Source organism: Heterodontus francisci, chromosome 3, assembly GCF_036365525.1.
Source record: "Heterodontus francisci isolate sHetFra1 chromosome 3, sHetFra1.hap1, whole genome shotgun sequence".
In the NCBI taxonomy this organism is placed as follows: Eukaryota; Metazoa; Chordata; class Chondrichthyes; order Heterodontiformes; family Heterodontidae; genus Heterodontus; species Heterodontus francisci.
Window position 1 is genome coordinate 148753668 of NC_090373.1, and position 72089 is coordinate 148825756.

General features: G+C 43.7%; 1 protein-coding gene across 1 annotated transcript; it reads left to right on the forward strand.

Annotated features, from left to right (window-relative positions):
• The first annotated feature begins 9051 nt into the window (after positions 1–9051).
• LOC137362472 (hormonally up-regulated neu tumor-associated kinase homolog A) lies at positions 9052–57905 on the forward strand. Its single transcript, XM_068026851.1, has 10 exons — positions 9052–9362; positions 15646–15938; positions 21147–21202; positions 22331–22463; positions 41540–41667; positions 42849–42984; positions 44052–44229; positions 44382–44465; positions 51347–51581; positions 56666–57905. Exons 1-10 carry the CDS (start codon positions 9111–9113, stop codon positions 57418–57420), a joined length of 2250 nt encoding a protein of 749 aa, XP_067882952.1. The 5' UTR covers positions 9052–9110; the 3' UTR covers positions 57421–57905.
• Positions 57906–72089: the final 14184 nt, after the last annotated feature.

Genomic DNA, 72089 nt, shown 5'->3' on the forward strand with positions numbered 1-72089 from the left:
GCAACTGGGCACCGATCAGAAGAAACCCAAGTGCAGTCCCTCTCGCTTTCTCTCTCTTTCCCCAGTCCACCTGGCAAGTTTCAAACCCTGACTGCTGGCTGTGACCACCTAAGTATATCATTGTTGCAGACAGAGACCCGTGAAGGAAACCATCTGCATTACTGTTCTCGGGGAAGACCCCAAATCTACTGGTGACTTCTACAAGCCAGAAGCCTCAGGACCCCTGAGTTCAGCCAGAAGACAACTGAGTCACCAAACTCCAGAGACTCCCTTTTTATTGCTCCAGACTCTAATCCAACTAATCTCTCCTCTCCGACTCTGTAACCCATGTGTGTGTGTGTGTGTGAACCTCACATGCATGTGTGTGTATATGTGTGTGTTTGCGTGTGAAAGTTGGAGCGTCATTTATTATTTTACTTAGATCGGTTTAAGTACAATAAAGCTAACCTCTTTCTTTGTTAAACTCAAGAAAACCTGTCCGATTGATTCTTTTATGATCATAGCACATAAAATGGTTAAACACTCACTGAATTGGCAAGTACATTCACTTTAAAAAAAGAAATAAACCCTGTTGCAGTCAAACAAGGAAGGACAAGAGGGGAGACCCTCGACCCCTCATCACCTGATCATAACACTTATTTTTGGACTTGCAAATTCAAATAAAACAGGAAGTCCTTTTGGATTTTTTTTTTCGAAACATCAAATCTGAAGGCACAAGTTCAATGGCAAAATCGATCTGCAGCTAAAGTGAGTGCAATCTACTAACAGTCAGACTGATAGCTCTGCACAATAATGGCTTTAATTACCTCTCTCCACTATTTTAGTGCACCAGTTAATGTTCTTGTAAATCCCTGTTCGCACTATTTTAACACTGTTGTTAATCTGTTTATTTCCAATGGATTAATGACTGACTGTGTTAAGACAATGCAGACAGGGATTTAAACAAATCTGTTGCCAGTGCCCGAAAAATAATCCATTGAGGCAATTTAATCCATTCTGCTAGAGAGCTGTTTCTTGTTGAAATTAACATTTAATAATCTCTTAGATATTGAGTAAAGCCAGTTTTTGATACGAGTGCATTGTAGTAATTCTGTGGAATGCCACTTACTGTGTAATTTTGTCAACTGTTAAGTCTCCAATTTAATCAGACTAATGTTAGTTTATTCTGAGCAAAGTTTGCCCCTTTAAAACGTTAGCCTACATTTTTGTTCAGCAGTTGATCAATTTGCTACACACTTCAACATGTATCTTTTTTATTTTAAATTTCTGGCACTCACAATTTTTGCCACAGTGAAAAATGGAAAGGACACTAAATTAATGATAAAATAAAAGTATGTGCACTGATGGATATTATATTAACTATAATCTTAGACTCAACAATTGTTGCATCAAATAGAGCTAATGTGGAGAATCTGCAGGCTTAAGATAGGAGAACATCCCTGTCTGTATGTGTTATCTAACCACCACTCTTTAGCAGCACATTGAATGACACAATAATACTACACACAGAGATATGCAGTGTATCTATTTTGTTATCTGATGAGGTAATTTGTGAATATGTCAGTGTCCAGTTATGCTGCCACTTTCAATCCTAAGCAAAGTGATCTTGGGTGAGCATCCAAGTGAAAAGTAGCAGTGTCAACAAATCACATGAAAGCCAGGTCATGTAAAATCCTCACCAGAAAGTCATCTCACACCATTTCAACTTCGCACCATTTCCAGCATAACCAGTCCAGAGTGAAACCACATTTCAATAATGTCCAGGCAATCCATTGGGAACTGTTAAAATAAAAGCAAAATACTGCAGATGCTGGAAATCTGAAATAAAAACAAGAAATGCTGGAGATACTCAGCAGGTCTGGCAGCATTTGTGCAGAGAGAAGCAGAGTTAGCGTTTCAGGTCAGAGACCCTACTTCAGAACTAGTAAATATTAGAAATGTAAAAGGTTTTAAGCAAGTAAAGTGGGGGTGAGGCAAGAGATAACAAAGGTGAAGGTGTTGATAGGACAAGGTCACAGAGAATAACTGTTAAAAGTTTGAATGGTGTGGCCTTTGTATTAGGTGAAAGCAGACACACACTCAGCAGGCTTAAGAATGATCTCTGTGTGCTGGCTGAGGATCATGGTCAGAAGCTATTGGCTTCACATTGAAGGCTCCTGTATAACTGCAGCCCTTCTTAAACTCTGCTTCTCCACTTCTCTCTGCACATTTGAAAACCTTCTCAAAAACCCAACATTTTGGCCAAATATTTGGTCGCTCCTCCTAATCCATGGTTCAGCTCACTACCTATTTCCATTTGGGACGTGCCTTGGAACATTTTATTCCATTAAACATATTTGATTGTAAATTGTTATTTGTTGAGAACTATCGATGAATATATTTGAAAGTTAACAGCACTGCTTTTAGGTAGTATGTTTAACATATTGAAATATCTCGAGGCACATTAGATAGGAAAGCGCAGACAACGAGCAGGAGGAAATTAAAAGATTATTATTTACACAGATTGTCCCATAAAAGTTTGATTAATTTAGAATAAATTGATTTGAGCAATCTAACAATTGCAATGTAGAACTGAGCTTTTACTTGTTTTTATTTCTGACACTATAAGAATATATTTTGTTCTCATCAAAGGAACTGAAATGTCTGTCATTTTCATCATATTTTAGGAGTTATATATATATATATAAAGTATTCATTGCTCCACCATTGGTGGCCTAGCCTTCAGCTGTATAGGCTCTCTGCTCGAGAATTTCTCCCTAATCATCTCCATCTCTCTAACTCTCTCTCCTTCTTTAAGACACTCATTAAAGCCTATCTCTTCAACTGAGTTTTTGGCCACCAGTCCTAATATCCGGTTTGGTCATCTGCCCTAAAGAGTCAAGGAATATGGGGATTGGGCGGGAATGTGAGGATGAGGTAGAAGATCAGCCCTGATCTGACTGAATGGCGAAGCAGGCTTGAGGGGCTGTATCACCGACTCCTGCTCCTATTTCCTGTGTTCCTGTGTTCTTGTATCTCCTTTTGTGGCTCGATGTCAAATTATGTCTGATTGTACTCCTGTGAAGTGCCTTGGGATATTTTACTATTGTAAAGGCAGTATATAAATGAAAGTTGATGTTGTTGTGAGGATACATATTTTTTAACATTATGAATTCTGCCAAGACCATAGGTCATATGGCTCATTTACCTGGTTAAACTCTCGGTAACTGAAATAATTCAATACTGCACAGACACTTCACAACTCATTGGATATCTAGCCCCACCACCAGCCCCTGGCCCCACTGAAGTAAAGCCTGGCTCAGGTATAAAATTAAAACCCAACCCGGGCCCAGCCTGACCAGAGACAACACAAACCTGACCCAAGCCCGAGCCCTTTAATTTTTTTTTGCACCTGACCAGACGTGACACGAATCTCCTTCATCTGTTCCGGCAGCAGGCTATTCCTGCAGCTGGGGTTGTGGGGAATCATGGGTAAGCCTGATCCCGTGACTTCCCAGAAGCACTGTCCGGCCCGACCCGACCCGAGCTCGAATGCTGGACTCAGAATTTCGACCCGACCCGACCCGAACCCGACAATAGGTTCTAGTCGGGTTCGTTCAGGTAGCCAGACTTTACGCTGAAGTTCAGCAGGGTGTCATTTAGAATTTTCGACCTATTAAACTCCAGGCTCTTTGAAGAAATGCTTCAGCACCAGCCATTATACTAAAGATAGAGGCCTCATTATCCAAGAAAATCTATCAACCATGTTTTCGGAAACTGTAGCAATGACATTTTTTAAATATTGTATTTATCTTGCCATGATGACAGTGATCCAATATTTCTAGGCTCTTTCCTCTTCTAGGGTAATCCCACTTTAAAGCTTCTGTTTCTGTTATGCAGTTTTTGCAGGTGAATCAGGATCCCAAATTTGTATTTTCAAACACACTATATTTTATACAACAAAAACAGAAAATGCTGGAACTATTCAGCTGGTCAGGCAGCAGTTCTGGAGAGAAAAACAGAGTTAACACTTCAGTTCTGATGAAAGGTCACACAGAGCTGAGATGTTAACTTTGTTTTTCTCTCCTGTTACGACCAGGTAAGAAAGGGGTCTAGGGATCCCTCTCAGCCTTCACCTGGTCTTACAGTAATAGGGTTTAATTTTAAACACACTGTTTTTAGCGCCCCCTTGGTGAATCCTTGTTCACTGCTTTCCAATTGTACGACAAGGAAACCAGCACAAACAGGTTTTCTTAGGTTTAAAGAAGAAAAGTTGAAATTTATTAAACTTAAACTCTAATTCGGTTGACGCCTACGGATACATGACACGCCTACGCTTGCGTGCGTACGCGATACACACATGCAAATAGAGATAGAACAGAGCAGAAGAAAAATAAAGTGGAAAAGTTTGAGGCAATATCTGAAGAGTTTTTGTTACGGTTCTTCGAGCTCACTGTAGAGTCCTTGATTGTAGGTAGATCTTTCTTTTTGTTGGGGCCCAGTATTCTTCTTAAACCTTGTTGGCTGTAGGAGACTTTTCTCTCTTGGGGTTCATATGCCTTCAGTGGATTCAGAGGCTCGTGAGAAAGAGATGGGAGCAGATAGGAGAGATCTTCTCAGTCCAGGAGCAAACAGACTTTCTGCGTTCAAACTGTTTGTACAATTCAGAAAACCCTAGGTTGCCAAGCCGGTTAGTCATGTGACTGACTGGTCTGACCATGTCTTGGCTCTGTGGATTGTATCATCTTAGCAGGGCCTGGAATGCTCCTCTTAAACACAATACCAGGTGATGAAGGTCCATTGTGGGTTGAATGTGTCAGGGAATGGTCCTTTGTCCTTCCAATCACCGTCTGTTAATATGCAAATATCTTTTCCAGCCGTGGCTGATCTGTTTAACAAGTCCTTTCTTCACTCCAGTAACAGTTTAAAATCAATGTTCATGACAAAATTAATATGCCTCATTCTTGGCAGGTGGGGGCCTAGCACGAAACTCCCCAGATGCTGCCTGACCTGCTGATTATTTCCAGCATTTTCTATTTTTGTTTCGGATTTCCAGCATTTGCAGTATTTTGCTTTTGTGTTGGATTCTATATTTTATACTAGCTATACACATTATTAAATCTTCGAAAAGCAGTCATATTCACCTATAGTTAAAAATGATTAGTTATGAATAAATCAATGCTCGATGGTGGCCCTAGTTGTCATAGGGCAGCGGTTATATGTATCCTTTGCCTGTGTGTTGGGGTTCCATACAGGAGTCAGAAGCCATGACTTCAGTGGATACCCTTGTACCCCAGGATCCAGCCAGAAAGGAGTTTGTGTGGCCTGAAGACCTGAGGCAATTGGGACTGTGTAAGGATGTCGGAGTTGTGGCAGCTTCTTGGACGCCTCACACACACATGCATGATCCACTTACAGTGGTCACAGACAACTTGAAAATTGAGGGAGTGGAACCCTTTCCTCTTCACAAAGGCGCCTGGCTGCTCTGAGGGAGCCCTTGATGGCCACGTGAGTACAATCATTGACCCCCTGTACCTGGGGAAATCCAGCCATAACCCTGAAGCCAGCTGCCCTCAGCCTGACTGGCCTGAATGGTTGAGTGTTTCCAGCATTTTCTGTTCTTATTTCAGCTTTCCGGTATCTGTAATATTTTGCTTTCTGTCAAATTTAACCATGTTTAGAGTTAAGTTTGGGTAGGGTTATATTCCACAGCTTCTGTTATCCCTCCTTCTCATTGATCAATATATATTTACACATTTACAAAAGCAAAGTACTGCAGACTAAAAACAGAAAATGCTGGAAATACTCAGCAGGTCTGGAAGCATCGATGAAGAAACAGAGTTAACATTTTAGGCCAATGACCTTTCAACAGAACTGGAAAAATTTAGAGGTGTAACAGGTTTTAAGCAAGTACAGAGGCAGGGAAAGTGATGGCAGGGGTGGGGGGCTGGGGGATGGGAAGGGGAGAACAAACGGGATCGTCTGTGATAGGGTGAAAGGCAGGAGAGATCAAATGACAAAAGGGATGATGGTGCAAGGCAAAAAGAGATAGTAATGGGACAAATAAAGAAGCAAACGATGGCTCTAGAGGAGCTGTAAATGACAACAATAGAATCATTACCAGCAGCCGCTGAACTAAAAAATGGGAGCAGTGGTTATGATTTGAAATTGTTGAACTTAATGTTGAGTCTGGGGGTTGTAAAGTGCCTAATCAAAACATGAGGTACTGTTCCTAAAGCTTCCATTCAGCATCATTAGAACAATGAATATTCGGAGGCCAAGGACAGAAAGATCAGAGTGGGGTGTGGAATTTACAATTTTATTGCATTGTAGTCTATAATATTGAGTTACGACTGCCAGTTTATTTTGTTGATGTACTTGATTGCTGTGAAATTTAAAACTAGACGTACATGGATTCTGCACACGGACTCCACTGAATTTACAAAATTTATACTAGTTTTCTTATTTTGCTCTTTTTTATAAAGGGAATAACTGTAAAATCTAACACACTATGTTCATTTAGACCAACTGTATTGCACGTACAATTACACTGCTGAATAGAGCCTCAGGTTTCGATGAAAACAAATAATGTTGTAGTGCTAGTCAGGTCACAAAAGAAAAATTCAAGTGAGCTTTCCTCAACCCCGCTTTCATATGTGCCATACTCAACTAGATTGTGCCACACAGCTCCAGCCCTCATTACAGGCTTCAACCAAACATGGACTAAACAGCTGAATTCCAGAGGTGAAGTGAGAGTGACTGCCATTGACATCAAGGAGCCCCAGTTAAATTGGAGTCAATTGGAATCGGGGGAAATTCTCCACCAGCTAGAGTCAGACCTAGTGCAAAGGAAGATGGTTGTGGTTGTTGGAAGCCAATTATTTCAGCCCCAGGATATCGCTGCAGGAGTTCCTCAGGATGCTGCCCAAGGCCCAATTATCTTCAGCTGCTTTGTCAATGACCTTCCCACCATCGAGAATGCTCAAGAGACCCAGAATTAGAGGAGCACAGATATCTTAGAAGGTTGTGGAACTGGAGGAGATGACAGAGATGGGGAGGGGCGAGGCCATGGAGGGATTTGAAAACAAGGATGAGAATTTTTAAATCAACACATTGCTTGACCAGGTGCCAGTGTAGGTCAGGAAGCACACAGCCTTCAGCTGCTCCATCCATGGCCTTCCCACCATCATAAGGTAATTTGCTGATGATTGCAGAGTGTTCAGTCCCAATCATAACTTCTCAGATATTGAAGCAGTCCAGTAGACCTGGACAACATTCAAGCTTGGGGTGATAAGTGGCAAGTAACATTCAGGTAACACAAGTGCCAGGCAATGAGTATCTCCAACAAGAGGGAGCCTAACCATCTTCCTTGATGTTCAATGACATTTCCATCACTGAATCCCCACCATCAACATCCTGGGGGTTACCATTGAGCAGAAACTGAACTGGACCAGCCACATAAATACTGTGGCTACAAGAGCAGGTCAGAGGCTGGGAATTCTGCACTGAGTAGCTCACCTCCTGACTCCTCAAAGCCTGTTCATCATCTACAATGAACAAGTCAAGAGTGTGATGGAATACCCTCCACTTGCCTGGATGAATACAGCTTCAACAACAATGAAGAAGCTCGACCTCATCTTGGACAAAGCAGCCCACTTGATCGACACCCCATCCACCACCTTAAACATTCACTCCCTCCACTACCAGCACACATTGGCAGCAGTGTGTACCATCTACAAGATGCACTGCAACAACTTGTCAAGGCTCCTTAGACAGCACCTTCCAAACCCGTGACCTCTACCACCTAGAAGGACAAGGGCAGCAGACGCATGGGAACACCACCATCTGCAAGTTCCCCTCCAAGTCACACACCATCCTGGCTTGGATCTATATCACTGTTCCTTCAATGTCACTGGGTTAAAATTCAGGAACTCCCTTCCTAACAGCTCTGTGGATATACCTACCCCACATGGACTGCAGCGGTTCAAGAAGGCAGTTCACCACCACCTTCTCAACGGAAATTAGGGATACATGCTGGTCTAGCCTGTGACATTCACATCCCATGAATGAATAAAGAAAAATAACAACTTGTACTTATGCAGTACCTTTATCACAGTAAAACATCCCAAGGTGCTTCACAGCAGCATTCTAAAAGACAAAAGACACCAAGCCACATAAGGATATATTAGGGCAGATGACCAAAAGCTTGTTCAAGGAGGTAAGTTTTAAGGAGCATTTTAAAGGAGAAAAGCAAGGTAGAGAAGCAGAGATAATTAGGGAGGGAATTGCAGACTTTAGAGCCTTGACAGCTGAAGGCACGGCCACAATGGTGGAGAGATTAATATCGGGGTTTCTGAAGAAGCCAGAATTGGAGGAGTGCAGATATGTCGAAGGGTTGTAGAGCTGGATGAGATGACAGAGATAGAGAAGGCCTAGGCCATGGAGGGATTTGAAAAGAAGGATGAGAATTTTAAAAATAAGACGCTGCTTAACCAGGAGCCAATGTACATCAGCAAGCACAGGGGTGATGGGTGAATGGGAGTTAGGAGACAGACAGAAGGGTGTTAAATGGCCACAAGTTTACAGAGAATAGTATGTGGGAGGCCAGGCAAGGGTGCATTTGAATTCTTTATAGTAATAAATGCTATTGCAATCTCCCATTCTCTTCTCTTTCTTTCTAATGTCTGCTTTCTCTAGAAGATCTATTAGTATTTCTTGAAGTGAACTCATTATTATAATGAATGGCTGGTTCAGTCGCACTCTGCACAACTGCTCCACTATAAACTAGACCATCGGTTTGGACCACACCACACTCAGTTCCTAAATCTGTCTCTGGCAAAGTTTCTTGTGTAATCTCCACACTGGGATTGAATATCCTTTGTTGATGGCTGGAGGGCGGGGGGGGGGGGGGGATGACTGACAACAGTGGATATCAACTTGGTTAATTATCCATGCCATCGTTGTGCTTGAAGACACCAGTATGCCTGGAGGCTAATCATTAACTGGGAGGTAATCCTTCAGGGAGGACTCCAGTGATAATGGGCTCTGTGTTCATTCTCCCGGTGATGTACACAAAGCACTGTTAACTCCAGCCTTGTGGGAGCTGCTCTGCTCATCCTCCCCGTCCAGCAATGCCTGCAGAGGTCAGAACAGCTCCGGAAGATATCCTGATAGAAACGGGCCAGCTGGAGCGTGTGCTGCCGGTGTGGGATGAAGCGGACAAGGACTCTGAAGTGCCGGAGTGTTTTGCAGCCTTACCTGAGGATCTGGTGAAAAGTTTCTCTCACACAAAGCGGGTTGGGAATTACCTGGTGGGTAAAATGATCAACAAAGGCTCCTTTGCCAAGGTGATGGAAGGGCTGCACGTTCCTACAGGGGAAAAGGTAAAGGCAGAGCAATGAACTGCGCTTGGCTCCTGATTAATAGATGGCAAAAGAAAAGTACATTTCAAAGGAACCCCAGAGTCTTATATTGATTAATATTCACAAAGTATGATTGATTAGGGCAATTTGTTCCAATAGAAAGCTGGATGAAAGCAGACTGAGTCCAACATAGAAGAACAAAATTAATGAGCTTTATCAAAATGTATTACCACAAAACAGGATCTGAGTTCTGGAGTGAGGTAAAGTAGAATCTGCTGCAGTTTATCAATGTTTAATATTTTCACTCCTATGTACAAAAATTCATGTGTGCATACACTTGTCATGTCATTCCACCTTATTTTCCATTTATACTGAGATTTGTGAACTTTAATGATTGTGGCTCTGTGAAAGTCTAGTCTGCTTCACTGTGGCCCACCCTACAGAGTGCTCATTTCTGTCTGGCGTTGCCGAGGGGTTGCACTGTTTCCTGCTCAGGGTCACGATTATTCTACATTTTTCCTCCATTCCTTTCTTTCTGTATAACAAGTGACACCATCCCGACGTCCATATTCAAATAAACAGAAGGTTTGCATTTCCTTCCTAAATTGGTGGTGGTCAGTTTTGAAATGTGTATTGCTATGCCTGTTTAACTCTGTTACTGCGCTGCTCTTTACTCAATCCCCTCTTTATCCTATTTCTCACATTATTTCTTATTTAATAGAAATTAACACGGGGCTTTACCTGTTTTTTTTCAGTCATAAAAACACGAGCAACCTTTCCGGGCGTGAGGTACTGTGCCCAATATGGGGTGCCTGAAAGAGGGATAGGCACGTTTTAAATATGCAAAGACCGTTCTGCGATAATTAGCAAAAACCCGGCAGAGCATGAGCTGTGCAAACTCCAGTGGTTATTTTTGTCTCTGCAGCGACCTAAGCGGCACTCCTTAAAAGGAATGTGGAGGCCACGGAAGGAACTTAAAGGTAAGTTTTTAAACCCAACTGAATATGGAGCTGGAAGGAGTATGAGTGTTGCTCCTGGATCCACATTATAACTGCGGGCCGCTGATTGCCATCGTTCCGACACCCACTATCCCAATAACCAGCTTACCTCCCCCCCGTACAATTCACCTTAGTCTCAGCCAGGCATTTTTTTCTCCTTCTCAAGACTGGGAACTGCCTCTTGGGGTGCAACTAGTGCCAGCATATATTGGTTGCCCTCTGAAGAAGCAAGAGAACCAATATCACATGGTGTTCTCACCAACAGTTGTTCGCGCAAACCATTTTCCAGCTTTCCATTTTTTAGTACAGCATTTTGATAACAACCACTTGTACTTGGAATTCCATTACTAAAAATGTTGCTCTGTGTTAAATGTTGTACATCAGAAGAACTATGGGTCTAACTTGGTCTATTTGATATAATCATTGTGTCTGCCATGTATTTTAGATTCATCCACAATAGTAGGTCTGTCAGTGTCATCCTTGTAAAAGTAATAGTACTAAAGACTCCATCCTTGGCCTTTGCTCATTCCTTGTCTAAATCCTACCTCATATCAATATTATTCATGAGCACGAGGTCAGCATTTATATGGACACTGATAATACCCACTTTTACATCTCTCCCACCAACCTTGACTCCAGGATTATCACATTTCTGCATGTCACCTCTTGTTTGACATCGAAGGGTAGAATTTCCATCGGGGTTTCCTGATTTTCCATCATAATTCCGGCAGAAGATTGCCAGGAACTCCTGAGAAACAACTACATACACTGGTTTCTGCTGATTTTACTGCTGGACAATCGGGAGAATCTCTGTGGAAAATCTGTGCCTAAATTTCTGATGAACTAATTCTTTCTCCAACTGCTGATAATCCTGCTTGACAACCAGCAGAACTCCCCATCTCTTGATTCCACTCCTTTGCCCAACTGTTTGTGGAGGATGCATCCTTGGCATCTTGTGTGAATCAAGCTGAGCTTTAAATCCTGTATCATATCCATCACCAAGTATACACAAGTCTGCACAACAACTACCATCATTACCTCACTCCTTCTGTCACTAAAATCCTCATCCACACCTTTGTCACCTCCAGGCTCAACTTTTTCAAATCCTTCCTTGTAGTCCACCTTAACTCCACCATTGACAAACCTCAACTCATGCAGAACTCTGCTATCTGTATGCTAACCCATACAAAGCCCCACTTGTCCCTCATCCATGGCCTTGACGACCCACATGATCTCCCAACACATTGAATTCAAAGTCTTCATTCATAGCCCAGGACCGCAACAGTGTTCCCCGTGGACTCACAAAAAAACATCTGGATCTCTGCCAGCCAATCTAAGCCCCTCTCCTTCCACTGTCTTGGTTTAACCCATCTCCCTCCCAAGTGTCAGCTGGCTCACAGTAGGAGTCAGTTGTTTTCCCTCTCTTCCCAGAACCAATGAGCTGCTGTGTAGCACTTTCCTGGTAACCACAGCTTGCTGGAGGAATAAAAATGAGACCCAGGCTTCTAAATGGCTTGTGCCTCATATAGACAAGAATGGGCACATTTTGCCTGCTCCCCACCCGTTCGCTGCAAGTAGTTAAAATAAAGTCTATAATTGTACACCACTCCATTTTCAACAGCAGGATTTCTGCAGTCATATCCTTCTGCTACCATTCTGTCATGCTTTGGGGGACTGACCTCTCACCATCTGCCCATCTCTCTTCCTCTCCCACTTTTTTCCCAGATAGTCTCCCCTTTCAAATAGTCACATTTGTTCCTAGTTGGAGCTGACACTTGCACTGACAATGTTTTGGGCCACCCACAAATCTCCCCTGTTTAATCAATGGCCTTTGGGCTTCTCCAACTCTGTTCTTCCAAATCTTCATGCCAGTTCTCAGGAGGAACTAGCACACATGCTGGCACTTTGTTGGACTTCAAACACTTGACCCCAAGTCACCTAACCATCTGCCTAACCCTTCCCTTTTACACCTTCATATCAGCTCCAAGAGGACCACCACTAGTGCTGGCACAGTCTCAGGCCACTGTCATTGGGTCTTGGGCCACCCACCTGATTCCACTTCAGAAGACATCTTGCTCCTCTTCCGCTGAGCTATTTTCTGCTTTAAAGTGCTTAAAGTGCTGATACTTTACAATTTACAGTATAAGCATGCTAAGTGCTTCTTTTAAAAAAAGCTGGTCCTCAATACTATACAAGCTTTTAATTTGTTTAAGGTTTTATTCAGTAAAATGAAGGGAGAGAGAGGGCAGTTACACTGATCCCATAACTGGCTAAATTGGTGTGACAATTTATATGATGATCCACAAATAAAAGAACATGTCAAAGCACGTCACAAGCTGGAGTGATAAACACTCAGCAGGAAAGTGAAAAATATTGGAGAACTCTGACTTTTTATGAGATTTTTGAAAGCAATGAGGAAGGTGGCATGACAAGGTAAGTTTGAAAATAATACTATACAATGGGCTGGATCCTGCTGGAAAAATAATGGCATGTGAACAATGCTTCCATTGCAGCCAACAACTTATATTTGTATAGTGCCTTTAATGAAATAAAACATCCCAAGGTGCTTCTCAGCACTGTTATAAAGCGAACTTAGACACTGAGGTACATAAGGGGATATCAGGGCCAATGGCCAAACGCTTGGTCAAAGAGATAGGTTTTAAGGTGCATCTTAATGGAAGAAAGACAGCTGGAGTGGTGGAAAGATTTAGGGAGGGAATTCCAGACCTTCAGGTCTAGGCAGCTGAAGGCACGACCTCCAATGGTGGCGCGATTAAAATCCAGGATGCTCAAGAGGCCAGAATTAGATAAGCTCAAATAGTTCAGAGGGTTGTTGGTCTGAAGTAGGTTACAGAGGTAGGGCGCATTGAGTCCATGAAGGGATTTGAAAACAAGGATGTAAATTTTAAAATTGAGGCATTGCTTGACTAGGAGCCAATGTAGCACAGTGAGCACAGGGGAGATAGCGACTCTGTGTAAGTAAGGACATGGGCAGCAGAGTTTTGGATGACCACAAGTTTATGGAGGGTAGAATGTGGGAGGCCATCCAGGAGTGTGTTAGAATAGTCAAGTCGAGAGGTCACAAAAGCACGAATGAGGATTTCGGCAGCAGATGAGCTGAGGTGGGGCAAAGTTGAGTAATACAGAGGTGGAAATTATGGATGGTGGGATATATGATCGTAAGATCATTTCTGGATCAAATATGACACCCAAGTTGCGAACATTCTGGTTTAGTCTCAGAGAGCTGTCAGGGAAAGGGTCGGAGTCAGCAGCTAGGGAGCAGAGTTTGGAGCGGGAACCAAAGTCTTCCCAAAATTTTATAGGAGAAACTTTCTGCTCATCTACTATTGGATGTCAGATAAGCAGTCTGATAATTTAGCAACATTGAAGGAGTCAGGAGAGGTGATGGTGACGTCGAACTGAGTGTTATCAGAAGAAATGTGAAAACTAATGTTGTGCTTTCGGATGATGTTGCCGAGGGGCAGCATGTAGATGAGAAATAGGAGGGTGCCAAGGATACATCCTTGGGGGACACCAGAGGTAACAGTGTGGGAGCAGGAAGAGAAGCCATTGCAGATGATTCTTTGGCTTCAATTAGATTGATAAGAATGGAACCAGGTGAGAGCAGTCGCACCCAACCAGACGACAGTGGAGAGGCATGGAAGGAGGATGGTGTGGTCAACTATGGCGAAGGCTGTAGACAGGTTGAAAAGGATGAGAGGGGAAAGTTTACCTTTGTCACAGTCACATAGGATGTCATTTGTGAGTTTGATAAAAGCTGTTTTGGTACTGTAGCAGGGGTGGAAAGCTGGGGATTCAAACAGAGTTCCAGGAAAGATGGGCAAGGATTTTGGAGGTGGCAGCATGTTCAAGAACTTTGGAGAGGAAAGGGAGGTTGGAGGTGGGACTGTAGTTTGCAAGCACGGAGTGGGTGATTTGAAGAGAGGGGTGATAATGGCAGTTTTAAAGAGAGGGGCAATACCTGAAGAGAGAGAACCATTAACAATATCAGCTAACATGGGGACCAAGAGAGGAAGTTAGGTGGTCAGCTGTTTAGTGGGAATAGGGGAGAGGAAGCAGGAGGTGGTATCTCATGGAAAAGATGAGGTTGGAGAGGGCATGAGTGGAGATAGGAGAGAAACTAGAAAAAGATAGGCTATGTAAAACGGCTACTATTTTGGCACCAGGGGCCAGGCTTGACGGGGGCTTCCAGAGCATCACATAATTCCTGCACTCTCTTCTATTGACAAAGATGCTGGGCTGGTAATGGGGAATATGTAAAGCAATTTGTGTTTGTGGCACCTTGGACCTTGAAGAAGCCTGATATGTAGGTGAAGCCTCTTTTTCTACTTCATTTTATCCATTGGGAATGTGAAGTAGGTGTTCTTCCTTGCATATAGAGACTCAGTGACCTCCCTGTTACGGCATAGCAAACTGCAATATGTCGCTAATTTTAGCAGCAGCAACCTGGAATTAGCCTGTGGCATAATAGTGAATGGCCAAGGTGACCTTGACAGCTACCGCCAGTGTAGTCTATGCCTTGGTTGTGGGCTCTAGTTGGGGCTGCAGCAGGTAACATGAGGCATGACTGCCTCCTTGGCAAAGGTGAGGTATGAGAAGTGCTACCTGAAGACCCGCTGCAGGTATGGCCTCCTGCAAAGTGGCTACCCCTTCTCTCTTTTCCCAGCTGTTCCTGCTCTCTCCTGCCTTTTTCACTGTTCTCCCTCATTCTCAGCCCTGCAGGAAGATCTACTAGATCTCGCACAACTGGAATAAAACACTTTACAAAGCAGACAAACTGTGCCCCGCACCAACACAAAGCTGTTTCCAAAAATCAGAATTAATGTATGAAATGCAGAAAATAGCCCCCCAAAAAGGCCCTGCAGCCTAAGAGGACAAGCCTGTAACAAACATATGTGGAGGGAATCTTTTTAAATAGTACTCCCACAGGGCTCTTGCTGACTATTTGTGCCATGATTTGCTGAGCAAGGTTATGATGTGATGAATCAAAGCTCTGGGGTCAACCAATTTCACAAAAGCATCTTACAACAAGCTTGGGGCCATAATTTAAATGTTATAATGAGGCTTTTAAATGCCTCTGCAAAGGCCCTGGACATTTACTGAGCAGCTGGGTCCAACATGATGGGTGGCAGACCTTTGACATGAAATGAATGCACACATCTCGCCCACCACATTGGACTCTTGGGCATCTGTTTTATTTCTATAGAACAGGAGCTGTGTAATCCCTTTGCTTGGCCAACATCTGTAAGCGATCACTAATTTGATTTGGTTGATTTATTTACCAGGTAGCCATCAAAGTGATTGACAAGAAAAAAGCAAAGCAGGACACCTATGTACAGAAGAACATGAAGAGAGAGCCCCGCATCCATCAAATGATCAAACACCCAAACATTGTGCAACTGTTTGAAACGCTGGAGACAGAGAATTCTTACTACATGACGATGGAGCTGTGCCAGGGAGGAGATCTGATGGACAGAATCTGCGAGAAGAAGAAGCTAGAAGAAAGAGAAGTGAGAAAATACACCAGGCAGATCTTGTCAGCAGTCGAACATCTCCATCGCCACGCGATAGTACACAGGTAAAATTGTAATCTTTTCCTCTCCATCCTCAGGGTCAGCTATTACTCTTCATGTACCTGTCTGTTGTCACCGTTATCCATTCAGCCTCAGTTCTGGAGCTATTTATCATATCAAACTTTAAACAACAGGAAGCGTTTACTGATTCCATTCTGCCATAGGGAAATTTGGGTGTGCACTGTGCACAAGTAATTTAAATGGTCATAAGATTATCCACAAGACACTGCTGAATTTCTGATAGCACTTGAGCAGTGCAGAATTGAAAAATAATCCTTAATGTATTAATTTATTGACACTTGTAGTAAGTTTTTGATAGATTTTTTGCTTGCAAATCAATGAGACATATTAGAGGTGAGAATGAAACATATACTCATTTCAGGCACTGTGTTCATATAAATGACTCCAATCCAATTGCAAAGTCAAGCTACTTTCTGCTGTGATCCAACAAAAAGGGGACGAATTCCTCTCTATATTTTGCGCACCAAGGTTATAAACCTGTTCTTTATTGAAGGATTTGCACAAAAGTACAAACTAAAAAAGGAATAAAAGCTAAATAATAGCTTATGAACGCTAACGGAACCCCAAAATGCAGACAACACAGAACAACTCTGACTATAAGCCTTTGCCGTGTAGAAACAAGTATTTGCCTGAGATTTGTAATTTAAGTAACAAATCCATCTTTCAGATGAGACATTAAACCAAGGCTCCATGCCCTGGCTACTGGATGTAAAAGATCCAAAGGCACGAGTTTGAAGAATAGTCAGGGAATTCTCCCCGGTGTCCTGGCTAATATTTATTCCTCAACCAACAACCAACTAGAGAAACAGCTTATCTGATTATTACCACATTGTTGGTTGTGGGACCTTGCTGCACACAAATTATCTGCCACATACACCTTTTTTCTGCCCATGTCCCACCAAAATTACAAGAAATCAGATCAACCAGAGACTTTCAAAGCAGTTATTCGGTGCATTTTCCAGCAATTTCGTAATTTTGGAATGAACCATTGCATTTTTTCGCACCTAAGAAGAGGTATTTGCTGAATGTTACTGAAAACTGCTCTGCATTTGACATGTGGAGATGAATTATTTTGCTTTGTAAATTAAAATCTTTTCACAGTAGCAACACACAATCTAATAATGGAAAAATCTTTTAATCAATTTATTTAAAAAAAAGAAAATGCCTAATAGCAAATAAGGGATCTCAACTCTGTCTCATTCATCATGGCATCAATCTAGGCAGGGCTGTAGGCAACAGGGCAGAAATTAGTATGCATTATGTGCATTGTTGGGGTGTAAAATGGGTGTAAAGCATTCCGATATAGCAAGGGGATGGTCTGTGCCTAATATCCGCAGGTGTTGACCCCACTGCTAAATGTGCAGGGATCATTGTTAAAGCATCCCAAGCAGATGTCTAAGTCAGGCTTTAGGCCCCTTAGATATGTTAATGATGGAGCTAATGCCAGTTGTAGGACCCTTCTGCATAATTTGTTAGTTAGAATTTTTCAGTGGCCTCCACAACCACCAACTAAAAGTAAGATTTAAAAAAAATGTTTAAAACCTTCCCTTGGAGCTAAGAGGAGCACAGGTGTTGTGATCAAGCCCCCTCCTGTCGCCCAGACCCCTTCGGAACCTTTCAGGCCAATGGCCTGAAATTCATTTTTCTCATGGGACAAACTGACTGTTATTCCTCACCCTGAAGATGTTCTCAAAAATGGGCCAATCTTTATTTCGGCCCTGACAAATAAACCTCTTCCAAATGTGCTCCTCCATGCATGCACCAACATGTGTTGCATTTCTGGAAGGGCAGTTGGGAACTGTGGAAAGCTTGTACTTGTTTACAATAAAATGAAGCATTCTGGTTAATATTAAGCACTTTTATATTTCATTGATAAATTCCTAATATGAGAAAAAAGGAAAAACAAAGTGACTTTTGGATTTTTAACAGATGAACCAGAACACCACTTCCTCAAAAGTTACCTCAGAAGTCACTCTCTCATGTCCAGCTGCTGGTTCTTTGAACACTGATGTCTCTCCCCGCCCCCCAACACCCCCCTCCCCCCACCCCCCCCCACCCCCCCTTGTTTTAGCCTCTTTGATTGGAACAAGTGTGGAGATTAAGAATTATCCAGTTTGTTACGTTGCAAATGTTACTGTTTGAATCGCATTGATATTCTAACACATCATTCATTGTGTTGAGATGCAATGGAAGAGGGCGGTTTATTTGTTATTCAGTCATCAGAATCATGGAGCTTGTTGTCATTGAGGGCAGGTTCTGAAACAAGCTAATAAGCCAGTTCAAGTTATTCAACAGATGGTAGTTGGTTCTATTGGTGTAATGTTGGCCAATCGTAGAATCATCATAATTTTACATCTAGTGGAAATCAGTCATTACTTTTTCTTATTCCTTACACACAACAGATATCAGGAAATTCCAGATTACATCTGTTGGCAAATGACATCTAAACCCTGGAACCCACAAAGCTAAGCAACAAAGCTGCAGGTACTCAGGCTGGAACAGCAAGCTGACTGAAGACAAACTAGTCAACAAGTACACTAAAAGCTGACCTCTTATGAACAGGATCAGTTCAAGTACCACATAACACACTTATTCGGAAAGTAGAAGCACATGGTATTAAAGGGATGACGGAAACTTGGGTACATAATTGGCTAAAAAATAGGAGTCAGACGTTAATGGTGAATGGATGTTTTTCTGACTGGAAGGAAGTATGCAGGGATGTCCCCCAGGGGTCAGTATCAGGATAATTGCTTTTATTGTTATATATAAATAACCTGAACTTGGGTAGGGTGTACAATTTCAAACTTTGCAAGATGATACAAAACTTGGCAACATAATAGTAGTGAGCAGGATATAGCAGACTTCAGGAGGACATAGACAAATTGATGAAATGGGCAGATACATGGCAGATGTAATTTAGACCTGGGGATGCATGTTCACAAATCCTTGAAAGTGGCAGGACAAGTTGATAAGGCTGTTAAGAAAGCTTATTGGATTCCTGGCTATGTAATTGCATACAAAAAAAAGTAAGTCATGCTAATCCTTTACAAATCACTGGTTAGGCCTCAGCTGGAGTATTGTGTACAATTCTAGGCACCACACTTCAGGAAGGATATCAAAGCCTGGGAGAGGGGGGAAAGGAGGTTTACCAGGATTCGAACAGGGATGAGCAACTTCAGTTGTGTGGAGAAATTGGAGAAGCTGGGCTTGTTCTCCTTAGATCAGCGAACTTTAAGGAAGACCTTATAAAGGTATTTAAAATTATGAGTGGTTTTAATAGAACAAGTAGGGAGATGCTGCCAGACCTGCTGAGTGGTTCCAGCATTTCTTGTTTTTATTTCAGATTTCCAGCATCCGCAGTATTTTGCTTTTATATAAGTAGGGAGAAGCTGTTTCCTCCGGCAAGTGGATAAGAAAGCAAAGGTCAAAGATTTTAAATAATTGCCGAAAGAACTAGAGGAGAAATGAAAAGCAATATTTTCACGCAGAGCATATGGGGCACACTAGCTGAAAGGGTAATGAATAAGATTCCATAGAAACTTTCAAAAAGCAATTCAACATGTATTTGAAGAGGACTGATTTGCAGGGTAATAGGGAAAAAGCTGGGGTGTGGGACTAAATAGGACAACTCTTTTAAAGAGCCAGTACAGGCACAATGGACCAAATAGCCTCTTTCTGTACTGTGAGATTCTATGATACTAATACGTAATCATCCTGCACAAAACATTGAACATTCTGCCAACAAATGGCATCAGGGAGAAACCTTTCCTTTTTTATCAGCAGGCTTCCTTTGCTTCTCGTTATAATCACACTGCTTAGTATAACTCCAATATTCGATTTCATCTTAACATTCTGTTGTATTCAGTATTGTGTAGGTAGTATAGTGACTATAGTGATGGACGGAAACCCTGAGAGTTTAAATCCCACCATGGGGAATTGTGAGATTGAATTGAATGCACTAGATAATTTGAGGTGAGTACCACAAAAATGACCTGGAAAACTGTTTGACATTGTGAAAAAAACAATATGTTCACTAATGTCATTCAGGTAAAGGAACATGCCCCCCAACCACTCTCCCCACCCGCCCCCCCCCCCCCACCCCACACCCCCCGCCCCCACCATCCAGTCCGGCCTACACATGACTCCAGTCCACATGATGTAGTTGACTTGCTGCATTTTGAAGTGCCTCAGAAAGTTATTCAGTTGTATATACAATCACTTCACGAAGAAGGCTCACCATCACTTTCTCCAGGTAACTGCAGGTGGCACAAAATGAGGCTTTTATTTTGGGTGAAAGGAGATATACTGGTCTGTGTGTCCCATGTGGGATTCCAGGCCTGGGTCAGATCCTGGAGGACTTGGCTCCAGGCCTGATCAGTCCTTGCACGAGTGAGCAGGTAAATCATTCAAATTTACAAACTTGGCTATGACTGCTGTAGCCAACCCTCAGCACATCTCCCCACATTTCAGAACTGGTGGGAGTCCAAGGTGTGTCTGTAGTGGCACAGGTTCCTTGCAGCTGTAAGTGAACCTCTTCCTGATCTCAGATACAATGGCAGTGTCAGTGGTGGAAATTTTCTGTGCGCAGATCACAACACAAACTGAGATTAACTACCCACAAATATTTAGGCCAAGGCTACCTGTCAGAAGGAGTGTGGCCTTGGGATTGGACTTCCAGGCCAAGTTTTCGCTTGGTCCGGGCCTGGGTTTCACCAGGCTGGGAATGGAGCCCAACTGAGCCTGGGACTCAAACTGGATACTGTTTCCTGGTTCCCTCATGAAAGGAGCCAATTTTACTCTTGTACATCAGGGGCAGCAGTACCCTTGAGAGCAGCTTTCCAGTACCCCCTGCTTCTCCACAGTGGGGTGGGTGGGAAGTGGGAGGGGTAGGGTGGTTGGTTGCCTGAGATGTTCCAATAGTGCCTCAGGCATCCGTCAGGAAAATTCAGAGAAGTGACTCTTTTGAGCCTGAAAAGTTCAGCAGAGTCCCAAGTGTGTATATCCCGACACTTACACCAGGATTGTCGACCCACAGGTGTTTGGGCTCCTTATTTAGGACTCAGAGGAATCAAGAGAGGAAAGTTCAGGAAAGCGTGGCACAGAAGTTCAATCAAACTCGGTTTAAGTTTAGAATAAATACCATATTGAATGATTGCCTTTAAATAAATCATATTTTCTGTTGTTTTCTCAAGAGACCTGAAAATTGAAAACTTCCTTCTTGATGAATATAATAACATCAAAATTGTTGGTAAGTATAACACAATATAAAATAGTCTTTAGAAATTAGTGATACCAAATGTGCTCCTGGGTTAGAAAACACTTGCTCCCTGTTTAAAATAAGCTGGTTACTGTTGTATGTTTGGTTTGTCTGCTGTCACCTTAGTATACTTGGTTAGTCTAGCTGAGAGAGATTACTGAGTCTTCAATACTTTGAACATTAACTCTTTTATTACATTCTAACTATGTACAGCTTTAAACAAGTCTGTGTGACTACTCTGAAGGCACACTGCATCTCCCTCCAGTCTCTCTCACATGTGATCTCTGACATCATCATGGTGGGAGATATTCCTCACACTGTCTCAATCATTAACCCTTTCAAACCCTTGTACTACAGTTACAACCACCATTAAAATAGCAAGGAAAGGAATTCAATTCAAACACAGTAATGGTAATTCTGATGGGTGCAAACGTGCAACATCAGCTCAACCACCCATTCAACACCTTTCCCAATTGATTTCAATAGAAATAAAAATCAGGAGAGGTGTTCAATGGATGGCCGGGCCGATATCGTCCATTTGACATTGTTGTCAGAAGTCAACCTTATCCTCATTGAGTCTTCGGAGTCTAATTCTCAATTTTTGGATTTGACTGTTGCTGCATTTGAGTATGCTCAATAAGACAACATCACCACTTTAATAAATTTATCCAAAATAATAAGCAGAAGTTTAACAAAAAGAGTGGGATTCTAAAAGTAATTGGAGTTTGTCCAAAAGGGGTGCGAACGGGGAAAATTCCTTTCTCGTAATCAAAGTCATATTACTGTTCCTGTGCTATTCAGAAATTTACTGTGGTTGCTATACAAAAATTTAGAAGACTACTGCTGGTAGTTCACTCTTTTCAGTCTCCCGCCTAAAATAAGGCCTTGCATGCTGCAAATCAGAAAGCAGAGCGCATTACTTGGAATCTTCCACTGCGGAGGATGCCTGGTACCTGTGGAACCGAACCTCAGCAAAAAGGTCAAACTTTCAAGAGAGGAGGGGGAACAAAATTGGCAGAAGTTAATGCATAAAAAAAAAAGTTCCACACTTTGCATCGATTGAACTCTCAGGTAACTTATTTTGTATTCATTTCCAGTTTTGTTTTCTCCTCATTGTAGATTTTGGATTGAGTAATACCTTAAAAAATGACAGCCAGGAGTTGTTGAACACACAGTGCGGGAGTCCAGCCTATGCTGCCCCAGAGCTCCTGGCCCATAAGAAATATGGTCCCAAGGTGGATGTCTGGTCAATGTAAGTATTGGATTAGAAACAACAGATGAAAATAAATCGATATTGGACTAGGATGTCTATATACATTCTGGATGGTGCAATTTAATATATCTTGCTGTCCAAAAAAATCTTGTTCTGATTTATGGGGAAGGATTTTCCCTGCAGGGGTGAGAACTGGAAGTTGGGAGCATTTCCAGGTCTCGAACCTACTCCCGGGGGGTAACAGTCATCGGTCCCAAGTTTCATGGGGGGCGCCCCCTTATTTGGCACGAAGATGGGTTTGGCGGCCAATTAGCAGCCGCAGGTTTTGGAATGGAGGTGGGACTGATCAAATGTGGGCTTGATTTAAATAGACCTTGGCAGCCATTACTGTGGCAGCTGTTTGACTGCTTTAACTTCAGTTTGGATGATATTAGATTGAGAGCAACTTGGAATGTCACAGGAGAACCTGAGGCCTGGAACGAGGGGCAGCCCCTCGATTCGCTGATGTGGACCTGGAGGTCATCCTTGAGGCCATAAGGGAGAAGAGGGAGGTCCTCTTCCTGGAAGATGGCAGGAGGAGGCCACCCACCCAGACCAAGCAGGCCTGGATGGAGATAGCTGACACAGTCAGCAGGAATATGGTGCGCAGAATTGGATCCAGTGTCGAAAGAAGTTCAATAACCTGATATGCTCCAGCAAGGTGAGCGCTACTCCCAACCCTCAGGACAGGCCTCTAGGTATTCACCCTCCAGCAGACACACCAGCTGAGAAGCCTCAGGGTGCATGCTACTCCTGGACATGGGAGGAGTATAGACTGAGGCCGCTTACTCATCCCTCAGAATGGCTCAGAGACATAGTGCTGCTTCAGACCTACGAGCACTGAAAACTGAAGCTTCCAATGAATGGGAGCCATAGAGGACAGCAGTGCCTTATCGCGCTCACATTTGTCCTTGCAGGAAAAATTAGCTCATAATGTCCAGGAGAAGGTCCAGACTAGAGGTGAGGTACCCTACCTTCATATGATCACAGCCCTGGAAGAGGGAGCGTGGACATCGCCAGGATCGCAGACCTTGAGGAAGCCGGACATGGTGGAGATGGTGATTAGAGAAGCATTAAGGGAGAGCATTGCACTTCAACCATCTGTCAGCATACCCAACACTGAGTTGTATTTGACAATGTGGAAAATTGCCCAGTTATTTCCTGTCCACAAAAAGCAGGACAAATCCAATCTGGCCTATTACCACCCCATCAGTCTACTTTCGATCATCAGCAAAGTGATGGAAGGTGTCATCAACAGTGCTATCAAGCGCCACTTAAACAGCAACAACCTGCTCACTGATGCTTAGTTTGGGTTCCGCCAGGGCCACTTGGCTACTGACCTCATTATGACCTTTGTCCAAACATGAACAAAAGAGCTGAATTCAAGAGGTGAGGTGAGGTGAGAGTGATTGTCCTGGATATCAAGGCAGCATTTGGTCAAGTGTGGCATCAAGGAGCCCAAGCCAAATTGAAGACAATGGGATTCAGAGGAAAACTCTCCACTGGTTGGCGTCATACCTCGTACAAAGTGGTTGTTGGAGGCCAATCATCTCAACCCTAGGACATTGCTGCAGGAGTTCCTCAGGGCAGTGTCCTGGGCCCAACCATCATCAGCTGCTTCATCAATGATCTTCCCTCCATTATAAGGTCAGAAGTGGGGATGTTCGCTGATGATTGTACAATGTTCAGTAACTCACCTCCTGATTCCCCAATGCTTGTCCATCATCTACAAAGCACAAGTCAGGAGTGTGATGGAATACTCTTCACTTGCCTGGATGAGTGAGGCTCCAGTAACACTCAGGAAGCTCGACACCATCCAGGACAAAGCAGCTCGCTTGATCGGCACCTCATCCACCACCTCCAACATTCATTCCCTCCACAACTGATGCACAGTGGAGCAGTGTGTACCAAATGCAAGGTGCACTGCAACAACTCACCATGCCTCCTTCAACTGCATCTTTCAAACTTGTGACCTCTTCCACCTAGAAGGACAAGAACAGCAGATGCATTGGAACACCACCACCTGCAAGGTACCCTCCAAGTCATACACCATCCTGACTAGGAAATATATCGCCATTCTTTCAAAGTTGCTGGGTCAAAATCATGGAACTCCCTCCCTAACAGCACTGTGGGTGTACCCACAACAGATGGACTGCAACAGTTCAAAAAGGCATCTTCTCAAGGGCAATAAGGGATGGGCATCAAATGTTGGCCTTGTTGGTGACACCCACATCCCATGAAATGTATAAAATATAAGCCTCAGCACTGCAGAGGCTTCTGCTCTCCAAGGCTAGTTCTCAGAATCTCTTGTGTTTGCTACAGGACCAAATGTCGAGGCAAGAAGACCAATTCCCTCACCATCACCTGGCCAAGAGCAGCAGCAGCAGAGCTCAGAAGTACCACCACATCTTATAAGTGCATCCTCTACCAGCATGGATACAGTCACCTCGGAGGGTATCCGCATGCGATGAGGTAGGGTGACAGTGGATGAGGATCGTGGCACTCGTTTGCAGGAGGAGGAGCCAGAGGCAGCTGTGGTCAGTTCCCCTCGGAGGAGGGAGGATAGACACATCCCTGCTTAGCTGGACACAGATGCAGGACCTCAGGAGTCACAGAAAAGGAGGCTCGACCTGGAACAGCAGCAGCAGATGTGCTCCCATTTCGGAGTTCCCTGGGGCAGTGCGGGGTCATAGGTTCTAAATGGAGGAGTCCATCCAGCTCCTGTGCACCACAATGTCTCAGGGCTTTGAATGCATGAGCTCCTCCATGGAGAGAGTGGCCAATCTCATGGAGAGCCATAAGCAGCAACACCCGGGGTGCATGCAGGAACTGCGCACTGACACACAGAGGATACATGCTACACTATCATGGACCGGTCAGTGGCGCAGGAATTTCTGAAGCGGATGCTAATTGCTCCCCAGCTGGTGCTCCCTTCCAGGCATCCACACTGCCAGCCAAGGACTGAGGATGTCACTGTGGAGGATGAAGGTGCCACCCCTCATTGGCGCCATAATTATCTTCGACCTCTTTGGCCCCTTTGTTAAAGGGAGCATCTGTGCAGCAGGGCCCAGTGACGGAGGCTGTCCCTGTAATGATTCAGGTGCAGCAGGCACTGGAGATTCCCCATGGGCACCTCCACGATGACAACGACTGCCACATGCATCTCAGCCACAAGTAAAGACAAGTAAACAGGTTGCTTTTATCTCCTCCCAGGCCGCAAGGGGAGCAGCATGTAGAAATGGCAGAGCGCAGAGGCCACCACGTCAGGCAGAGCACCGAGTCAGTCACTGGGGTGTCTTCAACTTGTAACTGTGCACTGTTTTCCTTTCTGGGCACCATGCAAGTATTGACACCAGGCAGAAGTGTGAGCATCCTTTTATTAATGGTGGGACAAGAAAAGAGGTATGAAGTGGTGAGAGCAATCAATGGTACATCAACGGTGACAGTGAAACTGCTGGGCAGCTGTGCATCCTTCATTACATGTTCCAGGCTGTGTTTTCCATGGAAGTGTTAGCACAGGCAGCTCAGCATGCGTTCCAGACCATGCCGTTCCTCCTGGCTCAGAGGGGCTCAGTGGAAACATGCCTGGATCAAATGATCCCTGACATTGATGACATCCTGACGAGACCCTCGAGCCCCTTGCCAGTCCCTGCCACCTCCCTGTGCACTGGGGGCCCCTCAGTGTCTGCATCTTCCTGCTCTGCCTCCTCCTCTTGCACATCCCGCTCCTTCTCTTCCTCCAATGAGCTGTCTCCTTTCCGAGCCTCACCCTCTTCAAGGTGCACACCTCTCTAGAGGACCATGTTATTGAGAGCACAGCAGACCACCAGAATGAACGAGATCCCTGCAGGAGGGTATTGCAGGGCACCACCTGACCAGTCCAGGCAATAGAACTAGATCATCATAAACCTAATAGCTTGCTTAAAGGTTGTCCTTGTGAACAGATGGCTATGGTTGTATCGCCTCCATGCCTCTGTCTGAGGCTCCCGGAGAGGAGTCATTAGCCATCTCTTCAAGGGATATCCCCAGAATACATCCCCAGAGTTTGGTAGGATGGAATGAAGAGCTGCAGCAGTCTGAATTGGTGGATGATGAAAGAGTCATTGCAGCTGACAGGAAAGCAAGTGCACACATGGAGGAAGCTCTTGTTGTGGTTACAGAACAACTAAATGTCCAGGGAGTGGAAGCCCTTTCTGTTGATGAATCTTACAGTCAGTTGGTGCCTTGATGGCCATATGGGTGCAATCAATGCCCTGCATCTTGGGGAATCCAACGATGGAGGCGAAACCCACTTCCTTCTGTGCCTGCGAGGCCGTGTCTGTCTGGAATTGAATGTACTGTCCAGCTCTGGCAAAGAGGTCATCAGTGACCAGCGAGATGCAGTGGTGTGCTGCCGTTTGTGATGCCGCCAAGATCCATAGCTGATCCTTGGAAGGAGCCAGCAACAAAGAAGTTCAAGGCCACAGTTGCTTTGATGGTTACTGGCAGGGCATGGTGACCAATGGTGCAAGGTAGAGGCCTGCTCAGGTCGGGAAAAAAGAACCCGACCCGAACCCAACCGAACCACAGCGGACCCGGGTCCAACACAGCCCGAGTCCCTCCGATTTTGCCCCGAACCCGCCCCGACCCGAACCTGCCCCGACTTAACCCAACCCGAGCCCAACCCGACCAACCCTTTACTTACCTTCCAACTGAGAAGCTCCATGAAGCTGCAGCGCATGCGCGATGACATAATAGTGATGTCACTCGCTCACTGCGCAGACTCAGTTTTGTCCCAGACTCCCAGCTCAGTTAAGTTTTTAAATTTTAATACTTACCAGCAGAGCACTTATCGTGTGTGTCCGGCCCAACCCAACCCGATTCAACCTGACCCGACCCAAGCCTGAAAGCCGTAACCTGAAGATGGACCCGACCCGAGCCCGACACATGCCCTTGGGTCCCATCGGGTTCGGGTCAGGTAGTAGTCCTCTACTGCGTGGTGTAACATCTTCTGCAATGAGGACACAGATCTCTGTGACTATCTGCCTGGAGAGTTGCAGTTTCCTGCGGTATTGGTTCATCATGTCCATGTAGCTCCTTCTTCGCTGGTTGGTCCTATGCAGAGGGTATGGCCTCCTTGTCCTTCCTGACCCTCATTCCTCTCCCATGTCCTCCTGATGCCTGGGACTCTGCCCTTCCTCTGGAGGATGTTGCTCCTCATCATTACTGGACCCAAAATCTGAGAGTTGTGCCCTCATTGCCAGTTGCAGCCTTCCTTGCGCTTAGATAGCCCCCCCAATTCTGTTTGGCAGCCTTGCCCCCTCCACATGATCCCCTGCACTACCTGAGTGCTTAATTCACATTCTCCCTGCCACCTGTGCTGAGCCAATGGCACCTTTCTCCCAATGGCAGAGTCTCCTTCTACACTGTTCACCCTTTCATGGGGCCCGGCTAATTCACTGGGGCCGCCATGACTGGCTCCCCACTGTGTGTCTGCCCCCATTCTGAAATCAGAACATGCCCTTTAACGAACTCACAATGAGCTCTTTAACAATGGTAATTGGCCTTCTTAATGGTGAAACTCAACCTGGTGAAACCTGGCACACTGGCTGCCACAGGTATTTTCATCCCCTGGCCACCTCCATTCCTGCCTGTGGCGGAACCTGAAAATTTAGCCTATGATCTCTGCTTTTTCCAGATCCTGGCTGATCTGTGTATTTCCAGAATGTGCAGGGTTTCTTTTGTACAATTTTGCCTTTGCTTTAAATTGAAATTAACATTGTGAGAGAGGAGTTGAGGGGTTTAACATCTTTGGAAGTGGATAAGTCCCCAGGCCCAGATGAAATGTATCCTAGGCTGTTAAAGGAAGCGAGATGACATAGCAGAGGTTCTGATTATTATTTTCCAATCCTCTATGGCTACAGGTGTGGTGCCAGAGGACTGGAGGACAGCGAACATTGGACCATAGTTGAAAAAGGGAGAAAGGGATAGACTGAGTAATTCCAGGCCAGTCAGTCTAACCTCAGTGGTGGGAAAGTTATTGGAAGAAATTCTGAGGGAAAGGATAAATCTTCATTTAGAAAGACATGGATTAATCAAAGACAGTCAGCACAGATTTGTTAAGGGAGGGTTGTGTCTGAGTAACATGATTGTATTTTTTGAGGAGGTAACTAGGAGGGTCGATAAGGTTATTGTGTCTGACGTAGTCTACATGGATTTTAGGAAGGCTTTTGATAAGGTCCCACATAGCAGACTGGTCACGAAAGTTAAAGGCCATGGAATCCGAGGCAAAGTGGCAAGTTGGATCCAAAATTGGCTCAGAGGCAGAAAGCAAAGGGTAATGGTTGATGGGTGTTTTTGTGACTGAAAGGCTGATTCCGGTGGGGTTCCACAGCAGTACTAGATCCCTTGCTTTTTGTGGTATCTATCAATGATTTGGACTTGAATGTAGGCGGTGTGATTAAGATGATACAAAAATTGGCCGTGTGGTTGATAAAAAAAAGTTCTAGACTGCAGGAAGATATCAATGGACTAGTCAGGTGGGCGGAATGGTGACAAATGGAGTTCAATCTGGAAAAGTGTGAGGTAATATATTGGGGGAAAGTTAACAAGCCAATGAAATACACAATAAATGGTAGGATACTGAGAAGCTTAGGGGAACAGAGGGACCTTGGAGTGCATGTGCACAGATCCTTGAAGGTGGCTGGACAGGTAGATAAGATGGTCAAGAAGGCATATGGGACACATGCCTTTATTTGCCGAGGCAGAGAATATAAGAGCTGGGAGGTTATGCTGGAGCTGTATAAAATACTACTTAGGTCCCAGCTGGTGTAGTTCTGGTCACCCCAGTATTCTTCACACCCTACCTCCTGTAAGGACTCCATTCCATTCTCCCAGTTTCTCCGTCTCCGACGTATCTGCTCTGATGATGCTACCTTACACGACAGCGCTTCTGATATGTCTTCCTTTTTCCTCAATCGAGGATTCCCCCCACTGTGGTTGACAGGGCCCTCAACCGTGTCCGGCCCATTTCCTGCACCTCTACCCTCACCCCTTCCCCTCCCCCCAGAACTGTCACATGGTTCCCCTTGTCCTCACTTTCCACCCCATCAGCCTCCACATCCAAATGATCATCCTCCACCATTTCCGTCACGTCCAGCATGATGCCACTAGCAAAGGCATCTTCCCCTTCCTCCTCCTGTCAGAATTCCGAAGGGATCATTCCCTCCGCAACACCCTGGTCCACTTCTCTATTACCCCCACCACCTCGTCCCCTTTCCACGGCATCTTCCCCTGCAATCGCAGCAGGTGTAATACCTGCCCATTTACCTCCTCTCTCCTCACTATCCAAGGCCCCAAACACTCTTTTCAGGTGAAGCATCAATTTACTTGTACTTCTTTCAATGTAGTATAGTGCATTCGCTGCTGACAATGTGGTCTCCTCTACGTTGGGGAGACCAAATGCAGACTGGGTGACCACTTTGCGGAACACCTCCGCTCAGTCCAAAAGCCTGACCCCCAGATTCCGGTTGCTGGCTATTTCAACACTCCCCCCTGCTCTCATGCTCACATCTCTGTCCTGGGTTTGCTGCAGCATTCCAGTGAACATCAACGCAAGCTCGAGGAACAGCACCTCATTTACCGATTAGGTACGCTACAGCTTGCCGGACTGAACATTGAGTTCAATAATTTCAGAGCATGACCCCCCTTTTTATTTTTAGTTTTAGTTTTTTTTTTTTTTTTCTATTTTCTTTTTTATGTCTTTATTTTATTTTAGTTTGTTTCTACTGTGCCTACCCACTGTTTTTTTCATGTTTGTGCTTGGGGCCAGGCTGCTCAGTTTTCCGTCAATTAACACCCTATCTGTACTAATGCTTTGTCTTTCACCACACCATTAACATACCATTTGCCTTTGCTCCATGACCTTCTGGTCAGTTATTTTCTGTGACCTTGTTCTATCAACACCTCTTTTGTTATCTCTTGCCCCATCCCCGCTTTACTTACTTGAAACCTTTTACATTTCTAACATCTGCCAGTTCTGATGAAGGGTCACTGAACTGAAACGTTAACTCTGCTTCTCTCTTCACAGATGCTGCCAGACCTGCTGAATATTTCCAGCATTTCTTGTTGTGTTTCAGATTTCCAGCATCTGCAGTATTTTGCTATTATTAGATAGGAAAATGTGATTGCACTAGAGAGCACAGAGGAGATTTACAAGGATGTTGCCTGGACTGGAGAATTTTAGTTATGAGGAAAGATTGGATAGGTTAGGGTTGTTTTCTTTCGAACAGATGACGCTGAATTGAAGTGCACAAAATTATGAGGCATCTAGATAGAGTGGATAGGAAAGCCCTATTCACTTTGGTTGAGGGGACCGTAACCAGGGGCATAGATTTAGGATAAGAGGTAGGAGGTTTAGGAGGGATTTGAGGGGAAAGCTTTTCACCTAGAGATTGTTGGGTTCTGGAGATCACTGCCTGAAATAGTGGGCTTGGCTGAAACCCTCATAACATTTGAAAGGAACTTGGATCTGCACTTGAAGTGACATAACCTACAAGGCTATGGCCCAGGAGCTGGAAAACAGGATTAGATTGGATGGCTCCTTGTTGGCCGGCATGGGCATGATGGGCCGAATGACCTCCTTCCATTCTATGATTTTGATCTCTATGTTCCTGCTTAACACATGAGCTACTCACTCAAAATAACCAACTTAAAGTGTGCTAAAATTCTGCACAAAGAAATTTAGCATGAATGGATAAATCCCACCCTAAAAAATTGCACACAAAATTACAAATAAAAACAGAAAATGCTGTTGAATCTGATGAACGATCATCAGCCTGAAGTGTTGGGGGCAGTTTTAACCTGGCGACGAGTGGGAAACCTACAGGATAAATTAGAACGCTGGATTTACAGCCCACCCAACATTATTCTCCATTCTTCAATGAAGAGTCAAATCAGGTGAGGTGTAAGACGAGTGTTCCAACCAATCCCATCAGTTTCCTGATGGGTAGACTAGGTTAAAATTGCCCCTGCTAACTGTTTCTCCACAGATGTTGCCTAACTTGGCTAAGAGCTTCCATCATCTTCTGCTTCAGATTTGCAATATCTGCAATATTTTGCTTTTGTCTTATAAAATTACAAGCCTGGTTTCAAAACTATTACAAATCTAGCTACTGTATTGTTCACGTTTCATGTCACTGTTTTAGAGGATTCGGACAGCATGAAACAGAAGCAAGCAAAAGCTGTAAAATTTCTGCTGATCAGCTGGATTCCACAGCTCCTTCAAGTTACAGTTCACATTGTTCGTCTGATCTTTACCAACTGTCACTGCATGGGGAAGCAAAGTGGGAAAGTATTTGAGCAATGGCCAAACTTATCCAAGAAAGGATAGGATTGACGATCTTCCCTGGGTTTCAACTTCTTAACAAAGTTGCTCCAGCAAACTAATCAGCCGCAGGTGGCATTCTTCAGTTTGTAAAAAATATACTTTTTATTCATTCCAGGGATGTGGGAGTCGCTGGCTAGGCCATCATTTATTGCCCATTCCTAGTTGCCCTTGAGAAGGTGGTGGTGAGCTGCCTTCTTGAACCACTGCAGTCCATGTGGGGTAGGTACACCTGCAGTGCTGTTCGGAAAGGAGTTCCAGGATTTTGACCCAGCGACAGTGAAGGAACAGCGATATAGTTCCAAGTCAGGATGGTGTGTAGCTTGGAGGGGAACTTGCAGGTGGCGGTGTTCCCATGCACCTGCTGCCCTTGTTCTTCTAGGTGGTAGAGGTCGTGGGTTTGGAAGATGCTGTCTAAGGAGCCTTGGAGCGTTGCTGCAGTGCATCTTGTAGATGGTACAAACTGCTGCCACTGTTCGTCGGTGGTGGAAGGAGTGAATGATAGTGCATGGGGTGCCAGTCAAGCGGGCTGCTTAGTCCTGGATGGCGTTGAGCTTCATGGGTGTTCTTGGAGCTGCACCCAGCCAGGCAAGTGGAGAGTATTCCATCACACTCCTGACTTGTGTCTTGTAGGTGGTGGACAGGCTTTGGGGAGACAGGAGGTGAATTACTCACCACAGGATTCCAAGCGTCTGACCTGCTCTTGTACCCACAGTATTTATATGGCTACTCCAGTTCAGTTTCTGGTCAATGGTAACCCTTAGGATGTTGAAAGTGAGGGATTCAGCAATCGTAATGCCATTGAATGTCAAGGGCACATGGTTAGATTCTCTCTTGTTGGTGATGGTCATTGCCTGGCACTTGTGTGGCGATAAATGTTATTTGTCACTTCTGAGGCCAAACCTGGATATTGTCCAGATCTTGCTGAATTTCTACACAGACTGCTTCACTATCTAAGGAGTCGCGAATGGTGCTGAACATTGTGCAATCATCAGCGAACATCCCCACTTCTGACCTTATGATTGAAGGAAGGTCATTGATGAAGCAGCTGAAGATGGTTGGGCCTAGGACACTACCCTGAGGAACTCCTGCAGTGATGTCCTGGGACAGAGATGATTGACCTCCAACAACCACAACCATCTTCCTTTGCGCTAGGTACGACTCCAACCAGCAGAGAGTTTTCCCCCGATGCCCATTGACTCCAGTTTTGCTAGGGCTCCTTGATGCCAAACTCGGTCAAATGCTGCCTTGATGTCAAGGGCAGTCACTCTCACCTCACCTCTTGAGTTCAGCTCTTTTGTTCATCTTTGAACCAAGGCTGTAATGAGGTCAGGAGCTGAGTGGCCCTGGCGGAATCCAACTGAGCATCACTGAGCAGGTTATTGCTAGGCAAGTGCTGCTTGAGAGCACTGTTGATGACACCTTCCATCACATTATTGATGATGGACAGTAGACTGATTGGGGGTGGGGGGGGTGGGTAATTGGCTGGGATGGACTTGTCCTGCTATTTTGCACAGGACATACCTGTGCCATTTTCCACATTGCCAGGTAGATGACAGTGTTGTGACTGTATTGGAACAGCTTGACTAGGGGTGTGTCAAGTTCTGGAGCACAGGTCTTCAGTACTATTGTCAGAATATTGTCAGGGCCCATAGCCTTTACAGTATCTAGTGCCTTCAGTTGTTTCTTGAAATTACACAGAGTGAATCAGATGAGCTGAAGTCTGGCATCTGTGATGCTGAGGACTTCAGGAGGAGGCCAAGATGGATCATCAACTTGGCACTTCTGACTGAAGATTGTTGCAAATGCTTCAGCCTTATCTCTTGCATTGATGTGCTGGGCTCCCCCATCTTTGAGGATGGGGATATTTGTGGAGCCACCTCCTCCATTCACAACTGGATGTGGCAGGACTGCAGAGCTTAGATCTGATTTGTTGGTTATGGGATCGCTTAGCTTTGCCTATCGCATGCTGCTTACATTGTTTGGCATGCAAGTAGTCCTGGGTTGTAGCTTCACCAGGTTGACACTTCATTTTGAGGTATGCCTGGTGCTGCTCCTGGCATGCACTCCTGCACTCTTCATTGAACCAGGGTTGGTCCCGCAGCTTGATGGTAATGGTAGAGTGGTGGATTTGCCAGCCATGAGGTTACAGATTGTGGTTGAGTACAATTCTGCTGCTGCTGATGGCCCACAGCGCCTCATGTTTGCCCAGTTTTGTGTTGCTAGATCTGTTCGAAATCTATCCCATTTAGCATGGTGGTAGTGCCACACAACACGATGGAGGGTATCCTCAATGTGAAGGCAGGACATTGTCTCCACAAGGACTGTGCAGTGGTCACTCCTATCAATACTGTCATGGACAGATGCAACTGCGGCAGGCAGATTGGTGAGAACGTGGTCAAGTATATTTTTCCCTTTTGTTGTTTCCCTCACCACCTGCTGCAGACCCAGTCTAGCAGTTATGTCCTTTAGGACTTGGCCAGCTCAGTCAATAGTGGTGCTACCGAGCCACTCTTGGTGATGGACATTGAATTCCTCCACGCAGAGTACATTCTGTGACCTTGCCACTCTCAGTGCTTCCTCCACCTGATAATGTTCAAACTTGTTCTCAAATTTCCAGTTGTAATTTATAGCAATGGATCATACGCTGGAGATTTAAAGAACGATAAAGGTGATCATCTGAATGCTGTAAAGTAAAAATGAGACTTTGGAGTTCATTTGCTGTTCCTGATCACTCAACTGTTTTACCCCCTACAAAGAAGCAAAAATGACTCATGGATTTTATTTGTAAAAGCATGGTGACTGCAAACTTGTTATGCCTTAAAGGAAAAGTGCCCTCTGCAGTCTTTCAGAAACCTAATCTGACACAGTGAAACTTGTTACATTTACCAGTTTCACCCCATTTTTGAACTAGTTAGATGCAGGCTGGGAGTAGACATTTTCCTGCAGAACTCCTCTCATGATATTTAAGAAGATCAGAAGAAAAAGGAGCAGGAGTAGGTCATGCTGTCCCTCCAGCTTGTTATGCCATTCAATAAGTTCCTGACTGAACTATTACATCACTCCACTTTCCCGCCTATCCCTATATCCCTTGATTCCCTTAGTGGACAAAAATCTATTGATGTCAGTCTTGAGTATGCTCATTGACTGAGTATCCACAGCCCTCTGGAGTAAAGAATTCCAAAGATCCACAAGCCTCTGAGTGAAGTAATTTCTCCTCATCTCAGTGCTAAACGACTAACCCCTTATTCTGAGACTGTGACCCTCTAATGCTAGACTCTTCAACCAGGGGAAACAGCCTCTCTGCATTTATCCTGTCAAGCCCTCTAAGAATTTTACACATTTCAATGAGATCACCATTCATTTTCTTAAATGCCAAAGAAGATAGATCCACTCTGTTCATTTTTAGTTCTGCTTCAGTGGTTAGACCGGTCATTTGGATTGAGACTCATTTTAAAATGTAAAATATCTTGAAATAGGCCACACTTAAAAAATAAACACAGCTCCGTGGGCAAGAAGAGCCACCCATTCACAATCAATGGACAGAAATCTCACTACGATAATCTTTTGACTTTGCATTCCCAGCAGGGAGCCTCATCTGCCAGTAATATATATTGAAAATTCAGGCACATGTGATACATGATTTTCAAGCCACTGTCCCCCGCACCCGCTCCAAATTTCCAATGTTCATTGCCGCCAGGTGAAACACCCTGCCAGAAGCACAAAGTCAAATATGATCTCACATTACAGGAAGACAAAAACAAAGGGGGAAAATTAGTTCATGTACACGGCTTCACGTGGAGCTACACAGACATATGTTGATTCCCCTGGGAGCAGGCAGCACCGAGGGCCGCTACTTGCATAGCTCATGCAGTGTTCCTCACTGGAGACTGCTTATATGCTGAGCAGGTAGTGGCCCAGGGTGCTGTCTGACCTTGGGGAATCAACCTAAGTCTGCGCAGCAGCACTTGAAGCAGTGCTACATGAACACATTTTTCTGCCAAAATATCTGCCCCAGGCTGCCTGCAAATTTTCTTCACTTCTTCGTCTTTGGCCTCCTTGTCTCGAGAGACAATGGGTATGCGCCTGGAGGTGGTCAGTGGTTTGTGAAGCAGCGCCTGGAGTAGCTATAAAGGCCAATTCTAGAGTGACACACTCTTCCACAGGTGCTTCAGATAAAGTTGGTTGTCGGGGCTGTTATACAGTTGGCTCTCCCCTTGCGCTTCTGTCTTTTTTCCTGCCAACTGCTAAGTCTCTTTGACTTGCCACTCTTTAGCCCCGCCTTTATGGCTGCCCGCCAGCTCTGGCGATCACTGGCAACTGACTCCCACGACTTGTGATCAATGTCACAGAACTTCATATCACGTTTGCAGACGTCTTTAAAGCAGAGACATGGATAGCCGGTGGGTCTGATACCAGTGACGAGCTCGCTGTACAATGTGTCTTTGGGGATCCTACCATCTTCCATGTGGCTCACATGGCCAAGCCATCTCAAGTGCCGCTGGCTCAGTAGGGTGTATAAGCTGGGGATGTTGGCCGCCTCGAGGACTTCTGTGTTGGAGATACGGTCCTGCCACCTGATGCCAAGGATTCTCCGGAGGCAGCGAAGATGGAATGAATTGAGACGTCGCTCTTGGCTGACGTACGTTGTCCAGGCCTCGCTGCCATAGAGCAAGGTACTGAGGACACAGGCTTGATACACTAAGACTTTTGTGTTCCGTGTCAGTGCGCCATTTTCCCACACTCTCTTGGCTAGTCTGGACATAGCAGTGGAAGCCTTTCCCATGCGCTTGTTGATTTCTGCATCGAGAGACAGGTTACTGGTGATAGTTGAGCTTAGGTAGGTGAACTATTGAACCACTTCCAGAGCGTGGTTGCCGATATTGATGGATGGAGCATTTCTGACGTCCTGTCCCAAGATGTTCGTTTTCTTGAGGCTGATGGTTAGTCCAAATTTGTTGCCGGCAGCCGCAATCCTGTTGATGAGTCTCTGCAGACCCTCTTCAGTGTGAGATGTTAATGCAGCATTGTCAGCAAAGATGAGTTCCCTGATGAGGACTTTCCGTACTTTGGACTTCGCTCTTAGACGGGCAAGGTTGAACAACTTTCCGCCTGATCTTGTGTGGAGGAAAATTCCTTCTTCTGAAGACTTGAACGCATGTGAGAGCAGCAGGGAGAAGAAGATCCCAAACAGTGTAGGTGCGAGAACACAGCCCTGTTTCACGCCACTCAGGATAGGAAAGGGGTCTGATGAGGCACTGCTATGCTGAATTGTCCCTTTCATATTGTCATGGAATGAGGTGATGATACTTAGTAGCTTTGGTGGACATCCGATCTTTTCTAGTAGTCTGCAGCGACCACGTCTGCTGACGAGGTCAAAGGCTTTGGTGAGATCAATGAAAGCAACGTAGAGGGGCATCTGTTGTTCGCGGCATTTCTCCTGTAGCTGGCAAAGGGAGAACAGCATGTCAATGGTGGATCTCTTTGCTCGAAAGCCACGCTGTGTCTCAGGGTAGACACGCTCGGCCAGCTTCTGGAGCCTGTTTAAAGCGACTCGAGCGAAGACTTTCCCCACTATGCTGAGCAGGGAGATTCCACGGTAGTTGTTGCAGTCACCGCGGTCACCCTTGTTCTTATTGAGGGTGATGATATTGCCACACGCATGTCCTTTGGTACTGCTCCCTCATCCCAGCACAGGCAAAGCAGTTTGTAGAGTGCTGAAAGTATAGCAGGCTTGGCACTCTTGAATATTTCAGGGGTAATGCTGTCCTTCCCAGGGGCTTTTCTGCTGTCTAGAGAATCAATGGCATCACTGAGTTCCGATTTTGTTGGCTGTACATCCAGCTCATCCATGACTGGATATTTCTGCCAAAATATCTGCCCCAGGCTGCCCCAGTGAACATCAATGCAAGCTCGAGGAACAGCACCTCATTTTCCGATTAGGCACTCTACAGCCTTCCGGACTGAACATTGAGTTCATTAATTTCAGAGCATGACTGGCCCTTTTTTATTATTTTACTTTATTTTGTTTTCTCTTTTTTTTTACCATGTGCCTGCCTTAAACTGAGTTTTTCATGTTTGTGCTATTGGCTGTCATTATTCTGTCATTAACACTCTCTCTGCACTAATGCTTTGTCTTTCATCACCCCACTAGCACACTCTCTTTGCCTTTGCCTCATGATCTCCTTGTCAGTTAATCTCTCCAGCCCTCTGTCCTATCACACACCTTCCCTTTTTTTCTCTTCCCCCCCCCCCCCCCACCACACCCACTTGCTTAAAACGTTTTACATTTCTAACCTTTGCCAGTTCTGATGAAAGGTCACAGACCTGAAGCATTAACTCTGCTTCTCTCTCCACAGATACTGCCTGACCTACTGAGTATTTCCAGCACTTTCTGTTTTTATTTCATTTTTCCTAACAATCTTGCTTTTTTCCAACTCCAAATACCAGAGGCAAGAAATTACTATCGAAGATGATTGTGGATGAAAGCTGGACAGGGTAGAGAATCGTCTTCACCACTTGGACAGTAACCTGGCTCAGCAAATCACCCACCAATATTGGAATGAAAATCAGGTGGATTGTATAATGGGCGGACAATCCGTTCCACCAGATTAGCACTCCAGCGGTCAAGACACCCCAACATGTTCCCATGACACTGCTATTCTAATGGAGACATTAATCCATGCCTTAAAATAACAGGCAGAAAAATGTTTTGTTTTCATTCATTATCATTAACATTAATTTCTCTTCTTATAGATCTGTCAGTCAGTCAGTTTGCCCTTCACAAACATTTCTCCGTCATTTCTGTGGCTTTCCCACTGATGTTCTGGTGGACCAGAAAGAAAAGACAACCCGTGCAGAAATTCAATCCCGTTGACTATCAAATTAAGTCTTGAGATGCAAGCATAAGAACACTTAACACTCTTTAATATTTTACAAATAGAGCCTCAGCTTATAATAATATTGGACCTTACAGTTACTCCCTGGGACACTGGTGTTCAAGTGTTTAACATATTCATATGAAATTTCTTCTTTCTCTATTTTAGCTGAGGCAATTCCCATTTAATATGAAGAAACTTTGTTAATTTTTTTCCCATCCTCTTTCTAGATCTCCTGTGATATCACAATTGAGATCGCTGTTTGTAAACCTACTCCCGCACCTCTAGTAAATCCATGCTGAAGGTTAAGCCAACGGGGTTAGATGAAGTTGATTGGGAGGAGGCCTGTATGCTGCATGACCACTGACATAGTTTGCATTCTCAGTGGGGAGCCTTGCTCAACAGGAGGGCAGAGCACAGAACTAGATGTGAAAATCAATGTGTCGATTACACAGCTCTCACATTTTTCAACAAAGTTAATAACACAAAAAATCATGAGGGACACAAATCAGGTACACTGACATCCAAGCTCAGTTCTGTGACTCGGCCTCGTTTTCGGCATGGTTTCCCACTGAGAATGCAGACCCATAAATTTTACCCTTTGTGTCTAACGTAGGACAACTTGTCACAACCTTCAGATTGTGGCTCTGTGAGTTCTATAGACTTCTGTATGCTCTGTCCCGAATTGAATATCTGTGAACTTTCAAAAATTCCCCAATATGACAACACTGCCTCTTTTAATAAAGGTGTCAAAGCTACATTTTATAATTGATGAGGATCATAGTGATGGATTGGTAGAGGCCATATTGAGCAATATTTCCCTAAATCTAGTAAATCATTAATGTTGCCTAGTATCTGTTAACAGTCTCAGAATGTTTCCTAATCTGTAGGAAAAGTTGAATGCACATATTAATGAATCAATACATACACTATTATATATGTATACATTATTCAATACCTATCTGCTGTATGAACTTTAAGTGACAGACTCATTCCCAGTATTCTCAGAGAATAACAGTTTGCTAGAATAGCACTTCTGCTTTAAAATACTATTCCCTTAGCTCCAACTGAAATTCCATTTTGATTAATGACGAGCTTATAATTTGATATGATGAGCTGCTTTATCAGTCTGTGTGAGTGTGTGTAAACATGTAACGTTATACTGTGTGTGGAGATTGGAAAGATCCTTTGGAGCTCTGAGGGCTTTACAGTACCTTTTTAAAGTCATTAGTGCCAGCTGTAAACCAAAGGCACAAAAGGAAAAACTAATGTGATATAACTTCTGGCAAATGGCATGAAAAAGAAACAAACTCTTGTAAGTGTGAGAGAGAAACACTTTACTGTTTCTATACTTGTAAATTAATAAACTGCTTGTGAAGCTGTTCTGTAAACTGAGTCATCATCAGATAGTCTATGAAGTATAATACAGCTAATGAAAACTAGCGAATACTTTCCTGTGCACTTTTAATTGAAGAGGCTGGCTTTGATTATGGATTACACAAAATATTTTTTAGCAAATTTTCTGAGGGTAATTATATTTCATAAATAATATCTGCTTTGTAATGAGCTCTGTGGTAAACAAATATAGAAAGACAAAGGTCTAAATTTCCTATTATTTTTCCATGCTCTCTCCTTAGCTTTCCCCTCTCCCCTTCCTCGCCAACCCCTCAAAATGTGTGTTTTGCAATTTTGGACAAGTACCACAACAGATATCCAGTAATGAGCCTTTGGTTTAGGAGTAGCTTTCCTGTTTCTGAGTCAAAAGATCCAGGGTTAAACCACACTCCAGACAGTGCTGATGAGCAGAAACCAGAGCTCTGGCTCTGAATTCTGAGTTGATATCAGGTGGAAATCTCAGATCCAGTGTGTGTGGGTGGTCCCATCCAATCTGACCTCGTATAGGCTGTGGGAGCCCATAATACCCTTTTGCCATAAGGGACTAGCCACCCTATTGGCTGGTATTACAAATATGGTCACAGCCCTGTAAGGAGAATTCACATTGCGGCCTGTCTGATGTTTAATCAGTCTATGAATTTTCCCATTATTTCATACTATTCTCCGTGGGAAGAGTGTGACCATATGAAAACAACAACAACTGGATATCCAATTTAAAGTAATCTTCATACTGACGGTGCTCATATAAGATGATGATGGGGGTGATGGGAGCTGGAGGAGCAGTGGGTTTGTACATGAGGTGGGACCATCGGAAGATGATACTGGCAGAGAGAATGCCTGTTCTTTTTTCTACCAGCGTTCTGGAGCTTGGTCAGTTTGTCAGCTTTTCAATTTGTCTATCCTCAACTCCTTCAGTTATTCACACCCTTACTATGTCTTTTTTCTCTCTCATTATGTCTCCTATCGTCTCATAGCCTTCCTGTTTTCCACCGAAGCACATCACAGGTCATTCTATATTTGTGTGTTTCCACTTTCCGCTTATTCTGCTCCTTTTTAAAAACAGTTTATTTGTAAAATCCTTTAGTTTTGATGAAGGGACCATACCTGAAATGTTAACTAATCCCTTTGCTCCACAGATGCTGCCCGAGCTGTTGACATTTTCTGTTTTTGTTTCAGATTTCTGATTTCTGCATTTATTTAATAGTAGAATGAATTTCTTCTGCCTTATCTCTAGGGATTCATTTGAACTGTAGATATTGTCAGTAAAGTCTGCTGCTTTATTCTATTCTAGCCACTGGCATTGGTTGTGTCTTTGGTGTTTGATAAAGAATATTTTGCTGACCATTCTTTACATTGGAAGTAACAATTATGTCACAGCTAATTCTGCAGTTTTGAAATGGACAATGCTTCACACAGTCCGCATGGTCTTTTCTTCACAGTGGAGTCAGTATGTTTGCAATGCTCACTGGCACATTACCATTTACCGTGGAACCATTTAACATCAAGCAGCTGCATCAGAAGATGGTAAACGGAGAAATTAGTTCCATTCCACCAGAAATCTCCTCAGGTATCAGACATGTTGATGGTACTTGGATGTGTGTGTGTGTGTGTGTGTGTGTGTGTGTGTGTGTGTGTGTGTGTGTGTGTGTGTGTGTGTGTGTGTGTGTGTGTGTGTGTGTGTGTGTGTGTGTGTGTGTGTAATCCATTTTTTTGTTTTTTTCAATGCCATCTTCCTCCTGTATGCTGCTGGTGCTTATTGAGCATCATCTCTGAAGGGCTTGGATCATTTTGTCAATAAGAAACTTTCCTAACGACATTTTATGCTGTGATCATTTTCTTTGTCGCCTTATCTCATTGATTGATCACTGCCATGTGGTAGTTAAATGCTCTGCAATCTGTTTGCTCAATCAGTTTAAGCTGAGTCTGAGTAATGCAAAATGCTTGGTCATCCTGTCAAGAGAGAACATAAAATGCACCATGATTATGGAGAAGAGCATCCAAAATGTTTTCTCCACCTGAGTCACCTAGCCTACTCTCACTCTCCTGCTCACTCCCTGCACCCTTTAATATGAAACAGTAGGCATTTTAACATCTCATCTGAAAGAGGACACCTCCAACACTGAAATGCCAGCCCAGGTTATGTGTTCAATTACAGAATTAAGCTTGAACCTATCGCCTTCTGAGTCAGAAGCCAGGATACTATTTAAATATTATGCAATCTGACTCTTAAATACAAATTTACTGCAGATTTAAACAGTTCTGGTGGGGGGCACAGCACAAATACATGAACCAAATACTGCAAATTCTGGAAATCTGAAATAAAGACAGAAAACGCTGGAAATACTCAGCAAGTTTGGTAACATCTGTGGAGAGAGAAACCGAGTTAACGTTTCAGGTTGATGATCATTCATCTGAACAAATGACTGATTCTAAACAGTTTCAGTTATGCTCTAAGGGAGAGCAGGTGGGTTACATGGCTTTTGCCTTTTTGAGCTAATGCTATAAGCAGAGTGATTTTACCAACAAAACTACAAATAAACAAGTTTCCTTTCCAATGTGGGCCTGGAGTATAAATGCAATCCAATGGTAGATACAAACAAGTGGAATTCTGACCGTTCTATGCTGACTTAGCTGAGACCTGGCTAAACCCCTCACACTTTACCATACACATGAGATACATAGTTTCCACCAACTTGTCTTGTCAATCACCCTGTGAATGTAGCTCATACAACTATGCTTTCCTCTCAGGAGCTGTACACTTCATGCTTTCCTTGCTCGAGCCTGACCCAACCAAACGGCCCACTGTGAGAGAAGCAATGGAAAAGAAATGGTTAAATGAAGGGTTTATTCGAAGACCACTGCATTCAGTTGTTTACAAGAACAGGTATTTTACTAACAGTGAGCTGTGGATTTTTTTCAGACATGAAACACTGCAATCATTCTTGCAAAAGAAACATTCCAATATGCATTCAAAATCAATTTGGAAAAAGTCATTTTGCTGCAAAATGGATTTTGTTCCCAAACCCAATCTATCATTCCACTAAGCATGGAATATGCATTGAGATACAGTGGGATATCAAAAGCTAGATAAATGAATCAACAAACTTGCCCAATTTCCTCACAAGCCTTTTCCTACACTTTAATGTAAGTTCTATGTATTATTTCATTTTGTGCCAGTTTCTATATTGAAGAAATGCATCATAATATAGATCAATTGTCTGACCATTTAATTTATCCAAACATGGAGTGTTTTTCGACCTGCTTAAAGACATGGGAGGGAGGAGAGGGTGACTTCCACCCAAAATGGATGAGAAGGGACAAGCTTGTGCTGTGCTGTCTAAAGATGATGACATTAGACACGTACCATTTTGAGATGCGTCCCTCATTCCCATAGGAAGGTGAGCTGGCAACCCCACTCAGACTTTTCCCCTCCAGAATACCTTTACTCTCTCTTCACTCCATTTGGCCCATCGAGCCTGCTCCACCATTCAAACAGATCATTGCTGATCATCTACCTCTACGCCATTTTTCCTCACTTATCCCCATATCCTGTGATGTCATTAGTATCCAGAAATCTATCGATTTCTGCCTTGAACATGCTCAATGATTGAGCTTCCACAGCCCTCTGGGGTGGGGAATAAAAACAGAAAATGTTGGAAATACTCATGGGGGTCAGGCAACATCTGTGGAGTGAAAAACAGAATTAACATTTCAGGTCATGATGAAAGGTCACACAGTCCTGAAACGTAAATTCTGTTTCTCTTTCCACAGATGCACCCTGACCTGCTGAGTATTTCCAGAATGTTCTGTTTTGGTTTAATCTTACTTAGCCTGCAGCAGTGCAAGTATGTATATGGTTTCCTGTTTCTCCTAATGCTGTCTTTGATATATAAAAGCAACATTTTATAATATTGTGGTAATAACCTGTGTAATAATGTCTTTATTTTGTAGACTTCATTCTGATGAACTGAACTCAGTGGTTTTAAACTTTATGACTGAGAAAACGGGTTTTGGGCTTACAGAGATTATTAACACATTGACCAATAACAGGCCATCCCCCAGCATGGCAACTTACTATTTGTTACTGAAAAAATTGGCACGATACCAAAAAGGAATAAAAAACAAGAAGGTACAAAATATTGGTTCATCTATATTTTGGAATTCTTTCCAAAATGTTGATCTGTTCTCTTTTATTGAAAAACAGTGTTTGTTTATTCCAATCTGCTTGTAGTTTATCATCCATATTTTTTCATTCTTTGCTTTATTGCATACAAAATTGAGTCAAGAGAATGGAATTTATCATCTAAAACTCTATGGATTGATCAAGCAGAGAACAACGCCCCTAACAAAAGATCAACTCAACAGGTACATTGATACTAGCCACCTCTTAATTTTACAGGAGTTTTGTGCTTATTGTGGAAGAGGAATGCCAAGGAATGAATATTGTCCCCCTACAGGCACTCAGTGTCAGCACCAAACAGGCATAGCTCGATTTTTAACTCTGGGCTAGTTTTGGGACAGGTGAGTAGCAGTGTGAATTAGAAACTCAACCAATGCTCCAGAAATGAGTCCTATGGTATGTTATCTCCAGTGCCTCATTTAAATCTCACCACCCACTCAGGCTAGGATGTTGGTGGGAAGTGACAGAAAATTACACGACCTGGAGGCTGCCCGCTGAGACCGGGTAGGGGGCAGGACTGGCTGCCAGGACTGTCTCACAAGGTCCTTGAGAACAGAAATGGGAACAGGCATTTCTATTGGCCCCACACGGAAAATTTAAAATAAAAGGTAAAAAAAAAGAAATACTTTTTGAGCCTCTTCTGGTTCCAATTCTTTTATCACTGGGTTGATCTGGTGGAGTACTCACTGCAGCCTCCCGCTCAGACCGCCTAGTTAAAACTGCAGTCACATCCCAATGACATCATTGGGACCCAAAATGCCTATGTAAAAAAGTAGCTGCCAGCTCTGGGAAGGTGTCCTTGTCTCCTGCTCAATTGAGCAGGTTAAAATCTGGAACCATCAACTCCTAGCGTCTCCAGGACATGGCGACTTTAACTGTCCACCTACCCAGCAGAACCAGGTGGTAAGGGTTAAAATTATGCTCATAAAGAAAAACTATGACTCTTCCTTAACCTTGCCCTATGAAAAGCAGCATTGATCTTCCAATTCCCAAAACAACTCTCATTGTGTCCTTTCAGAATAAGCCAGCCAACTAATGCTGTATTAAATGCATTTTTGTTTTATGGATGTATGCCCACTGAGCAATCGGATTATGTTGCTTGAACTCATTCCATTTTGGTTCCTTTACAGTCACAACTTGAGTCAAGAATCTTAATGTTATTGCCTATAAAGTCACATGCTGTGAACATTGGCAATGCCATTTGTTGACTCATTCAGGCTATATCTTTTTTTTTCTTTTTGGGCCTCCTTATCTCGAGAGACAATGGATACGCGCCTGGAGGTGGTCAGTGGTTTGTGAAGCAGCGCCTGGAGTGGCTATAAAGGCCAATTCTGGAGTGACAGGCTCTTCCACAGGTGCTGCAGAGAAATTTGTTTGTTGGGGCTGTTGCACAGTTGGCTCTCCCCTTGCGCCTCTGTCTTTTTTCCTGCCAACTACTAAGTCTCTTCGACTCGCCACAATTTAGCCCTGTCTTTATGGCTGCCCGCCAGCTCTGGCGAATGCTGGCAACTGACTCCCACGACTTGTGATCAATGTCACACGATTTCATGTCGCGTTTGCAGACGTCTTTATAACGGAGACATGGACGGCCGGTGGGTCTGATACCAGTGGCGAGCTCGCTGTACAATGTGTCTTTGGGGATCCTGCCATCTTCCATGCGGCTCACATGGCCAAGCCATCTCAAGCGCCGCTGACTCAGTAGTGTGTATAAGCTGGGGATGTTGGCCGCTTCAAGGACTTCTGTGTTGGAGATATAGTCCTGCCACCTGATGCCAAGTATTCTCCGAAGGCAGCGAAGATGGAATGAATTGAGACGTCGCTCTTGGCTGGCATACGTTGTCCAGGCCTCGCTGCCGTAGAGCAAGGTACTGAGGACACAGGCCTGATACACTCGGACTTTTGTGTTCCGTGTCAGTGCGCCATTTTCCCACACTCTCTTGGCCAGTCTGAACATAGGCTATAATATCCAGTAAAACCTAACTAAATGGCTAAAAGGTAAATGTATCAGTTAAGGTATCCAAATAATATAATAATTATGACCCTAACAGTCCTAACAATTTTGATGTGCACTTATTCTTTTTCTACTTCTTGTCTGAGATTCCTTAGATTGAAACTTTACATCCTTTTCGCTTTTTTGGGGTTTCCATACCTCTTCTACTCACCTGCCTTAACTTCAGTGGGAAAACCTCTGTGGAAATTCCACCCCCCCCCCCACCCCCCTGCCCTCAGGTATAATTAATAACTTCCCTATAAATGAAAGTCCTAGATAGGCTAAATGGGCCCAAAATAAATGAATCCTCAGTGATAGATGAAACATGATGGATGGCATGAAAGAATACAAAGACTGCTGATATAGACTAGGGAGGAGAGTTGTGAGACATTGACAATCATTATGAGGGACTGAGGAGACATCTATCAATTGGTAACAGGTTAATTTGGAGTCCATAAAAGAATGACAAAGCAGAAACTTCAGACCCTTTGGCTTCCATTTCATGTAAAGTAATATTTAGTAGTAAACTTGAGGATTATCTGTACTGCAATAACCTAGTTAACAGTAGTCACCATGGATTCAGAAGGGTGAGATCTGAGCAATGTCCTTGACTTCTTTATGCTGGTGACAACCCAAGTGGACTGTGGAAGCTTTATAATGCAGAGTACCTTGACTGTCAAAAGGCTTTTGATGAAGTTCCATAGGAAGGGCTTTACTCAAAGCTGTAGTGGTTCAGGGTAAATTAAGAATTGAATTAGAAAATGGCTGAAAGGTAAAATATAGACTGGATGTTTAATGGAGTGGGGTAAAGTACTGAGTGGGGTACCTTAGAGCTCAGTACTGGGACCATTCATACTTCAAATGACATGAAATTCAGATACTCAATGCAAAGTGGTCAAATTTGCATATGAACCCAAACTAGATGGAGCAGTGGAATTGGAGGCAGAAGAGAAATAAAAGAATGAGTTGGTAAAATAAGTAAGTGGGTAGAACAATAGTAGATGCAGACAAGTGAAAAGAGCTTCATACAGGAAAGAAAAATTGTTAACTCATACTCCATGAATGGAATTACAAATCAGCCATGATTTAACTGAATGTCAAATCAGGCTTGTGGTGTTGAGTGGTCTAATCCTGTTCCTGTGTTCTTATTGTTACGACTGAGGTGGGAGGAGTACACTATTTATTCTAGTTCCACTTGTCCACAAGTCACAACATATATTTAATGTTTTCCCACTTACCAATACGGTCAATCGTAGACTCTATTTTTATCCCAGAATAAAACACACCAACCAGGTTTCTTTAATAAACAACAAAATTTTAAGTTTATGATAAAAGAAGTCTTAACCAGTGTTACAAAAGTGCCTCTCTGTTTTGTTAAATATATTTTTTGAGGATTCATTTTTGAAAGGTTGAAGAAACGTTAAACGTTGGGATTTTCAAAGGGGGGTCATGTAAAGGCCACTTGACTTTGAAAAACAGTCCCTGGAAATGTTTTTTTAAAAGGGGCACTGAGAGATCTTGTGAGGAAAACAAGCCTTTCTGGGGGGAAACCACCTGACTTCCAGCAACAACAACAACAAGCCTTTCTGGGAAACAACCTGACTTACAGCTGAATAAACAACAGAGAACTTTGGACACCTGGAGAAGTTGTTTACAAAGAAGTAACAGGTCAAGAAAGATGGAGGTCAAAAAGTTGATCTCCTGTTGTTGGTTTCACTTTTGAATTGTTTTGAGTTAGGGTTGAACTGTATAAAAAGGAAAAGAACTTCCAAGGAGAGAAGAGAACTTCCAAGTAGAGAAGAGAACTCCCAAGGAAAGAAAAGAATTCCCAAGGAAGGAGAGAAGACCACAACCCAGCTCAGCTTTCCAACACCACTCTAGAAGACCTTGAGATGTCCACTGTGACAAATCATCTTGTCTACTATCTTTGAAGAAAAGCCTGCTAAATTAATTCTCAACGCCGCCTGAAAAGAACTGTTCTAAAAGATTCCAGCGACCTGTCTACATGTTCTCGGAGGCCAGACTATACGCCAGTTTTGGAACACAACATATCTCATCTGCTGTTTCTTCAAGAATGAGCAAGTATTCAGCCCAAGTGTTTTTTGTCTGAAATAGAACTCTAAAAACAAAAATCCCTTTATTTTTCCAGTTAACAAGTGTATCTGTGAGAGACTAAGGTAAAAAGGGAACTTTTTATATTTCGATCTGTTTATGCTTTGCTTCATTATTGGTTAAGACGAGTTTTATAATAAACTGAAAATGTAGTTGTTAATTAAAGAAACCTGGTTGGTGTGTTTTATTCTGGGATAAAAATAGAGTCTACGATCGGCCATATCGGTAAGTGTGAAAAAATTTAAATATATGTTGTGACCTGTGGAGAAGTGGAACTAGAATAAACAGTGCACTCCTCCCACCTTGGTCGTAACACCAGTAATGAAGCAAAGCATAAACACACAGATCAAAATATAAAAGTTCCCTTTTTTACTTAGCCACACACACACACATACATATACCGATTAACTGGAAAAATAAAGGGATATTCGTTTTAGAGCTCTATTACAAAACAAAACATTAAAAAAGCACTTGGGCTAAATACTTGCTAATTCTTGAAGAAGAAAGAGAAGATATGGAAAGATCCTTTGTTTTGGTTTGGCGTCCCAAATGCTGTCACTGGAATCTCCTCAGAACAGTTCTTTTCAGGCAATGTTGAAGATCAGTTTGGGTAGGTTTTTGAGGCGATGCAGCAACAGAGGTTTCCAGCAGGGTGTATAGCAGAAATGCGGCAACTGTTTCAATCTGTTTCTTGCACTTGCTTCTCAGCTTCTTGAGAGATGGAAAACTGGCAGGCTTTTTCAAACTGCTGGAACAGACTGAGTTGGGGTGGTTCCTTGGCAAGCTTTTCTCCAACTGTCTTTTTAAACCACTGTCCATATCCTAACTCACTGTACAAAGCAAAACCATAAACAATGTCACAAGGGACAAGCCTCCTGACTGCTATAAATCTTGACCTGTCACTTCTCTGTAAACATCTCCCCCTGGGGGGTAATTATTTGAAAACAGGTGCCTTCCAGTAAGGGCTTGTTTTTAGCACTCCTTGATCCTTCCAGTAAGTGTTTGTTTTCAAAGCTAGACCTCTCAGTGACCCTGGTAAAAGAAACCCATCTATGAAGTCTTTTCAGTTTTTCCAAAATAAAACAATGTCCAGCTCTAAAATACATGCGTCTTCAAAAAAATATATAGAAACACTTCTAACTTTATGAATGGCTTGCATAGCTAAGGATGAAGCCGATATCTAACCAATTCAGTCGAATTATCATCAAAGCTAATAGGATGTTGAACTATATTGCCACAGGGGGAGAACATGTCAGCTGTCAGTGGAGGCAATGATCAAATTGTTCTGTACCTTAAATAATGCAACTAGTTCTGGTTGGCAAGCAACAAGACATTCAAACATTGAAAGTAGTGTAGCAAGATGCCACAAGGCTGATCCCAAATCACAGGGATCAGGGTTATGAGGAAATATTGGGGTTTGACTTTTTAGCCTGGAAAGGAGGTGGCTGAAATGTGAGGGTCAATTTTAACATGGGCGGTAGGCGGGGCAGTTGGGCCGCCTGATGTCATCCGTCTAAGGCTCACATCATTTTGATGGTCTGGCATCATTTACATTTCACTGAAGGACTGCCCACATGTTTTCAATGGCAACGGGCAGCCCACTCAATTGGAGGGTGAGATTTCGGGTGGGTCCCTCCACCTACTTAAGAAGTGAAGGCACCTCTTAAAGCAAGGTGTTATTAAACTCTGTGAAAATCTGTGCTACTACTTAGCAGTTTCAGATGCAGTGGTTGGATTGCTCGTGAAACAGGTGAACGCACCCAGTTAGTTCTTTTTTTTCTTTTGGGCCTCCTTATCTCGAGAGACAATGGATACGCGCCTGGAGGTGGTCAGTGGTTTGTGAAGCAGCGCCTGGAGTGGCTATAAAGGCCAATTCTAGAGTGACAGGCTCTTCCACAGGTGCTGCAGAGAAATTTGTTTGTCGGGGCTGTTGCACAGTTGGCTCTCCCCTTGCACCTCTGTCTTTTTTCCTGCCAACTACTAAGTCTCTTCGACTTGCCACAATTTAGCCCTGTCTTTATGGCTGCCCGCCAGCTCTGGCGAATGCTGCCAACTGACTCCCACGACTTGTGATCAATGTCACAGGATTTCATGTCGCGTTTGCAGACGTCTTTATAGCGGAGACATGGACGGCCGGTGGGTCTGATACCAGTGGCGAGCTCGCTGTACAATGTATCTTTGGGGATCCTGCCATCTTCCATGCGGCTCACATGGCCAAGCCATCTCAAGCGCCGCTGACTCAGTAGTGTGTACAAGCTGGGGATGTTAGTCGCTTCGAGGACTTCTGTGTTGGAGATACGGTCCTGCCACCTGATGCCAAGGATTCTCCGGAGGCAGCAAAGATGGAATGAATTGAGATGTCGCTCTTGGCTGGCATACGTTGTCTAGGCCTCGCTGCCATAGAGCAAGGTACTGAGGACACAGGCCTGATACACTCGGACTTTTGTGTTCCGTGTCAGTGTGCCATTTTCCCACACTCTCTTGGCCAGTCTGGACATAGCAGTGGCAGCCTTACCCATGCGCTTGTTGATTTCTGCATCTAGAGACAGGTTACTGGTGATAGTTGAGCCTAGGTAGGTGAACTCTTGAACCACTTCCAGAGCGTGGTCACCAATATTGATGGATGGAGCATTTCTGACGTCCTGCCCCATGATGTTCGTTTTCTTGAGGCTGATGGTTAGGCCAAATTCATTGCAGGCAGCCGCAAACCTGTCGATGAGACTCTGCAGGCACTCTTCAGTGTGAGATGTTAAAGCAGCATCGTCAGCAAAGAGGAGTTCCCTGATGAGGACTTTCCGTACAGGTGAAAACAGGTGAACGCACCCAGTTAGTACCAAACATCATAATCATGGTCTTAATAGAACTAAGAATGCTTCGAAACTTTTAGTTATTTAAGCGTTCTTTCCAGTAAGAAACTATAGATTGTTTCATACAAATACCCCATGGTTCTTTTATAATTCATAGAGAGGAAATACAATAGCAAAGCAAAGCAAACAGACAGAAGCAAGAACTCCAGACCAAAATCTCCCGTCAGCATCATATGGCAGTAAGCAAACTGCTGAACAGGCACATCTGGAGAATGGAAGGAATTCAGAGACAAGGGAACAGCTGCACACGTACACCTCTGCAATGAAAGAGGTTATTAAAGAAGAAGAGATTGCAATTTCTCTAGAAAATCAGGACCATTGCTTCCCAGAAGGTACAACTGTAATATTGTTTATAATAAGCGTTGTTTTTGTTGTCAAAGGAGATGGAAGTTTTCATAACATTCGAGTTTGAGATGTTCTACTTAACCAAACCAATATAGTTGAACATTGCACACTGGCACAGTGCAATTAAATATTGCACACTGACAGGAACAGGAGGTTGGGTTCAATGAAATAGGCAGAGGCAATTCTAGGAAGTTTTAACTGGATGTCCAATGCTGCAGTTAAGTGCAGTTTTGTTTTCAACAACTAATGTTACATTGTAAAGCATTCACTACTGCAAAATAACACACACTGGAACTATTTGGAGCAAAGCGTTAAAATAGTTTTAATTAGGACACTTGAATAGATTGAGAAAGAGCTAAATTCTGTAATTGGAAAACAGTAGGTTGGTACTCTCTGAAGGATGGGGACTGTTGAGCTGAGAGTTTACTTCATTCGAACTCACATTGTGATCTTGTTTCTGTCCATCAATTGCATTTCAGGAAAGGAATTAGATTTACAGGCACAGAAGTATTAACTGACTTGATTATTTAAATTAATTGCTGATGATATAAGTTAGGAGGATGCAATTAGTGGAAGTGGCTATTTTCCCAAGTATGAGTTATCTCTCAGTGTATTTAAAAATAGTGCAATGAGTTTTGCTAAGTGAGACTGATCTAATGAACTGGATAATTACATATCCACTAGTTTCACAATTGTATTGTATTTTATGATATGAAGTAACAGTGTAGAACATTATGTGATACTTAGACACGTAGTAATCGTGTAGGCTAATGTGCTATATATGACATAACATTTCCATAGAACTGGTGAGCTGTGAGGGGGCAATCATATGTCAGAAAGCAGCTCCCAGGTAGTATTTGTATGAATGTAGGCCTGTTGCGCTGCCCATAGCAAGTAGGCCTTGGGGGGGGGAGGGGGGTGCGGGGGAGGGTGTTGAGCAGGGAGTGGTGGTGGGGAGCCAAGGGAAGGCAATCACAAGAAAGGATGAGCTTGGGCCAGCAGCATCTGCAGGTGGTGCTCCTTCTGATTCTGCAAAATACTAAAATGTTCAAAGTCTTTGAGACTTTTCCCATCAGCCTTCAGCGGTCCCTCCTAAGGCATAGTAAAAAATTGGATGAAACCTGTGTGGCACAAACTTTGCCCATTTGTTCTTCAATTTTACAATTGAGGTGCTACAACCACTTCATAAACAATGAGCTCAACTCCTGTTTATGGCAGGCTCCCTGAGAAACTACCGTGTTGCACGATCCAATATGTGCTGGATTTTGTATTCCCGCTGCCGGGAGCAGCAGTGGGCAAGGAACATGGCGGCCGTCCCACATGAAAATGGTGCTGCCACGCCACCGTGATTATGAGGGGGCAGCCATTTTACATATTCTCGGCGGCCACCTCTCCCAATCACATGGCGGGGGCGGGGGCGGGGGCGGGGGCGGCCTCAGCGACGCCATGAACAGCATCACCTGATGCAGGAGCAGATGCTGGCGCCATCTTTAAAAGGCTGCCAGCGCTGCATGGTGGGGGTGTCCATCCATGCCATGACAGCTGAAAGGTACCAGTCATATGAGCACACGGCTTCATCTATGGAGCGGATGGCGACCCTCATAGAGAGCCACATTCCACAGATGCTCAATCACCTGCAAACCCTCGTCTCGGGCTTAACTGCAACACAGCAGTGGCTGGGCGAGAGAAGGACTAGGAGCTTGGAGAGTGTTCCTGCTGCTGGTTCTTTTCCGGAGAACAGTGAGGTTCCAACGAGCCTTGAGAGGGAGGAGGAGAGGCTGCGTTCCATATCTGGGGTCGCCCCTAAGGGCGACCCAAGTGTGGACACCGGCTCCTCAGCCTGTCCACCAGTGAATCCAGGGTTACACCACAAAAGAGCACCTGAAAATGTTTTAAAAAGATACCTTGGCACATATGGACATTTACGGGTGAGACCAATCACATCTAATTGATTAAATGTGTTGGCTGACAATCATCAACTTTCATTGTTTGAATGACGCATGGCACCATGGATTGATTATATGTCTTTCCATTACATTATAAGCCCGACAGTACTGCCAGTGTAAGCAATAACATAATTGCCATACCAATATGCACAATGTGACACTGCACGGATGCAGTCACATGGGCAATGGCTCAGTTAGCTGCTGTCAGTCATGCTGGAGAGCTGGAGAGATGGATGTTACAGAGACAGAAGACTTTAGACCAGATGCAGGATAGTGCTTTGTGCTCTGAGGAACATGTGTTGAACTTCAGGGATTGTGGAAGCGCGCGGTTATCAGTCGTTGCCTTGCCTCCCTTGCTCGCTGCATGCCAAGTTGGCCCTCCATCACTGCTCTGGTTGTTCTTGGTTGCCCTCCACGTCCTCATCGTTGGAGGATGTGTCCTGCTCCTGTGCCTCAATCCTGCAAGGCCTCCCCCTCTCTACTGCGATGTTGTGCAGAACACAGCAGACTGCAACACTGTGCTCAGCCTTGTTTGGTGTATACTGTAGGGCTCCATCAGATCTATCAAGGTAGTGGAAGTGCATCTTCAGCATATCAATGGCCTGCTTGACGGTGGCTCAGGTGGAGCCGTGGCATGCATTGTAGCGCTCTTCAGCATCATTGCTGGGGTTGCTCACTGGCATCAGAAGCTTTGTCATTAATAAGTACACCTTATTCCCCAACAAGCCACCCCTGAAGTTGAGCGGGGGGAGTGAACAGCAGCGGCATCTGGAACTGGCGCAGTATGAATGGGTCATGGCAGCTGCCTGGGAAGCGAGCACACACTTGCAGGTAACGCTTTCTGTGGTCATACATGAGTTGGACATTGATGGAGTGAAAGGCCTTTATGAAGGCGGCTGGTTGGTCCGTGGAAGCCTTGATGGCCACATGCTTGCAGTCAATGACACCCTGCACTTGTGGGAATCCAGCAATGGCCCCAAATCCAATGGCCATCTCAGCCTGACTCTCCTGTACAAAGCATCAGTGATCTTTATGCAGCGGTGCATTGCAGATTGAGAGACCCCACACATGTCACCGGTTGATCCCTGAAATGATCCACAGGCATAGAGGTTTAGGGCCACAGTCACTTTGAGGGCCACAGGCATAGGGCGACCACCAAAGCCCATTGGTTGCAGGTCATTATTCAGCAGTGCACAGAGGTGTGTGACAGCCTCACTGGTCATCCATAGTCATCTCAAACACTGGCACTCAGACATCTGGAGGTAGGTCATGCGAGTCCTATAGACTCACTGGCGTGTGTGGGCTACTCTGCGCCTTGGTGGCGGCTGCTGCTGCTGCTCGAATCTTGGAGGTTCCTCGGTGGCCTGCACCTGCTTCTAGGGCTCACCTCCGGCGGAGATGCCTCAACATGGCAAGGGGATCCAGGAACAAGGGTGGATCATACCCATCTCATTGCTCCTCATCACTTCAGTTTCCTTCAAAAGGGCACTCTCACCTATCTGGGCAGAGATTTGAGTCCATCCTTGCTTCAGCAGTCTTCCAGTGTGAGGTATATTTTATGGCATGAGGCTTCACGATAAAACTTTAGATAAGTGCGAGCCAATCATTTCATTTGCCTGCACTGGACCACTGACAACAGCAACCTGTAGAGTTTCCCAGTTGTCTCCCGCACCACCCCACCCCCCCACCCACAAACAATTTATCCAAATGCAGAGTGGAACCCTTCCCCCTCTCCACAGACAAATGCAGAGTAGAGCCCTTCCCCCTCCCCTTGCCGACAGATATATGCAGAATAGACCCCTTCCCCCTCCCAACAGACAAATGCAGAGTAGACCCTGTCCCCTCCCCTTGCCAATATATGAAAAACGGAGGCAGAGTTCCAATCCTCCTCATTTCTGACGATTTCACTTCACTGCAACTGTCTGAATTCACTACAGAAAAGAATAAGAGCAGGAAATTACTTACCAACCTTTGGAGGCACCAAGGACTCTCTCCTTGGTGCTGCCAGCTTTTCAAGGACGGGAAAGTGAAGGCATGCGAGTGCCACACATCGAGTTCAAGATTGGAAACGGCTGGTAGGATCACAGGGAATGAATGCAGAAAGGTAATTTAAATATGCTAACTCGAGTCCCATCACAGAGCGGCAAAGGGGCCACCACGGAGCTTCCCCTCCGCCAGAAAGATCGGGCCCAGCAATTCCGGTTCTGTGGCGGTCGCTGCTCCTCCAATTCTCCACCACCTTCCCCCCCTCCCCCCCCAACGTAAGCCAACGTCAGGTTAGGAACAAAATCCTGCCCTCTGGGTGCAGAGCAGTCATGAGAGATCCCGACCCGATTTTGAGAAGTTTTTCCTTCAATTTGTTCCGGAAAAATGGACAAAATGAGGTAAAAGTAGAACGTAGGTCTGTCAAGTAGAATAAATTTAATCATGATTAATGTGGACCAATATTCAACAGAAAGTAATTGAAAGAAAAAAAATAAAGGCAAACTTAAAGGGAAGGACTTGTGAATTGGATGTTTATATTTTAAAAACTGCATGATGGTTTACTGGAAAGAAAGACAGATACTTGTAACTATTGAGTCCAAGTATCACAAGTACTTTTCACAATATACAGTTCAGTTTATGAGATTCAATAATAGTAGTAATAAAGCAAATTTGAATGAGATGGCTGAGTAATTGTATCAATTAAATATCCAATTATACCCGAGATGAAATGAGATTAAGATCTTCAAACAAGAGATTAATCACGATTACTATTGTAATCATTGGCAGCCCTAATTGTACTCAATCATATTTTAGTTATTTGTTTTTAGTTCTTTTAAGTACCTTTAGTACTATTAAGGATCTAAAGGATTTACTTTGTTAAATTAATGCTAGTTATGATTAGTTATTTTGTTTCTGTGAGAAAGTATTAACTTCACTTTGTACCAATGCACTTATCAGTCAGGACATGGAACAAGGGTAATCTCTTACTAATCCATTCCTAGAAACAGTTGAGTCATTATTTCACATCTTGAATGCTAAATTATGTATGCACAAAAAACTATATAACTGAGATGAAAGTTAAATTCTATAAATTGATAGCTACTAACAAATTATAAAAAATAATTTTGTATCATTTGCAGTTTCTAAATTTGCAAATAGGGAACTGGTGCACCTGGGACCTCCCAAGTCTTCATCCAGAGGGATATCTGACCAAACCTGTTCAGAATTTCAAGGTAAATCAGAGGTCATCCAAGGGACTGTTAGTGCTAAAACACAAGACCATCAAAAACAAAAACAGGATGGTCATTTGCAACCAATAAGTCAGCAGGAGATTGAAGGGAATCTCAAACCAACAACAAGCAATCCTGGTAAAAAAACACCAAGATCTTTGCTAGAGAGCAAAGGACATTACAAAAGCCCAGCAGCCTATCATGAAACGAAGTTTAAAGATCTTCTCCAAGCTATGGAAGACCAATCAGCAACAGCAAATTGGAGGTATCAGGAAAAAGATGGGCACAATTTTGTGGTAATTGACACACCTCAGCTTTCCCCATTGCCAAAACTCAAACAAAGTATTTTCAAAGATAACCTCAGTAAGAAAATCACCTGGGTTGGAACACCGCACCATAGAACAAATGGCTCGGCGCCTTTTTTGGTAAATGGTGGGAGACATCCCCTTTTTCCGCCTTCTCGCCAGCAGACTCTGATAGTCAAGAGCTTGCGTCAGTCCAAGGAGAAAACACAAACTTCTCTCACCAACAACGTATTCAGAAGGAACTGCATTCAGCTTAAGGCACCTCAGAAACCAACAGATTTAAATCTACCAGTGTTGTCACCAGCATTTCAGTCAAAGTCAGACAAAAAAGGTGAAATACTAAGGCTAGACTTTGTGTAAATAATGTGACACACAAGGATCAATGGATGGATATGTGAGGGAAGATTCCCATTGTTGGCTATTTGTAGTGCAATCATAAATGTGCTCTTTTCATATAAGTTTACTATTCACTACAACTATCAAATAAGGCAAATCTTCCCCAGTTTCTTAGAGACGATCCACAAAAGCGAACAAAAGGTCACAAAAGAGAACAGATGGCCTGACTAATAAATAAACAGCTCCTGATTTTTTTTTATTCGTTCATGAGATGTGGGCATCGCTGACTAGGCCAGCATTTATTGCCCATCCCTAATTGCCCTTGAGAAGTTGGTGGTGAGCTGTCTTTTTGAACCGCTTCAGTCCATGTGGAGTAGATACACCCACAGTGCTGTTAGGAAGGGAGTTCCAGGATTGTGACCCAGCAACTGTGAAGGAACGGCGATATAGTCCCAAGTCAGGATGGTGTGTGGCTTGGAGGGAAACTTGCAAGTGGTGGTGTTCCCATGCATCTGCTGCCCTTGTCCTTCTAGGTGATAGAGGTCGCGGGTTTGGAAGGTGCTGTCTAAGGAGCCTTGGTGAGTTGATATACACAGAAATACGGAAAAGTTACAACATGCCAATAGGCCATTTGGCCCAACCAGTCCTTATTGGCATTTACACTCCATGTGAACAAATGGTCCTAATCATATTTAGTTGTCCTGTTTCCATAATCCTTTATCCTCTTTTACTTCATCCACCTATATAATGCATTTTGGATATTTTTCTTATTTATTCTTGGGATATCAGCATTTCTCGTAAGGCCGAAATTTATTGGCCATCCTTACTTGCCCTTGGCACAGTGGTGTGGGCGTTATTGAACAGTTAACAGTTTGTGTAGTGAATGTGCTTCCATAGTGCTATTAGGTAGGGACTTCCAGAACCCAGCAACAATCAGGATGGTGTGTGACTTGGTTGGGAACTTGGAGCCTCACACTAATCTATGTACAGAATTTTCTCATGCTCACTGTTTTAAATCTCTTACATTCAATCTTGCATCTGTGGCCCCTCATTCTAGACTCCCCAACTACTGAAATAGAGTCTGCTTCTATCTGTTCCGACCTTTCATAATTCTAAACTTCTATCATGAAAAAAGACTCAGTTTTCAAGCTTTTCTTCATATTTATATTTCTTCGTACCAGGCAGCATCCTGTGAATTTGTGTTGTATCCTCCCTAAAGCCACAATATCCATCCTATGGTATGGAATCCAAAACTCCACACGGTACTCCTACTGAGGTCTTATTAAGGTTTTCTATGGGTTCATTATTACTTTTTGGATTTTGTACCTCTTGACATAAAACCTAGAATTATATTAGTTTTGCTTCTTAAAAAAAAATCAACTGACATGCTGCTCTTAATGTTCTTTGAACCTGTCCCCTCAAATCCCTCTGCTATTTAACAGCAGCAGGTCTACTTCCATTTCAAGAATAGTTACTGCTGCTATCTTTTTACCAAAGTGTATCACCTCATATTTACTCACATTAGGGGAATGGTAGCGAAGTGGCAATCTTACTGGACTAGTAATCCAGAGACCCAATCTACTGCACTGGAGACGAGTTCAAATTCCACCACATCAACTGGTGGAATTTTAATTCAATTAATTAATAAATCCGGTATAAAAAGCTGGACCCAGTAATGGTGGCCATGAAACTGCCGGATTGTCATAAAAACCGCTCTGGTTCACTAATGCCCTTCAGGGGAAGAAATCTGCTGTGCTTACCTGATCTGGCCTATATGCGATTCCAGACCCACAGCAATGTGATTGTTTCTGAACTGCTTTCTGAAATGGCCTAGCAAACCACTCAGTTGTATCAATCCACTACAGAAAAGTTGAAAAAGAATAAAACCAGATGGACCACCCGGCATCGACCCAGGAACAGGAAACGACAAAGGCACACCCTGCCCAGTCAACCCTGCAAAGTCCTCCTGACTAACATCTGGGAACTTGTGTTTAAATTGGGAGAGCTGTCCCACAAGCTAGTCAAGCAACAACCTGATACAGTCAGACTCAACAATTCAATCCTTACAGCCAATGTCCCAGACTCCTCTATCATCATCCCTGGGTATGTCCACTGGAAGGACAGCCCCAGCAGAGGTGGCAGTGCAGTGGCATACAGCCAGGAGAGAGTGGCCCTGGGAGTCCCCAAAATTGACTGCAGACCCCAAGAAGTCTCATGACATCAGATCAAATGTGGGTAAGGAAATATCTTGCTGATTCCCACCAACTGCCCTCCCTCACCTGATGAATCAGTGCTCCTACATGGAAGAAGCACTGAGGGTAGCGAGGGCACAGAACGTACTCTGGGTAGGGGACTTCAATGTCCATCACTAAGAGTGGCTCGGTAGCACCAGTACTGGCCGAGTCCTAAAGGACTTACCTGCCAGATTGGGTCTACGGCCAGTGAGACAACCAACGAGAAGGAAAAACCTATTTAACCTCACCCTCACAGTTGAGTATGCATCTGTCCATTACAGCATTGGTAGGAGTGAGTCCTTGTAGGGACGAAGACCCATCTTCACACTGAGGATACCCACCAAGCTAAATGAGATAGATTCAGAACAGATCTAGCAGCTCAGAAATGGGCATCCATGAAGCACTCGGACCATCAGCAGCAGAATTGTACTTAAGCACAATCTGTAACCTCATAGCCCAGCATATCCCCCACTCTACTATTACCATCAAGCCAGAAATCAACCCTGGTTCAATGAAGAGTGCAGGAGGGCATGCCAGGAGCAGCACCAGGCATATCTCAAAATGAGGTGTCAACCTGGTGAAGCTACAACAGAGGACTACTTACGTGCTAAACAGTGGAAGCAGCATGCAAGAGACAGAACTAGGTGATCCCACAACCAACAGATCAGATCAACCTCCGCAATCCTGCCACATCCAGTCATAATGGTGGTGGGCAATTAAACAACTAACCAGAGGAGGAGGTTGCACAAACATCCCATCCTCAATGATGGGGGACCCCAGCACGTCAGTTCAAAAGACCAGGCTGAAGCATTTGCAACTATCTTCAGCCAGAAGTGCCAAGTGGATGATCCATCCCAGTCTCCTGCTGAGGTTCCCAGCATCACAGATGCCAGTCTGAAGCCAACTCGATTCATTCCACCTGATGGCAAGAAACAGCTGAAGCCACTGGATACTGCAAAGGCTATGGGCCCTGACAACATTCTGGCTGTAGTACTGAAGATTTGTGCTCCAGAACTAGCCGAACTCCTAGCCAAGCTGTTCCAGTGCAGCTGCAATTGGCATCTACCCAACAATGTGGAAAATTGCCCAGGTGTATCCTGTCCACAAAAAGCAGGACAAATCCAATCCAGCCAATTACTGCCCCATTAGTCTACTCTCAATCATCAGCAAATTGATGTAAGGTGTAATTGAAAGTGCTATCAGGCAGTACATACTCAACAATAACCTGCTTACTGATGCTCACTTTGGGTTCCAGCAGGGACAACCAGCTCCAGACCTCATTACAGCCTTTATCTAAACATGGACAAAAAAGCTGAACTCCAGAGATGAGGTGAGAGTGACTGCCCTTGATGCCCTCAATGGCAGCATTTAACCGAGAGTGGCATCGAGGAGCCCGAGTAATGCTGAAGTCAATGGCAGTTGGGGTAAATCTCTCCACTGGTTGGAGTCATATCTAGAGTAAAGGAAGATGGTTGTGGTTGTTGGAAATCAATCATCTCAGCCCCAGGACATTGATGCAGAAGTTCCTCACCATAGTGTCCTAGGCACAACCTTCTTCAGCTGCTTCATCAATGATGTTCCCACCATTATAAGGTCAGAATTGGGGATGCACAATGTTAAGTACCATTCTCAACTCCTCAGATACTGAAGCAGTCCATGCCAACATGCAGCAAGATCTGGACAACGTTCAGACTTGGGCTGATAGGTGACAAGTAACATTCTTGCCACACAAGTGCCAGGCATTGACCATCTCCAATAAGAGAGAATCTAACTATCTCCCCTTGCTATTCAGCGGCATTACCATCGCAAAATCCCCCACTGTCAACGTCCTGGGGAGTAGGGGGGTTCGTCATGATTGACTGGAAAACTTAACTGGACCAGCCATATAAATACTGTGTCTACAAGGGCAAGTCAGAGCTGGGAATTCTGCAGTGAGTAACTCAACTTCTGATTCCCCAAAGCCTGTCACCATCTACAAGGCACAAGTCAGGAGTGTGATGGAATAAACTCCACTTTCCTGGATGAGTGCGGCTCCAACAACACTCAAGAAGCTCAACACCATCCAGGACAAAGCAGTCCTATTCATCGGCACCCTATCCACCACCTTAAACATTCACTCCCTACAGCACTGGCGCACAGTGGCAGCAGTGTGTACCATCTACAAGATGCACTGCAGCAACTCACCAAGCACCTTTGAAACTCACCACCTCTACCACTTAGAAGGACAAGGGCAGCAGATGCATGGGAATACCACCACCTGGAACTTCCCCTCCAAGCCACATACCATCCTGACTTGGAACTATATTGCCGTTCCTTCACTGTTGCTGGACCAAAATCCTGGAATTCCGTTCCTAACAGCACTGTGAGTGTAGTTACACCAGATGGATTGCAGCAATTCATGAAGGAGGTTCATCACCACCTTCTCAAAGGCAGTTAGGGATGGGCAACAAAGGCTGGCCTTGCCAGCGATGCCCACATCCCATGAAAGAATAAAAAAATTAAATGTATCTGCCACTTTTTAGCCCACTTTCCCATCTTATTATTCATTTCTAGCTTTCTTTGGTCTTCTAAGAATTAACTATATCTCATTTTGATATCATTTACAAAATTCAACTCCACTCCCTCTAGACCAATATTTAAATCATTGGCATACAATGGGCAGGATAATTAGATTAATTCGACAAAAGTTAGATGTAGCTATTGACTTTTAGTGAATGCTGGTGATAGTATTGGGGGAAAAATAGCATATTTATATGACAGTCCTCTGCTGTTTTACTTGTGACAATGGCTGGAATTTTATTCCCCCCCCCCCCCACCCACCCCACTTCTGAGAGCAGACTGGGGGTGGGGGGCCATAAAATTGGTTGGGATGGTGGAGGGGTGCCATGCTCATCGCCTACCCGCTCCTGCTTGCCGAATAATAGTCACTTAAGGGCCTTTTCCCACCGCCGCTGGTATTTTACTTCACCACCTGTGGAGACCGCCCAGTAATACCTTTTGGCCTCCTTGCGGGCTGGTGGGAGGGGTCCCCCTCCAGACCAGGTATCCTATGCCCCACGGAGGGCACCCCATTAGCACGGGCATTGGCCCAGCAAGCCTGACCTCACTTACCTGCTTCCAAGGCCCATTTCCATGGTTTGTCATCTCGCTGAGTGCAGTCCTAGCAGTGGCCACACCTCCCAGTGGTGCTGGTGGAACCTAAGAGCTGCCGGCCCTCTGATTGGCTAGCAGCTCTTGGAGGCGGGATATCTGCCTCGGGGTGGAAGCCATGACCTCAGGCAATTAATTTCCTGAGCCACACAGAATAAGGTCATGTCTTCCAGGGCCAGCGGAAGTGGATTTATCCCCGAATTTTCAGCTGGTGGACAGGGCTACTACCTCCTCATGAAATTCCTGCCATTGATTCATTTATTTTAAGTAACAATCTAAGAGCTGTCATCAAAACGTGTTAAGTGCTTGTCCAATATTGTCAAGAGTAACTTAGTGGATCCATTCGTTATAATATTCCAAAATTCCCTGGATGCGGGGAAGGTTCCAGTGGATTGGAAAAATGCTAATATAACACCCTTATTCAAAAAGGGAGGGAGGCAGAAAGTAGGAAACTATAGACCAGTTAGTTTAACAATTTCCCAACAACAGATGTTAGAATCTGTTAGGGAACTAATAACAGGACATTTAGAAAGTCAAAACGCAATCCATCAGAATCAGCATGGTTTTATGAAGGGTAAATCGTTTTTGACCAATTTGCTAGAGTTCTTCGAAGATGTAACAAGTAAAGTGGATAATGGGGATCCTGTAGATGTAGTATATCTGGACTTCCAGAAGGCATTTGATAAGGTGCCGCACCAAAGGTTAATACACAAGGTAAGATCACATGGGGTTAAGGGCAATTTATTAGCTTGGATAGAGGATTGGCTAACCAACAGAAAACTGAGAGTCAGGATAAATGGGTCCTTTTCTGGTTGGCACGATGTAACTAGTGGGGTGCCACAGGGTTCGGTCCTCGGGCCCCACCTATTTACAATCTATATTAATGACTTGGATGCAGGGATAGAAGGTACTATAGCCAAATTTGCAGTTGACACTAAACTAGGTGGGATAGTAAGTTGCAATAAAGAAATAAGAAATTTACAAATGGATATGGATAGGTTAGGTGAATCGGCAGATATGTGGCAGATGGAGTTTAACATGGATAAGTGTGAGGTTATCCATTTTGGTCAGAAGAATAGAAAGGCAAATTATTATCTAAATGGAGAGAAACTTCAGAGTGCTTTGATGCAGAGGGATCTGGGTTTCCTCATGCATAAATCACAGAAAACTAGTATGCAGGTGCAGCAGGTAATGAGGAAGGCAAATGGAATTTTGGCATTTATTGCTAAAGGAATAGAATATAAAAGTAGGTAAGTGTTGCTGCAACTGTACAAGGCAATAGTGAGACCACACCTGGAGTATTGCGTACAGTTTTGGTCCCCTTTCTTGAGGTGGGATGTAGTTGCATTGGAGGCAGTTCAGAGGAGGTTCACTAGATTGATTCCAGAGATGAGGGGTTTGTCTTATGAAGAGAGATTGAGCAGTTTAGGCTCTCTAGAGTTTAGAAAAATAAGAGGAGATCTAATTGAGGTATATAAGATGATTAAGGGGATTGACAAAGTAGACGCAGAGAGGATGTTTCCTCTGGTGGGACAATCTAGAACGAGAGGTCATAGTTTTAGGATAAGGGGTAGCAGATTTAAAACAGAGATGAGGAGAAATTACTTCTCTCAAAGGGTCGTGAGTCTGTGGAATTGACTACCCCAGAGTGTGGTGGATGCTGGGACATTGATTAAATTTAAGGAGGAGATAGACAAATGTTTAATTAGTAATGGGTTGAAGTGTTCTGGAGAACATGCAGGAAAGTGGAGTTGAGGCCGAGATGAGGTCTGCCATGATCATATTGAATGGCGGAGCAGACTCGAGGGGCTGAATTGCCTACTCCTGCTCCTAGTTCTTATGTTCTTATGTACTGTTCATTAGATTTTTCACATTGGGTTCAGTTAGTTGCCCTCAGAAACTTTTACCAGTAATTAGCCCTCTGAAGAAAAATATTTTAAGGTATTTATTAAAAGACTGCTGTAGGACAAACTTTAGTGTCCTTCTTCTTCTTCTTTGGCCTCCTTGTCTTGAGAGACAATGGGTAAGCACCTGGAGATGGTCAATGGTTTGTGGAGCAGCGCCTGGAGTGGCTATAAAGGCCAATACTGCATTCAAAATAATCCACAGATATAAAGCACCATTTATCTCATCCTCCCCAACTGTGTTCAAGACATTTACTAGTGGCAGTCCTGCAGGCACCAATGACCTTCCAGTACCTCATCTAAAAGAGAATTCTTCATTTTCTTTCCAAAAATATACTTTAGTCATAAAAATTTGAAAAAATACATTCCAAAACAATTCAAATCGGACATTGCATAAAGTGCAATAAAGATTAGTTTCTTTCAATACAGTACATGAGGTGCCTCACTATCCTTACCCTTCCAGCTTATATTTACACTGTACATTTGCATTACATACCAAAAACAGCCTGAGGTGTTTTACACAGTTTCCAGCCCCTCAGTATATTGTGGCGGGAGGACCTTCCACACTGGCCTTTCCCCGTTGAGCCTCTGTAACTTCTCCAAGTTAAATGAACATTCTTCATATGCAATAATATAAAAGCAAAGTACTGCCGATTCTGGAAATCTGAAATTAAAACAAAGTGTTGGAAAAACTCAATGTGTCTGGCGACATCTGTGGAGAGAGAAGCAGAATTAACATTTCAGGTCAGTGACCTTGCATATGAAAGCCTGGTCAGTGAATATTTCAGGGCTATTCACTCACAGAGGCCATCTCAGCTAAGCTCAGTGCAGACCAGGGGCCTTCTTGGTCTATGTGACCCAGTATCATGCATGTATTTACTCACTGAGCCATGGTTTAAGCTGTAGTAGTAATCAGGCTGAAAAGTGTTCAGTGAATGTATTTTGAATGTTGACTATTCAGATAGTATAAAAAATACCATAGAACATAGAAAAGTGATGGCACAGCAAGAAGCCATTCAGCCCATCAAGTCAGCGCTGGCTGAAAAAACTAGCCGCTCATTCTAATCCCACTTTCCAGCACCTGGTCCGTAACCTTGCAGGTTACAATGCTTCAGATCCAGGTCCAGGTACCTTTTAAATGAGTTGAGTATTTCGGCCTCCACCATTGATCTGGGTAGCGAATTCCAGACAGCCGCCACCCTCTGGGTGAAAAATTTTTTCCTCATATCCCCTCTAATCCTTTTACTAATCACCTTAAATCTGTGCCCCCTGGTAATTGACCTCTCTACTAGGGGAAAGAGGTCCTTCCTGTCTACTCTATCTAGGCTCCTCATAATTTTGTACACTTCAATTAAGTCACCCCTCAACCTCCTCTGTTCGAGGGAAAACAACTTTAGCTAATCCAATCTTTCCTCATAGCTGCAACTTTCAAGCCCTGGCAACATTCTTGTAAATCTCCTCTGTACTCTTTACAGAGCAGTTATGTCCTTTTTGTAATGTGGTGACCAGAACTGTACGCAATACTCCAGCTGTGGCCTAACCAGCATTTTATACAGTTCCAGCATTACATCCCTGTTTTTGTATTCTATACCTCAGCCAAGAAAGGAAAGCATTCCATATGCCTTCTTCATTACTTTATCTATCTGTCCTTCAGGGACCTGTGGACATGCACTCCAAGGTGTCTCACTTCCTCTATCCCTCTCAATATCCTCCCATTTATTGTGTATTCCCTTCCTTTGTTTGCCCTCCCCAAATGCATTACCTCACACTTCTCTGGATTGAATTCCATTTGCCACTTTTCTGCCCACTCAAACAAATCATTGATATCATTCTGGAGTCTGCAGCTATCCTTTTCACTGTCAACTGCACAGCCAATTTTTGTGTCATCTGCAAATTTCCCAATCATGCCTCCCACATTTAAGTCCAAATCATTAATATATACCACAAACAGCAAGGGACCCAACACTGAACCCCGTGGAATGCCACATGAAACCGCTTTCCATTCGCAAAAACATCCGTCAACCATTACCCTTTGTTTCCTGTCACTGAGTCAATTTTGGATCTAACTCACCACATTCCCCTGAATTCCATGAGCCTTTACTTTTCTGCCATGTGGGACCTTGTCAAATGCCTTACTAAAATCCATGTAGACAACATCCACTGCACTACCCTCATCAATCCTCCTTGTTACTTACTCAAAAAATTCAAATTAATTTAGTAAGCACGACCTTCCCTTAATAAATCCATGCTGACTATCCCTGATTAATCCGTGTCTTCCTAAGTGACAGTTTATTCTATCTCTCAGAATTGATTCTAATAATTTGCCCACCACCGAGGTCAGACTGACTGGCCTATAATTATTTGGCCTATCCCTTGCACCCTTTTTAAACACTGGCACAACGGTCGCAGACCTCCAATCCTGTGGTACCTTGCCTGTATCTAGTGAGGATTTGAAAATGATCCTCAGTGCATTCACTATTTCCTCCCTGGATTCCTTTAACAGCCTGGGATAGAATCCATCTGACCCTGGTGATTTATCCACTTTCAAGAATGTCAGGCCTCTAGTACTTCCTCTCTCATTATGCTTTTTTTATTCATTCATGGGATGTGGGTGTCGCTGGCTAGGCCAGCATTTATTGCCCATCCCTAATTTCCCTTGAGAAGGTGGTGGTGAGTTGCCTTCTTGAACCACTGCAGTCCATGTGAGGTAGGTACACCCACCGTGCTGTTAGGAAGGGAGTTCCAGGATTTTGACCCAGCGACAGTGAAGAAACGGCAATATAGTTCCAAGTCAGGATGCTGTGTGACTCGGAGGGGAACCTGCAGGTAGTGGTGTTCCCATGCATTTGCTGCCCTTGTCCTTCTAGTTGGTAGAGGTCGTGAGTTTGGAAGGTGCTGTCTAAGGAGACTTGGAGCGTTGCTGCATTGTATCTAATATCTCACACTCCTTCACTTTAACTACATGTCTCCATCATCCTCTCCTTTGTGAAGACAGAGACAAAGTACTCATTAAGAGCCCTGCCCGCATCTTCTGCATCCATGCATAAGCTACCTTGTACATCTCCAATAGGCCCTACCCTTTCCTTAGTTATCCTCTTGCTCTTAATGTACTGATAAAACATCTTTGGGTTTTCCTTGATTTTACCTGCCAATAATTTTTCGTGTCTTCTCTTTGCTTTCCTAATTTCCTTTTTTACTTCTCCTCTGCACTTTCTATACTGCTCAAGGCTTTCTAAAGTATTAAACTGTCATAAGCTTTCTTTTTCTGCTTTTTCCTACCCTGTATGCTTCTAGATAACCAAGGGGCTCTAGATTTGGCAGTACCACCCTTTTTCTTTGTGGTGACATGTCTGTACTGTGCCCATAGTATCTCACTTTTGAATGCCTCCCACTGTTTTGCCACTGATTTTCCTTCCAGCAGCTGTATCCAGTCCACTTTAGCCAGATCACCTCTCAGCTTCATGAAATTTGACTTCCTCCAATTTAGAACTTTTATTCCTGTTCTATCTTTGTCCTTTTCCATAATAATGCTAAATCTAACTGTATTATGGCCACTATCTCCAAAATGGTCACTCACTGCTACTTCATCCACTTGTCCAGCTTCATTTCCTAAGACTAAATCTAGAATTGCGCCACCTCTCATTGGGCTAGTTACGTGCTGGCTAAAAAAGTTCTCTTGAATGCAGTTCAAGAATTTTGTCCCCTCTGTACCCTTCACACTGTTTGTATCCCAGTTGATATTAGGGTCTATTATTGTCCTTTTGTTTTTTCACTCAGAAATTTGCCTTCATATTTGTTCTTCTACCTCTCCCTCACTATTTGGGGGTTATAGTACACTCCTAGTAGTGTGGCCACTATTTGGGAGTCTATAGTACACTCTTAGTAGTGTGGCTGCCCCTTTTTTTATTTCTGAGCTCAACCCATATGGCCTCATTTGATGCTTCATTTAGTATATCATCCCTCCTCACAGCTGTAATTGCTTCTTTAAGCAATAATACCACACCCCCTCCTTTTTTCTCCCCTTCTCTATCCTGCCTGAAAACACTATATCCAGGGATGTTGAGCTGCCATTTTTACTCCTCTTTAAGCCAAGTTTCCATTATAGCAATGATATCATGCTACTATGTGTCTATCTGTGCCCTCAGCTCATCGGCTTTATTTGCTGTACTCCTTGCATTTAAATAAATACCTTTTAATACTGCCAAATTACTATGCTGCACACTTTTTAACCTTTGCTTCTTCTGTCTTTCAGAGTCACTCGCTAATTTTCTGCCTCCCGTTCCCTGCTCTAAATTTGTGCTTTCTGAAACTGCCCTCAGGTTCCCAGGCCCCCTGCCAAACTAGTTTAAACTATCCCCAACAGCACTCACATTCACAAATGTCAGTGGTTCCATTACTAGAACAAGATCTCACATTGGACAGAGATTAGCAATATAGAGCTTAGGAACATAGGAAATAGAAGCAGGAGTAGGCCATTCGGCCCCTTGAGCCTTCTCTGCCATTCAACCAGATCATGGCTGACCCTCTACCTCAATGCCATTTTCCTGCACTATCCCTATATCCCTTGAGATCTTTTCTATGTAGAAATCTACCAATCTCTGTCTTGAACATATCAATGACTGAGCTTCTACAGCTCTCTGGGGTAGAGAATTCCAAAGATTCACCACCCTCTGAGTGAAGAAATTCCTCCTCATATCAGTCCAAATGGCCTCCCTCTTATTCTGAGTCTGTGTCCCCTGGTTCGAGAACCCCCACCCAGGGGAAACATTTTTCCTGCATCAACCTTGTCGAGTCCTGTAAGAATTTTGTATGCGTCAATGAGATCACTTCTCATTCTTCTAAACGCCAGAGATTCTCCTCAATCTCCTCCTAGGACAATCCCACTATCCCCAGAATCAGTTTGGTGACCCTTCGTTGCACTCCCTCTATGGCAGGTATATCCTTCATTAGGTAAGAGGACCAAAACTGTACGCAATACTCTAGGTGTGGTCTCACCAAGGTTCTATACAATTGCAGCAAGATTTCTTTACTCCTGTACTCAAATCCTCTTGCAATAAAGGCCAACATAGCAAAGTCTACTAAAATGGTTGCATTAGAAAGGCTTACAACAACTACACAAGGAGAAACACTTTGATGACAAGGTCATTCTGTTGAACTTCTGTTGAAGCTTATCATTCCACTGTGACATGACCATTACAATACTTAAGCACTTTTATAGTCAGGAATATTTATTGTATTCTATATTATACTTTGATTTAATCACTCAACAAGAGTGCCAAAGCAACTTGGGCCTATTTTGGGCCTTTTACATGTGTAATCAATATAATTTTTTAGGTAAGTCAAATTGTATATATTTTAGCTAAAAGAACAATTTGTAATCTGTAAATAGTGTCAAAGTATTTTACATCTGCGAGTAAAATTTCTTAATGTAGTTCCTGTTTGCTCATGATTGAGGATATTGATTCCATGTTTGATAGTCTTTTATTTAATATCAGACTGAACAATGGAATATTTGGCAAAAATCGGCACATTTCCTATTCCTGTGGCATGATTCAGATTTTTGTTATTTAAAATCATTGATCTCCTGTGGTGTTACAGGTAAAAACTAGCTAAGTAATTTAACTTACTACAGTATGTGTATTGTAGTAGCTACATACAGTATGTATTTACTGCTATTCTGTTCCTCATATGTTTCTCCTGTATATCTTTATTCATTTTATAATAAATATAAAAAGAAAATGCTCAACCATACTGTCCCAACTTATATTCTATTTCTGAACCTGGCAATATATTATTGAAAGTTTTTTTTTGTAGCCCAAGGAAAATTAGTTGAACCTGCACCATGTTCTCACTTTGTTATTGTGACAGCATTCTTTGTTATGGTTGAAAGAGCCATTGGGCTACAATTAATACAGATCAATAAAATATGGAATTTTTCAGTCACCTTGTTCTCACTGATCAATCACAGTGCTCAATCAATGAGAAACAGTTCCTGTGGAAACAAGTACTAGGGACCACTGAACAATTAGGGAGGCAGTGGCATAGTGATAATGTTACTGGACTAGTAATCTAGAGATAAAAGCAAATACTGCAGATGCTGGAAATCTGAACTAAAAGCAAGAAATGCTGGAAATACTCAGCAGGTCTGGCAGCATCTGTGAAGAGAGAAGCAGAGTTAACGTTTCAGGTCAGTGACCCTTCTTCAGAACTGACTGACAAATATTAGAAATGTAAAAGATTTTAAGCAAGTAAAGCGGGGGGTGGGGCAAGCGATAACAAAAGATTTACTTGTATTTCTTTCTATTTAGTATACTGTATTTGCTGTTCACAATGTGTTCTCCTCTACATTGGGGAGACCAAACGCAGATTGGGTGACCGCTTTGCGGAACACCTTCACTCAGTCTGTAAGCCTGACCCCGAGCTTCCGGTTGCTGGCCACCCTCCCCTCCACGCCCCCCGCCCACTGCTCTCATGCTCACATCTCTGTCCTGGGATTGCTGCAGTGTTCCAGCGAACATGAACGCAAGCTCGAGGAACAGCATCTCATATACCAATTAGGCTCGCTACAGCCTGCCAGACTAAACATTGAGTTCAATAATTTCAGAGCATGATGGGCCCCCCCCCCTGCCTTTTTATGTTTAGTTATTTTTTCTTTTTTATTTGGTTATTCTACTTTAGCTTTTTAATGTGTTTGGTTTGTTTCTACTGTGCCTACCCACTATTACTGTTTTTTAATGTTTATGCTTGGAGTGCTTTATGCTTTACAGTCTATTCACACCGTCTCTGTACTAACGCTTTGTCTTTCACCACACCATTAACATACCATTTGCCTTTGTTCCATGGCCACCTGGTCAGTTATTCTCTGTGACCTTGTCCTATCAACACCTCTTTTGTTATCTCTTGCCCCACCCCCGTTTTACTTGCTTAAAACTTTTACATTTCTAATATTTGTCAGTTCTGATGAAGGGTCACTGACCTGAAACGTTAACTCTGCTTCTCTCTCCACAGATGCTGCCAGACTTGCTGAGTATTTCCAGCATTTTAGAATTTTTAGAATTAGAATTAGAATATTATATTTCTTGTCATTAGTAATCTAGAGACCCAGGCTACTGCTCTGGGGACATGGGTTTGAATCCCACCATGGCAGATGGTGAAATCTGAATTCAATTAATCTGGCAATTAAAAAGCTACTCTAAGGGTGACCATGAAACCAGTGTTGATTGTTGCAAAAACCCATCTGGTGCACCAATGTCCTTAAGGAAAGGAAATCTGCCATCCTTACCTGGTCTGACCTACATGTGCCTCCAGACCCACAGCAATGTGGTTGACTTAAAAATGCTCTCTGAAATAGCTTAGCAAGACACTCAGTTCAAGGGCAATTAGGGATGGGCAATAAATGCTGGCC

What these genes read in the sequence shown, in the direction of transcription:
- LOC137362472 (XM_068026851.1), top strand. Translation starts at nt 9,111, where the DNA reads ATGCCTGCAGAGGTCAGAACAGCTCCGGAAGATATCCTGATAGAAACG. An exon ending in TCCACCAGAAATCTCCTCAG is followed by an intron (nt 41,668 to 42,848) that starts GTATCAGACATG and finishes CTTTCCTCTCAG; the next exon opens with GAGCTGTACACTTCATGCTT. An exon ending in GGACCATTGCTTCCCAGAAG is followed by an intron (nt 51,582 to 56,665) that starts GTACAACTGTAA and finishes TATCATTTGCAG; the next exon opens with TTTCTAAATTTGCAAATAGG.